A 60,948-nucleotide genomic window follows, 5' to 3' on the forward strand; every position below is an offset into this window, starting at 1 on the left:
TTCCTGCACCAGATGCGCATTTCGACAATACATGTCTCTTCAGTGATGCTCTTGGCCAAAATATTTTAAATCCAAAGCTTATATAAAAGGTGAAAAGCTGTAATCCAAAAAGGTCCAAAAAGTATAGCCAAATCCGTGAAAGGAATCAGAGCTTTTCATGAGGGAGATACATTTCTTAATTTATAATAATTTCTAACATTTTGTAACAGCAAATTTTAATAACACAAAACAATCGGTATTTTCATGCCAGTACCGAAGTACTGGCTAGTTGGAGGTTTAGCTTATTTATGAAACTAACCAGGTTTAACACACAACTTTCTTCGTAAAAAATGCATGTACTAAATTATGAATACGACAGTTGTTTTAAACTTTTTCTGGTGATTGATAGCGTTTGACTTTGGCAGCTTTTTTAGGATTCATTTTTTTTTTATATACCTTGCAGTTCAGTATTCTTTTCATACTTTTTTATCAATTATTATGGACTAATAATATATCAATTATCATATATGCATCATACGTAGGTGTGATCGAAACGTTTTTCTTTGATAACCTTCATCAGGAAATATAACCTTTGCTAGAAACGTAATTTTGGAAAACCATAGTCATGTAAGTAGAGGGGTACTTTTAATGGTCTGTACCGGTCCGTCTGTCCGTTAGTAAATCCGGTATGACGTCATAATAAAGTTGTGTGATGGAATCAATTTGAAACTTAGTACTCATGTTCATTACGATGTGACGTAAGTGTTTAAAATTATATGCCGATATTATGGTGTTGACCCTGAATTGTAGGTGCACTGGACATAGCAATCAGATAATGCTAAATTGGTGCATTATCAGGTAACGTTGTTGCTTAAGTAAGTTTAACATTGAAAACTACTAGTATCACAAAAGAGACATTAGTTGACGAAAAACGTATCTGGTGAATTTGAATTGGTTCTGTAAATGTAAAAGTATATTCCAAATAACATGGATGTCTAGTTACTTATATTTTTGTATTCTTTAGAAACAACACTATTGAAATCAATTTTTCATCAGTTGACTGCGCCAACCGCACTTTTCGATAATGTTATATATACATATACAATTATATCGTAGGATAATTCATTAAATGAAAATATACTAACATGCATTAGTTACAGACACTTGAAACAGTAAATTAGTAGTTTAATCCCATCACCCCCCCCCCCCCCCCCCCAAAAAAAAAAAACCAAACCAAACAAACAAAAAACAAACACCAAACAAAACAACAACAACAAACAAACAAGAAAACACCATCAAACAAACAAAAACACATAATAAAGTAAGTAAGTTGTACACTCCCCAAACAATGTTGTACCACAATAAAAAGAACACATTTACATATTTAGAAACAGAAATAAACTTTTAAATGTCCTGAATTGGATAAGGGTATTACACTGATATACAGAAGTAAAAAATATTATTTCTTATAACTAAGATAGTTTACCATTGAAGACTAATAGCAAGACTGAAGAGACACGAATTGACAAATACGTATCTGGCGCAGTTACATCGATGCTGTTAATGTAAAATTATATGCCAAAAACATATTTGACTTAAGGCAGTTGATATCAACTAAATAGTACAAGAAAAAATATGTTAATCTTACTAAAACTAGAAACTGCGCCAAGTATTGAACCAAAAAGTGTTTAAATTTTGCAGGCGGTACGCCGACTGAGCATGCAAAAAAGCGTGTAAGACATGGATCTATAACGGTCTCAAAATTTCTAAAAAAAATTGCATTTTCTGTTGATTTTTTTTTATTTAAATGACAAATTTAGGAAGAACAAAACACAACATTTATACGTCATATCAAAATTATTCCGACTTTGTATGGCTTCAGAATAGTTGCGGCTCAATGAAAGCAGTATCTTTCTTTAGTAGTATAGAACATATAACAATTCTAACCTCAATTTCACCTTTCATGGAACATGGATATAAGTATGAAAGCGGACACATGATATAGTTGGTATGAACGTCATTCGAATAATCGAAATAGATGATTTCAAATGAGACGAGTGTCAATTACAGACGTCTAGTTACTTATATTTTCATAGTCTTTAGTAATAATATTATTCGGACCAATGTATCATCAGTTAACTGCACCAGTCACAGAGTTCGACTATTTTACACAAACATATACAAATTATATCGTACAAAAATCTACCACTATTCGACCTTCCCCCAAAACAAAACAAAAATACACACATGTAAGAAATGAAATAAGTAGTATAATCACAAAAAAATCATTTTTTGACAAAATTATTCCGACTTTGTATGGCTTCAGAATAGTTGCGGCTCAATGAAAGCAGTATCTTTCTTTAGTAGTATAGAACATATAACAATTCTAAAACACCATTACACTGAAGCCATACAAAGTCGGAATAATTTTGTCAAAAAATGATTTTTTTGTGATTAAACAAAATAAAACACCATTCGTATTTACAACTGAACAAGACGTCTTAATGTCCTGCATTGAATAAGTATATTAAACTGATATAAAGAAGTAAAACAGATAATGTTTCGGTGAAGTGATCGTTTGAAGTTTCCCATTCTTGTGCTACATATTTGAAACAACAGTACAATTTGTAAAAACAAAAGTACAAACTCCAAGGAAAATTTCAAAAAAGTCACCTATCCAATGGAAAAAGTCTGATGCTCAAACACATCGAACGAACAGAAAACAACTGTCATATTCCTGACTTGGTACAAGCATTTCCTTATTTAGAAAATGGTGGATTAAACCTGGTTGTGCAACAATTCACTCAAATGATAGTTGAATGTGTTTTTTGATTTGATAGATGCTTTTGTGCCTTTTTGTAAATGATTATTTATTTTGCGATTGTAACACAGTGATGACTGTTGTACCCATATTTTGACTATTTTATATTATGTCTGTTTTGTTCACGCATCGTTGTAAACAAAACGAAAGTTGATGCGACTATCATATATGTGAGAGGTTTAGCGCTATAGAACAGGTTCAATCCACCATTTTCTACATTTGAAAATGCCTGTACCAAGTCAGGAATATGACAGTTGTTGTCCATTTGTTTGATGTGTTTTGTCATTTGATTTTGCCATTTGATTAGGGACTTTACGATTGAATTTTCCTCAGAGTTCAGTATTTTTTGTGATTTAAACTTTTTTTTTGCATAGAATTCAATTAAAGTGACAACAATGTGTCAGCAAAATACACAGTCATAAAAGGTATCAATGTCAAATATTAGGGCACAACAGTAATCATGGTGTTACAATCGTAATCACTATAAAAGCAAACAAGTTTTTCAACAAATAACAACAAAATGGTGTACAAATACTCTATAAAAAAATGAAAGAGTGAATAAAAGGGACTGTTATTCTACTCTAATGTGTAAAAAAAATGTTTTTTGTTTTAATAAAAATGTTAATAATTTAGAATTCCGTAACGAAATGTGTTTAACAATAGATAAACAATTGTATGGTTCTTTCAAATAAAAACAAGAAATATTTCAAAAATGGTCTGCAATCCTTTCGAAATCAAAAGAGGGACGGAATGACAAACGAACGAACAAAGACTGATTCATACACTACTTGCTTTATAAAGCGTGCGAAATAAAATGCCCCTTTTAAAGACAACATTGATGATTATATGGTGTAAATGGTCATTACTGGACCATATGCCAACATGATAAATGTGATTATGATTGTCAACAATAGTCTTATCTTAAACTGCTTATTAAGATACTGTACTTATCTTCCTATCTATAAGTACATGTCCTATATATAGAGAAAGGTGAAAAGGGAATACAGATCATTAAGCTAACGATTCTATATAGTAGTTGATATGATTTCTTCTTATTTCTAGCTATACAATACATGGGAGTGATATTTATCAAAACATTTTCTACTTTTATATCATTTGAAAAAAATGATTTTCACGATATTACCACTAGTATTAGTATGTGTATATGCAAGAGGTAAGTCTCTTTTACAAATAATATTTCCTATATGTCTGAAAGTATATTTCTATTAAGACTCAAAAGATGACACAAAAGATTTTTAAATTGATACCCCACTTCCCAAATGAAAAAAAGCACAAAAAATAAATAAGTCGTAGATTTTTTCTCGTTTCAGTAAAAATTACAAAGGATGACAACAAATTGTTACCCTCCCTTTTTTGACAATGAAAAAAAACCCACGTTTTTCGATGAAGGAATTAAATTTATTTTGGTGCAATGATGTATGAAAGAATTAATAAAAGGGACTGTCATTTTACTCTAATGTGTAAAAAAAAGGGGCTAGAGTTTTTTTCAAAGGATAAGTATAAATAAATGGCTTATTGATGTGAACGTCAATGTTTCGTTTTCTTAATTGTTTGACTCTGTAATAAACCTTTGTAAACTTTCAAAGATCAGCTTTTTTTTTATAAAATGCGGTTACAGCTGTTTCAAATTTTAACACGAACATGGTTGTTTCTTGTATCTAAAAAGTGTGCATGCATACGTATCAAGTAAGAAAAGGGTTATTTTTCAAAGAAAGGATTTAAATGTCTTCATCATTATTTTTTTATTTTGTTGTTCGTTTTTTTTGTTATTGTAGGGTTATGGGGATGGGGTTAGGTGTCAAAGAATACATATTGTTTTGTTAGACGGAATAACCGTTTCATGTGCATAAGAAGTAAAATCACAAAAATACTAAACTCCAAGTAAAATTCAAAACCGAAAGTCCCTAATCAAATGGCAAAATCAAACGCTCAAACACATCAAACGAATGGATAACAACTGTCATATTCCTGAGTTGATACAGGCATTTTCTTATCTAGAAAATCGTGGATTGAAACTGGTTTTATAGCTAACTAAACCTATTACTTATATAATAGTCGCATCAAATACATGTTAACCGAGAACCTCGATATCTGAGACCAGAAATTGTCACAGTATGCTTCTTTAAAACTACAGATACCCTATTTATATATTTCCCTATCCTATCTTAAAGGTGCACTAGCTACGAGACACATACAAAATTTACACTATGATTTTTTTTGGTTTAATCTTTAATGAAAGTGAAATAGTGAAATAATAATTCGCTTTTAGAAGCTAGTATGGTTAAATTTTAAAACAAACTATGAAACAGCGATGATGAATTGTTTACTTGCAAGTGAATAATTCGACTTCATATTTATATTCATGTTAACCTAATTTAACCCCTTATCTAAAGATGGAGTATGCATGATTGATGGGATTTATGCTATAAAAGGAAAATAATGTCAACATTGAAAGTGAAACAAAGGTAAATTATTTGATTACCTAATTCGATCCACCAAAATGTTCTGATACAGGTAAAATCGAAATTTAATTAATTTATTTAACCTTAAAATTGAAATAAAAAAAAAAACATAGAAAAATTCTTTTGCACGAAGTTCATTTATGTTTATGTTTATATTGTGTTATGTGACTTTCTGTTGTTTTCGGGGTCATCTAGACTAAAATACACACGAAACGAATCTACATATTATAGAGCAAATGTCTTGTAAGCTTTTTCTTTTAGACTTTTAATAACTTGTATAAATATTTTACATTGTTACGAATATAATATGAGAATTTGAATCAAATCCGTGAACATGACTTAGACCCTTTAAGTTTTCGACCATAATGATTGTTATTCTCTTCAAATTATGAGAAAACCAAATTGTTTCTTTCGAAAAAGTCTGTAATTTATCAACGAAAAAGAAAGAAAACATGTTAGATATTTGTTGTTTTCGAAACTACAGTAGCATTCTTCTGTAATAAGAAAAAAATATGATTATATTATAAATTATTTTGAAGCAATAAATCTATCGATAAGCATCTTCCAATACAATAACCCATGTCAGTTTGATTTCCAAAACACGTTTGATATGTATCGCTTCGTATCAATAGAATAAATATTGATGTTAAATGTATTCTATGACATCTATGGAATGTAGCAATTTAAAGTCGACGTCCAAAAGCCAAAACAATTAGCTGTGTCAGATGATATGGAAGGCAAAGATATTAATCGATTGCACGTAAAACTGGTAAAACATCAACGCAGTTTGTCCAAGTGGCTAAGTCGTGATGAACGGCGTTACTATGTGTTGTTCACCGTTGTTTATTTGTGTTTTTGTTTCTTTTTTAATAGACGTCTCTTATGTTATTTGGTCTGAACTGGTCCGTCCGTCTGTTTGTCAATCTACTCGTTAGTTCCGTATCAGGTTACTATTGATTGAGGAAAAATATCATAAAGTTATGGTCACACCAACTTGAAACTTAGTACAAATGTTCATCATGATTTGAACTTTTGATTTTTTTTTTCACGGTATTACGGTTGTGACCCTAATTTTTCCGTTTTTTGGAACTTTTGTCACCTTTTACTAGCAATCCGATCACTTTCGACGACAAGACTATGCCCATGGCACTGAAAAAAAGTGTAATTAGGCAATATGAAGATTCAATTTCTAATCAGGAAATAGAAATATAGAATAACGCAAGCCAATCTCAAATTCATCATTTTTTAGACTGCAACTTTTATATGCGCTTAATGAATTTTGTTTTTCTTTGTTCGTTTCATTATAGTAGGTCGTCTTTGTCTCGCTCTCCATTTTTTCGGTATAACTCTCTTTCTTTCTGTTTTTTTATTAAATTTCATTACTATTTACACCACGTGGTCGATACCACTGCTGGTTGACGTTTCATCCTTGATGGTATCACCAGCCCAGTAGTCAGAACTTCGGTGTTGACATGAATATCAACTATTAAGTATTTTTTTCATAAATTAACTGTTTGAAATAGTGTGAATTATTCGAAATACTCAGGATTTTTGTATCCCATGCATAAATTACATTAGGCGTATTTGGTAAAACCTTTTTAGAATTTTGGGTGATCAATGCTCCTCTATTTTATACTTTTTTTCCTTCCTTACTTTTTTTATCTGAGCGTCACTGATGAATCTTATGAAGACGAAACGAGCGTATTTCGTATCAATTTATCAGCCTGGCATCTTTGATAATTATTAACACCATGCACTGGTCGATGATACTGCTTGTGGACGTGTCGTCCCCGAGGGTACCACCAGCCCAGTAGTCAGTCCTTCGGTGTTGATATGAATATCAAATATGAAATCATTTTTATAACTGTTTGAAATAATAAGGATTTTCATATCCCAGGCAAAGATTACATTAGACGTATTTCGTTAAACCTTTTTGAATTTTGGGTAGTCAATGCTCCTCAATTTTATACTTTTTCAGTGAGCGTCACTGATGAGTGTTATGGAAACGTTTTTCGTATCAATTTATAAGCCTGGTATCTTTGAAAATTAATTACACCACTGGGTCGATGATGACCAGCCCAGTAGTCAACACTTCGCTGTTGACATGAATATCAATTATATAGTCATTTTATAAATGTGTGCAAAAGTATGAATTATTCGAAATACTTAGGATTTTCATATTTCAGGCAAAGATTACCTTTGCCGTATTTGGTACAACGTTTTGGAATTTTTGGTCGCCTATGCTCATCAAATTTGTATTTTTTGGTTTTCATTCTATTTTGATCTGAGTGTCACTCATGAGTCCAATGAAGATGAAACGCGTGTCGTATCAAATTATAAGCCTAGTACGTTTGAATTTTATTTTTCGTGTTTTTTCTGTTTAAATTATCGTAAAATTAATACCGAGTACAATACAAATTAGGCGAATACTTCAAATAATAATGCATCAAATGTGTATCTAGATCTCCATCGACGAATAAAGATCGCATTTTTCTTTCTCTGTTTATGAGCTTTAGCGAAAGAGAGAGGATAATAGTTTGTTTTGTTCTTTTCTATGTTTTAGCTGCTGAGGTTTGTTTCAGTAACATTGGATGTTTTCAAAACACGACACCGTATAATAATACCATGGGGAAACTGCCAAAATCACCCGACGACATTAGAACTAGTTTTACCTTGCACACGAGGGATAACAACACAGTACAGTTAGATGCAAGTAATTCATCCAGCATTTCTAGTTCAGATTTTAAACCACAGCAGAAAACTATCTTTATAGTTCATGGATTCCACAGTAGGAACACAAGTCAATGGATTAAGCCTTTGGCTGACGCTTTTATGACACAGGTACAATGTATAAAATACTATCAATTTTTAATTAGTTCCAAACTCACATCTTAAGTAGATTTTAGATTGTATTAAATATTTGTTTTAGTCCATTTCAGTCACATTTAATCTCAAGTATATTCCTCCTTGGCTTTAAAATTTTAATTGTACGTTTTTATGATAAATCGAGATTAGGCAAGCGTTATGTACGCAGCAAATATACAGAGTGCTTTTTCATTTACCTTTACAAATAATAAAAAATCTTGTAGAGTTAATTTGAATATTCTTTTTATTACACTTTATTGGGTCATTGAATTCATGACATTTATTTCGTATTAAAAATAAATTGTCCATGACATTCAAATGTTTCAGTTCGACAGTTCATAATGGCGGTAAATTCAGAAGAGCGGAATTTATAAAGTGTTATTTTTATTTACTAATTAATGTTCCATAATTGTTCTATCTATTATAGAGGGCCCTCGTGGGGTTTTTGATTATGTGATTACTTGGCCGTTTTTTTAATGATTATTTGATTATTAAGCCAAATATTTCATGATTATTTGATTACCTAGGACTGTATTTTTAGTTTATGATTATTTGATTACTAAAGATAAGCAAATATTTAATGATTATGTGATTATATTGGCAAAAAAATGGTGATTATGTGATTACTAGGACCCCCCATGAGGGGCCTCATTATAATTTTTATCTGAAATATTGTTTTATTTTTCAGGGTGAAATGAACATTATTGTAGTTGATTGGTCCGGAGGTGCATTTGATCCATATGACCAAGCCGTCGCCAATACACGTGTAGTTGGTGCTGTTATTGCTGAATTAGTTAAAAGGCTCCACAACGTAACAAATACAGAGTATTCTAACGTTTATCTAGTAGGCCATAGTCTAGGAGCGCATATATGTGGCTATGCTGGTGAAAGGCTACCAGGTCTTGGAAGGATTACAGGTACAATATTAAATAAATAATTTCCATTGAAATCTATTAAATTGATTTCAATGCCTGAAAATGAAATGTGTTCTTATTTCTGAACCTTAACTGTTATGGGAATGAATTTTTGCATGTCTTTTCGTATTTTTTACGCATGCCATATGTGCTGTCCTTTGTCGATTTAATGAACTGTTTAGTTATCCCCATATAATATTGAAACTTTTTAAATATGGAAAGGAAGCTGTGTTTTTGGGAATTCGCAGAGAGAAACATATACCATGTCAATACAATATTTTGCACAAAATGATTGATACAGTTGTTCAACTTTGAGTTAGCCTTTTCATTTAAATTTATCTGATTTTACACCTAAGATATATGTATCCGACAAATGAGAGACACTCACCGGCACAAGTTAAAATTTGGGGGGAAAAATCAAGTCAAAACAATCTTCTACAATATCTTTTCTTTTTTCACTTGTTTTTTTTCTCTAATATTACCATATAGAATATGTAATATCTTTTCGGACTTAAGATCTCTTATTGACTGAAATATTTACCGATATACCAAGCAATTAACGATATTATGGATTGAATGGACAAAATTAAATATAGAAATGATGGAATATCCATCTTTTCAAAATGATAATATGTTTGTGAACTAGCTTTCTCTGAATCTGAAAGTACTCTGTGTCGTTTTTTTGTCATTCGTACCAATCCAGTGAGTTAATCACTTTCCCATTGGCTGTTGCATTTCTTCTGAAGTTTGTCTGTAATACCACTGTCCAAAGTCAGGGCATTGAGCGCTCACAACTACGCTTAACAACGCCGCATTATTTATGTCCAAAGCCACGAACCCGCAATGAAGCATAAAATTTGTCGATAGTTCATGTTTGCCTATTTTTGTTTTTTTTACAAATCGTTGGTCGACTCGTTTTAATTGTTTCACATTCTGCCTTGTCTTTTAAAGATGGGTTCACAGTTTTGGTTCTGCACTTTGTTAAATATCCGTACGATGACCTATAGCTGTTACATCTACGTCATTTAGACTTTAGTGGATAATTATCTTATGGCAATTATTCCACGTCTCTTTATTTTCATATTATACGGATACATATTACCGTTTCTGTTTTACTTTCATAGATCATGTGTTTAGTTCGCCCAGAAGGCTCTCTGGGTCGCTAGACATGTTGAATGTGTGTATTATCTATTACTATGTCAGTTATATTTGCTATGTTTCAGGTTTAGACCCTGCAGGGCCATTCTTTCAATACACTGATTCTGCTGTTAGAATAGATTCGACAGACGCAGATTTTGTGGATATAATCCACACAGATGGGACCAGTAAGTTGGAACTTTTCGAACATGAATTAAAGCAAGATATTCACACCCATCTGGATTGACTAGTATTTTAATTACATGAACTACTTAACTTATATATTAGACCTATCTCTTCTATAAATGCTGTTTTGTGTGTGCGTTTGAATACTTCTGATCATATCATTTTCAATTAATCAAAATCGTGCACTTCCTTCATATCTTTATATTCTAATAATTTTATCGTTCATAACATTTAATTTGGTTTTCTTCTTTTTTTTAATTTTGTTACATTGTGTCGGTCTATACGTTACAGTTGTCAAATATTTTTGACAGAATAGATGCTGATAGATTCATCAGTCGTTTTGTTGTTTGACTTTTTTTGCCATGCCCTTGAATTCGTTTTTGACTTACAAGTTTGATAATCCTTTCTGTAATATTTCGGCTCTCTTCATAAATAAATTGAGTCATTTCATTTTATTCATACAGTTTAATGTATAATTTCTTTCAGGATATGGTTTGAATGAAGCTGTTGGTGACGTTGATTTTTATCCAAATGGCGGTGTGCACCAACCAGCATGCCTCTCCGATCGTAAGTTATCATTTTGTCTAAACCGGCAGCAATTATTTTGACGAAAACAAAAACGCAATATACTGGTCTTCTAGCTTAATGTGTTCATCGTCACCACGAGTTTCTACGACTACAGCTAATATCTTCAGTGAAATGAAAATATAGTAAAACATAAAACTTCTCATAATTAAAAGTAAATTGCAACGATGACATACACAAAAAAAAAAAACCCAACCCCAAACTGTTCAATCAATTTCACTAAAAATACGAAGTACTCAGGTCTTGAACATTAAAGTATATACATGTTGGTGGCCTTGGAGTTTTCTACTTTACCCTAGTTCGGTTTGTTGTCGCATTGACACATTCACCGTTTCCATTCTCAATTTTATGAACATGATTATTGATTAAGTAAATGACAATGAAATATTCCAACATCAAAAAACCTAAACAAAACAATACGACATCCAATGGTTAGTGTTTATATACATGTACCGTTTCATAAACATCACTTAGTTTGAGATATCTTTTTTTTCAGATTTAGATCCATCAATAGCATGCAGTCATGTCAGAGCTATTTATTACTTTATTGAGTCTTTAAATTCATCTTGTCATTATAAATCCTTTCCATGTAAAACAAAAGATGATTTCGATTCCGATAAATGCAATTCGTGTGGAAGTGGATGTCAAGAAATGGGATATAAGGCACATAGGAACGTTTCGGGAACATTTTATCTTAAAACAAGATGGCATTATCCTTACTGCTCACACTCATAACATGATAAGATTGTTCATAAATTAAATTAGTGTTTGTATTTTAATGTCGAAAACAATGTTTCAACGTCATTTTGTTCTAATTATGCATATAGATATAAGAACTATTAAAAGTTAAATATACACTGAACGAATAAATGTGATCTATGCGCAATGTAAACATAAAAGCAATAAAATAAGGGATGAGATGTTAAACGATTTTAGAAGGACAACAATAACCTTGAACACAATGCTGCCAATTGACCACTTTTGAGTTTGTCCGTCACCGGAAAATAACTCGTCAATTATGCGCGCCTTTATGACGTCATTTACCAGATAGAGGGGATCGCCTGTATCCCTGCACTATAAACGGTCATCAAGCTTCTTTAAAATAGTGAATGTCATTGTTCTAGATATAATATTTGTTCTAGTACTTAATCACAATTCCATAATGACAGCAGTGCTGAAAAACAATTATTAGAATTCAATTTGCCGAATAATTCGTGCAATACAGCTTTATAGTTTTTAAACCACTCGCTCAACATTGGAACGAAGTGACGACGCCCCTAAACGCACGAATGATGTTCACGAAAACCAAATTTGTTGACGGCAATGCATCGAACTCAAAAGTTGTCTACACAGCGAAATGAAAAAAAAATTGTTGTAACGTATACATAATGGAGAAATAAATAATTTTGTTGGTCATACTACGAGAACAAAAGTGAAAATGTATAGTCATACCAAACGCTTATCAAATCTGGTATATATGAGAAATAGAGAGACCAGATATAACACTAAATAGGTAATCATTAAATAACGAAAATTGTATCAAGAGGTCAAATAAACACGAAGTACGATTTGAGAGTACTTGCAGTTACTTGCACTAGTTAAAAGCCCAAAACAATTAATAATTAAAAATATGCATCAGAGACTAAAATCAACTAAAACACATGTCAGGGATTAGTATTTTAACGTCATGAACAGTCAAAGAAGACATGATTTGTGAAATGCAAAAAATAAAAGTATGGACAGGTAGTAGGATAGTTAGGAGTTATCCTCTAAATAGAAAAATAATGAGGATGTGAATTTATACATCCCGTTTGAAAAGAATACAAATTTACTTATGATTGCATTTGCTTACTGATGACAAAATCGATATGTTTGCCAATGTAAACTACATTCAAAGATCTAATTACAACATTGGTAAGATAGCCTTTACTAACAAGTTTGTTAAAAGGTTCGATGAGTTTACACGGATCACATAACAGTACATTGTTCAAGGTCAAACCACTCGACCTCTGTAATAGTGTGATCATATTGACAGTAAGAGTACCCACAACACAAGTGTTTTCTACAGCTCGGAAGTAGTAATCGTTCGCTCCATCTTTCCAACTCACAACTATTACATTTATATCATACTGCAAAATACATACATACAAAAACGATTAGATATAATGTTGAATGTCTCTCCGTACTTTTAAATTTCCAAATACTGATGAAATTATTTTTAGATTTAATCTATAAACGTACGGTAAAGATAATCATTATACCATATTTTGAAAGAATAAAAACATATCAAAGATATCAGATCATATGATATGGTACGCCACATGCGTTTCGTCTATATGAGACTCGATTCAAAATAAAAAGACTAAATTAAATACGAAGTTGAATGAATGAATGAATATTTTATTTGCAAAAGCATATAGAACATGCTATTGCAATACATGATATATACATGATGTGAAAAAAAGACTGATATTTAATTTTAGTTTCTTGTGTATAATTCGGAGTTTAGTATGACGTCCATTATCACTGTACCAGTATACATTTGTTGAGGGGCCAGTTGAAGGACGCCTACGGATGCGGGAGTTTCTCGCTACATTGAAGACCCATTGTCTGCTCTATGGTCGGGTTGTTGTCGCTTTGACACATTCTCCATTTCCTTTCTCAATTTTAATATAACAGAGAACAATACAATAAGAACACACATGTTGTAACTAACCAATAATATCAGATCTAGCTAACAGAAGAGTTTATTTATGTATTTCTTTTAAACAAGTCACAGTGTGAATGGTTGCATTTTCACCTCAAAATTTTCTCGGAGTGCAGACAAACCTGTGCATCTAAAAAAAGTCTTAAGGCAGAGCATGCCCTAGATAAATGAATTTTAAACGTATTCTATTTTTAAGAAAAAATTTTAATCTTCTGTGTAATAGTTTATCAAATCTTAAAAACAAAAATGCCATACTAAAAAAGGGTTATTTGTTATTTGTGGTAACTAAATCCTTGACTTAATAATTTACCAGTAATGAAATTGGGAAAATGCCAAAGAGACAACAACCCGATCAAAGAGCAGAAAACAAACAGTACTGAGCAATAAACAAACAATTGGTCTTTAACACAACGAGAAAATCACACCCCCAGAAGCGGTATTCAACTAGCCCATTAACAAAAATGTGTACTAGTTAAATGGTCGTCATACTAAACTTCAAACATATAATCATAGTGAACCATAGTTTAAAATTACACGACGTCAGGGTTAAACATGTCTTCATTGGCACTCACACCACATCTTCCTATATCTATTTGTGTGATCTCAACCCCCCCCCCCCCCTCCTATACCTGTAGCCAATGTTGATAAAAAAAAACATACATCAATACGCATTTGATCTGGTAAACAAGTAATCACTATAAAAACGGCAAATTAATCATATAATCAAAAAACCCATGAGGAGGTTCATAATCTCTTTTGTCATTCTCATGCTCATGATCATATTTGAATTGCACGAGGTCACTTATAGTTGTGAACAAACTTTCAAGAATAAATGTTCTTATAGATACAAATACAACTTACAAAATTGAACTTTTCCTATACCAGCTGAAACATTGAAACTTTATAAAAAAGGATTTTTTGTGACAATTAAAGTAGAATGCTATTACTATAATGTATATCAATCCAACTTAATTTCTGACTTCATTAAGCCCTAATGTGAGATTGCTGTAACTAATTCATTGTTTTTAGGTCAGATTTTTTGCTCCATGTTAAAGGATTAACTTGAACTTAGATATTTAGAACGGCAATTGAAGCTTAGTTACTTTGCCTTCGTTTATGAACGTGTAAGGATTTTGTGTTCATATTTATTATTTCATATCGACAATTGTCCATTTCCCAGATATTTCATAACTTTCTGGGGGCTTCAACCTGTTTATATTTATAATTTTAATAATTTACTGTATATGATCATTTTATTGTAAAATGAAAGGGAAAATGGATTTTCTCGCTACATTGAAGACCTGTTGGTGACCTTCTGCTGTTTTTTTTTTTCTATGGTCGGGTTGTTGTCTCTTTGACACATTCCCCATTTCCATTCTCAATTTTATTTAGTTCATTAGAAACGAACATTTCATTTTGTATTTTATCTTTATTATTAGGTAATTTCCTGCGTATCAGAAATCCTTTAAATTACAAGTTGTTAAACAGATTTCGATATTATGTTTTCACATCTTGGAAGTAAGATAAGATACTGCCAATTACTGACTATACAATTCTTGATTACAAGAAATTAACCTTTACCACATTACAAGATTAAATTTCTTGTATGCAAGATACTGACAAAATACAACAAAACGTTTGAATATTGTGATTCTTTATCACTCCGCAGTTTATTGTACAGAAACGTTGCAATGGATAGGAACTTTGTTTTGTATAGCACTATTATTTGTTATGTTTTGTTGATGGTTGGTGTCTTACCGTCCGTAGCTAATGAATGTAGTGGGGACAGTTGTAGAGATGTGATTTCAATGCCGTTAATGGATGACATGAAAGCTACTTTAAAGGCTGATTTAGATGTTACAAATATGAACAATCATTTGAAGGCATACATCGAACAAGAGATACAGAAGGGTGTAGAAACAGCCATGAAAAATGTCGTGAGACAGCTGATCGATAACAAACTAGAACAGACAAATGCAACAATAGAGGCCACGATGCACGAAGAGCTTACACGTATGTTATTTATTTTGGTTTACTTTTTTTCAGATTATTTTTTTATTCTGAATATGTTAATGTTTTTTTTAGAAAACATATACTGTACAATGCTTTATATTGATTTGAAAATATTTAAGATATAGACAAAAACAATCAGTTATTGTATGATACCGAATCACCAGAAATGAATAAACAAATGATTTAGACCAGAGTAATATAGTTTGGATCACTTGTTAAATCGTGCTGAACTTTCCATGCAGAGAACCCATTTTAATTGGTTATGTTTTGATCAATTTTTATTTTCCTGGACAATGTTTTGTCGACTGTTGCTTTTATCATTGATTTAATTATTTTTTTTCGTCTAATTATTTTTGATTGTCGCTCTAGTGTATTTTCTTCTTCTAGTGATACCCGTCTATTTCCTTTTTAAAAAGTGAAGAAAGTGTTTGATATGTTTCGAGATACGTTATCAAATACAGTCACTTTATATTCATAGCTGACTTAGTCTAAGCGAAGAGCCGGAAGATACCAAAGAAACATTGAAAACTCATAAGTAGAAAAAACTGATAACGCAATGATACAATTTTTTAAGATACGTCAATAAAATACAACATAGAAACCGAAGATTAAGCATCACGAACACCAGAAAAAAAAAACGTATAATGCACGGATGATTTTGTTGACACGTTTAGGTCCTTTTACTGTTTTCAATATTCTGTAGAGTTTAAGGTTTATTCCTTCTTCATTACTCCATTTCTCCATATGTGACCAACCTCATCGAGATGTAATTAAATTATCATAACGACGGTTGCCATATGTGGAGCAGGATCTGCTTACTCTATTTTTGGTAAGGTCCGTGGTGCCCAATTTTTGGTTTTCTATTTTGTGTTTTGTATACTGTTAATTGTCTGTTGGTCTTATTCGCTGTTTTTGTCATGGCGTTGTTAAGTTCAGTTTCGACTTATAATATAAAAAAGAAGATGTGGTAGGATTTCCAATGAGATAACTATCCACAAAAGACCAAAATGACACAGACATTAACAACTATAGGTCACCGTACGGCCTTCAACAATGAGCAAAGCCCATACCGCATAGTGAGCTATAAAAGATCCCGATAAGACAATGTAAAACAATTCAAACGAGAAAACTATCGGCCTTATCTATGTAAAAAAATGATAAGTTTATAAGTTTGAATGTACCCTTGATATATTTCGCCATTCTTTCATTAGCCTTAGTTTATACGTAAGTTTTATTCCGTTAGAATGTGTTTGTACATTAATTGTTTATGGGTTATATATTTTTTCGACAGGAATTGGCGTTACCTATGTCAGATGGGGAAGAAAAGGTTGTCCTGACGGTGCTGAACTAGTATATACAGGTATAGTGGAATGTATTCTGATATCAAGGTGCACGCTTGCCTTTATTTTTAGTTTTTACTTTGAAAGGCTTAAATCTCAGCTTTAAAACGTCGCATTTTTTTTTGATAACCGAAACGTTTACCATAATTAATGTAATGTTCAAAAAGAGGATCTCAACTATTTCAATATAAAACGTTGTAGATAATGCATCTTTACGGTGTTTAGTTACAACCCTAAAAAAAGCATTCTCTAATGTTTGTGCTATTTTCACATTTATTGAGCTGTGTGAGAATTATTTTTATCCTCACTAGTATAATGTCTATTCTCAGCAAATGATTGGTGACATATTTGATTATAACGTTAAAATATTCTTGATTTTTTTCTTTGAATTTCCTATTGTGACGTCTTGAAAAAGATGTACATGCCTGATGATGTCACGTTTAAAGAACACAACTTTCTGCAAATCTAAAGGAAGGATAAAAATCATTTGATAAACAGATTCCACCACTAAAATTCGTGTATTACGATTTTTCTCCACTCTCAACAGTTGCATTTAAATATTCAAAAATTTTCTTAAAAAAATTGAGGTTCATAATGAAATATACTAGTTATACCCCTCCCCTTAAGAATGTGTCTGTTCTATTTGTGGCATTTTTACAGCGGATCACCGGGAGGGCATTCACGTGTATTGTTGACACAGACATTTCTACCCACATGACTTGCGTTTTTCACCGACATTTCGTCTAATTAGGCGGATATTATCGAGTACATAATAACCTTCATTATCGCTGTTATATAATAGTTCCATGAAAATGATTTTAAAGACTTTAGATAAAAGATATGAAAATGTCTTGTCGTGAGAAATATATATATCAATAACAATATTTATGTTAACACATGCGAAAAAATGTCTCAAGAACGTTTTGCAACAAACGCGGGAAAATATGAATGCCTACTCAAATCAAATCTTTTGATCAGCGAATTATTACAGAAGAGAGTCCATAATGCACTTGCACTGCACCATCATTAGAATAGTCGGATATCATGATATATGCAAATGGACGAAAAATATATATAACTGTTATTATAATATATTCAAATATTAATATAATATATAAAAACAAACCAGAGTATACCAGAGATATATGCATACATATGTGTCTCTGTTAGTATACTAATAACAAAAGGATTACATCACTAAAAAATAATAGTTATTACGGTGAGATTGAATCCCCTGTCATTTATTCATCATCCACAAACGACCATCCACCAGAAGTTGTAATCATCCGATGTCCAGTACTTCAGTACTTTGATTACCTATTATGTCTGTTTGTTCTGTTCACACATCGTTGTCAATATAAATAGAATTATAAACGACAGTCATACAAGTGAGAGGTTAAGCTAGCTATAACACCAGGTTTAATCCATCATTTTCTACACAACAAAATGCCTGTTCCAATGCCTGTTCCAAGTCAGGAATATGACAGTTGTTGTCTATTCGTTTGATATCTGACCTTTTGATTTTGTCATTTTGGGTTTTCCTTGGAGTTCAGAATATTTGTGATTTATTTTTTCCCTATAGAAATGAAAAATAAGAAAATAAGATATGGTCATTTGGTAGAGCAAAATAATTGTAAAACATCAAGAACAAGTATGAAGAGAACATTCAATTGTCATGTACGTGTAACACAAAAGTACAACTTCCAATACAGAGTGTGAATCAATAAGATTGTATAGTTTGTTTATAAAAATTATATACACACAAATGTGACAAGATTTGGCTTGCTTTAAAGTGTTATAATAAGTTTTTTTCATTATAAAATTCAGCACACATGATGTCTGGTTATAACAAAAAGTACGTAAAATTGGTAAAAACAAACCCACCAAATGTTCACTGACGATGACTTAACAGAAATAAATTAAATACTGTGGTGTTGATACACTAAATGCGGATTTTATTCTTTTTCATTCATATCTGTTTAATTTGTCTTTTGTGTATGATTATTTTCATTTACATTTTTGTGCAGGCCAAGCTGGTGGTAACAAATACAATAATGAAGGCGGTGGTGTTAATAATCTTTGTCTTCCAAATGATCCAGAAAATGGAGAACGCCAAAATTATGATAATTCTCAGGTTTATGGTGCTGAATACATCACACCTGCAAATCGGAAACCACATGGAATGTCGAGCAATTTGTTATATAAAGAGGTATCATGTGCCGTCTGCCACAGGAAGCAGAGGTCTTCTATACTAATTGTCCCTGGTAAATATGCGTGTCATTATAGTATTATGAGAGAAAAACATCAAAGACTATAAGTCTTACTAAATAACAACAACACTGATAACTATCGTAATAATAAAAAAATACGAAATATAGAATAAAAATATCTTAATTTTCCCATTCATATTCAGCATTATACGGCTAAGGCAAAGAAATGGATCTTTCCTCTGATGCTCTTAAAACTTCCAATAGCTACTGGCCTTTCCCAAGCACGATTTCATAGGTTTTGAAATCTATTGGGACTGGTTTTTATGCGCCAATCTACCCATCTACGATAGTACATGGGCATTATGATTTCTAGTATGTGTGTTCGTTCGTTCGTTCGTTCATTCGTCCGTTCGTTCGTTGTACCGTTCGTTCATCCGTCTGTCCCGCTTCAGGTTATTTTTTCTGGTCTAGGTAGTTTTTGATGAAGTTGAAATCCGAACAACTTGAAACTTAGTACGCATAATCTTTCTAATTTTAATGTAAAAAAAGAGGTTTTATCCGAATTTCACAGTCCACTGAACACATTCTTGTTTTTTTGTAATTTATGCTTTTTATGCGACAGCATTCAGCAGACAGATGTGGTTTACTAAGATATCTTCAGTAAAAGCCATTAAATTTCGACCATGCTTTCGTATTCATCTGCCGTTTTTTATTTTCTCGTTCAAGTTATTTTTCTTTCTGTTGGTAGCTGTGCAGGTTTTTATTTAGTGTTGAAAATTGCTTTACTTTTGTATAATATGGTCTAGAAAAGCAAATTATATGGTGTATCGCACAAAATATATATCCATCCTCAGCGAGGCTGTTTGAATGATGTGTTGTTCGTAGAAGTTTTTTCTTCGTTATACGTCTATTTTATCAGAGTAGTTGTGTGTTAATAGTTGGTGTGATCTGTTGTACTGTTTAATAGTTTTGGTAATTCCTGCTATCCTTTAAAGATATTGCACAGAAAACATTACTATCACCATGGTTTGCCTCGTTGTGAATGTAAAAAAAATGTGCTTGTATATTCCCCAATTAAATAAACCCAACATATTGCTGTTAATTTTTTTAAATGAAGATCAATTCACTTACATGAGGCTTAATTGGTGCATTAATACTGACGTAAACCTATAATTTATGATATAATAAGGATATAATTTAACTTTAGATGTAACACGTCTTCTGATTGGCTGACAGTGTTCTGTCGATCAGCTCATAGACATAAATGTGTACCTTGACCACGGTATATGACGTCATCGACTTTTTTGTGATTTAAACGTTAAATATAAAATTTAGAATTAAAATATATGGGATGACTGTAAAAATCCCTTTGTCTATTCGAAATAACCATATTTTTAAAGTTAACGATGAGTCTGTTGTAGAAAATACGCATAGCGGGTTATTTTAAAGTGTGCACCACATTTTTACGTTATTTCGAATAGACAGATAACATATTACAGTTAATTCTTATAATTTAATTTTAAATTCCATTTTAAACCAGAGTAAACCATGAAAAATCGTTGATGACGTCACGGTCACATGACTTAATAATGTCTATGAGCTGATAAACAAAACGAACACAGCCAATCAGAAGACGCGTTACATCCAAAATTAAATTATTACAGTTTAATATGGGCACTGTCTAACATGGTGTCTTCCAGAACTGCTGATGACGTTGCTGTATAAAATCTGTTATAAAGTATAACAGATATAAGAGTGCAGGACGATATGACCAGAAGCCATATGAAATTCTAATCAAACCAGTTAAAAGTCCTTATAAAGTTGAAAAGAACGGCCAACAATGATGAATGGTTGTGCTAAATACAGTTAAGATAATGTATTTCTGGTGTATATAATCCTTCGTATTTCGAATAATTAAAATGCCGATATAATCCAATAGATAAATTGTCAGGCATAAAGTCATCAACGGTACCTACTTCACTGTAACCGGATGCGAATTTCGACAAATAATGTATTTTCTGTGATGCTCGAGGCCAAAATATCTGAAAGTCAAAAATTTAATACAAACTATGTAGAGATGATAAAAACGAAAAAGACCAACAATAAAAATAAGAATAAGAATAAGAATGTTATTTATAGTTTAAAATCCAAACAATTGGATTCTTACTAAATCAAAAAGGCAAAAACCCGAACTAGCCTTAGGTACCAGACCTATGCATCAAGAAATTACTTTCTTTATCTAAAACTATTTTCCATTTTTTTTCTATAACATACTTTTGCAATATAATCATAAATAATCTTCCGGAGCCATATACATGTACCTCTTAACATTAAAATGTGATAAGCAGTTCTAGAACCAGTCAACATACGTAAGTAACTTTAAGGACCTTCACAATATAAAAAATATTATCTACTGTGACATATGTCTAGCTTTCTACATACATTTTTATATACTTATAGGCAGAAAAACCTGTTATAAAGACTGGAACGCTGAATACAAAGGATACTTAATGGCCAATCATATCTCCCAAAAAAGGACTGATTACGCATGTGTTGATGTAAATGCCGAACCATTCGACAATAGATCATCCCATGAAAGTAGCAGTGTCCTCTTCTATGCAATAAGAACCAGCTGTGGTAGTTTGAGATGTCCCCCGTACACCGCAGAGGCCGACGTTTATTGTGTGGTATGCACCAAGTAAAAGTACAATTATTAGACTGGTGCCACAAGAGTTTCAAATATATTTTAAATAAAAGCATGACGTACCTTTTCTACGTTATTAATATTATGTAACGTGTCTATTTTAAAGATTTAGCTGTTAATCTTGTCCTTAAATTGAAGAATTAAAGCATGTGGTATGGGTTTTACTCATTGTTGAAGGCCGTACAGTGGACCTATATTTGTTAACTTCTATTTCATTTGGTCGCTTGTGATGACGGTTGACTCATTGGCAGTCATACCTCATTTTAATTAATCATCTGATTCATTGCACTTATACGTGATATGATAATTATATTAAATGTATTTTATTTCGTTTGAAATAGGGGTTTTCCCGTTTGCTATTTGTAGTAATTATTATAGATGGGAACTAGTATAACTAGTTCGGATACTGGTTTTGTAACAGTATGTACTATTTATAAATTTGATGTTAGGTGCATAAGGGACGAGGAAAGTTTTGGCGGTTTTTACGGGTGGGGTTAAATGGTACTATATAAAGTTTGGCATTTAAATTTATTAGTATCGAAGGTGCTCGCAGTTACGTCGAATTGAAGTTGGTCACATAGGTATATATGCAGTTGCTGCTGTACGTACAGGCGTTGGAGGTATTAGCCGAGGAAAGAGAAACGATGAGAAAGAGGAACAATGTTATATGTCATGTATTTATATATTGTTTCAATCGAAGAAAAATGTACAATAAAGTAAAATAAAATATTGTATCGCAAGAGAAAATAAGATGTTACTGCGAGCAACTAATCCTATATCTGTGTTTGTCTTGTTTATAGCCTATTGAATTTAGAGATTAAATACTTTAAATTCGGACGAGCAGGGCGAGGGAGAATTTAAATAAATTTTACAGCATATTTTGATTTTACAATTACGGAACAACTTTGGTATTTAAAAAAAAAAATATTTTCACTATGTCAGGATCATCCTTCTGATTTATATATTTGAACAAAGCCTTGATAAATTTACTTTAAGCACACAAAGCTTAATGAAGCATACTCTTTACGTAATAATGAAAAATACTGTGACATCACATAATCATTCAGATGACAAAACAACAATGTAAGTTTATCACATAGTCAAAATATACCTTTCCCACTGTTACAACTAAGGTACGTATTAATCAATGAACTCGTCCGCATGGCCTTTTCTGCTTTTTGAATGGATAAATAATTTAAATTCAAAAACTATTTGGAATTTCAACTGATTGAGCGCCAAGAACGATTTTTATGAAAATGAAACATGCTTCTGACATATTTATTCATACGCTTATATATTCGATGATTTTATTTCTGAACCCATTGTACGTTTACGCTCTTCAATTGTAACCAGTAATTTCGACGGAATTATTTCCTGAATATAATACTCAAAGTCGTGATCTGGTATGAATTGGATGGAAATAGCCATAAGAACAAAATATGAACATTTTTCATACCAGATTCAACATAAAAAGAGGTTAACATGAGTTTCCGTGCACGAATGGAAGGGTTGTACTTTTCAAAAAGACTGTTTCGTTTATGAATCTGTATAAAACAGAATCACAAAAGTATGCAATATGTAATCGAAGAGAAAAGACATGGATTATATAGTGTTTAACCCTTAGGAAACATGGTATATTGATTAGTTGTTATTTAAACAAGTGTTGGGCAGTTTTGGAGCTCTCTATGGTTCTTTTGTATTTTGTTAGTAAATTGGGTTGTTATAATGTTCACAGTACCAAGCCGATGAGCCGATTTTTTCAATCAATTTTCAAAGCTTGTGTTCTAGGGTTATGCTGTCAGGCCCTTCATATTCATGTTTGCCTGTTTCTAGCCAGGAACCTATTATAGATCGTTTCAATTTTTTTTAATATTAACTGAAACCAAACCGTTCTTTTCGTCAATTGTTTTTGTGTCTGGATCCATTAAATCTGGTATGCTTGGCGAAATGCATATGATTATTCAAAGACAATAACAATTATAACATGAGGCTAAACTATCATAATTAATCCATTGATAAGAAGTTTTCGAAAATCGTTATATTTGAATAGAAATGAACGGGTTTTTTCGCTCTTTATAATGTGCATGACGGTTTTTTTTCTAGTTCTAAAGATGAATTTTTTCAGACAACTCGCGAACCACGTTTCCAGAAAGAAAACAAAAGGAATTTAACAATATTTTTAATGTGAACCAGCACAATAGGGATAATGCCAATTTGTCCTAAGGTAGAAAGTTCCACGTGCGTAGAGTGACAAGTTATAACCCATCTCTTGGCAGCCCTTTCCACAATGAGCGCAGTGCCCATTCTTATAATCATCCCCACTATTGCATGGATGGGAAGTAAAATGGCAGTTTGAATTCACTGATTCAATGAAGTAGTAAACCGCTCTCATGTGACCACAACTGTAGAAAGGTGCTATTGCTACAAAGAAAAGGATATTTTGATGAGTTTTCTGTTATATAAAAATAAGAAGATGTGGTATGATTGCTAAAAAAGAATTTCTTTATACAATTTTTACTTTTACATTTGACTGTATAAGTATATATTATTAAATATTCTTTTATATGTTATCTCATCCGAAATTTTATGCATTTTTAATGCATTTTTATTTTTATGTATATTATTTTTAACTTCTCTGTAACCTTTGTACTTGCATGGTTTTAATGAGAATAAAATATCTATCTATCTATCCAAACAATTACAGCTTTTAAAAGCACTCAAATTAACATTAATGCAGACGTACTTATGAAATTTAGAGATAGGATTGGCCCGAGAGAAACAACATTAATACAAAAACAAAATCAAAATCACATAAATCAGAACCATTTAAAAAAAACCAACATTTTACTGGTGATTTACTACGATTGTACTGAATATATGTTTTTTTTAAGACAATACTTAATTTACATATTGGCAAAAAGATATGAAACACTCATTGAATGTAAATTATATAAGATATACTATACGATCAAAAGCACATCCAGGCTGGTTTTTCCCTCCATTTGGGTAAAAATCTGCATGTCCCATACGATGTTGGAATCCAAAAACTGCAAGCGAGAAAATGAAAAATTGCAAAAATATACATGCTTAGCATTTTGCTAGTAAGATAAAATAAAATGTAAAATTAAGGTTTAAATGAAAGGATGTCGTTGCATTAAAGATTTCCTATGTTATTTACATACATATCAAAATACGTGTACATGTTCACATTTTATGAAAAAAATAATTAAAATTAAAGAAATATTTCATACTTTTAATGTTGAATTACATATTTGAATACCGTTTTACAAGTATTAATGACTGTCAAAATGTACCTTGAATGCTACTTCATACATGTACTAACATTGATAATCTACCAAATTTGATATCATTAACAGTACAATTTAATTGCACTAGATCATGGATGCACTATTTTACTATCGTATCAAAATCGTACCCCAATGGAAAATTGCGTCATGTCATCTTTTATTGAATTTACAGACGTGTACATTTTGTAACGATTAGGTGCCGTCTTTGAAAATATTACCCAAAATGCATTAAGATAGCGAATGGATCCATCAGTGAACTACTGCTTATTATAACAATGCTGTAGCGACACATAAGGGCATTGTTAATCTATCACTTAGACAGATCTTTTACAATGGGTGTGACTTTTAAATGCGTTATGCCTGACATTTAGTTTAACACGTGCTGATAAATAACGATTAAAAAACGATGGAGGTTTTATGTTCGAAAGCCACACGTAGCAAGTGCAGTGCATTCAATCTAAATTCGTTTGGATTGTCATTTTCTTTTCGAATATTGGTGGTTCTCTACCGGTACACTGACTGCCTCCGACATAAACAAAAATTACAACCACGTTATTACATGTTGAAAGTGGCGTTAACCACTAATGATATTAAAATCAATAAATAAAAAGAATCGAACATGATTTTTACATTAATTTCGTTTGCTGGTTTAAATCTTTAAAACAGTCTTCATTTATCCATGCAATTTTACAATATTTTGAGAAAACACTGCGGCGTACTTGCAATTATCTGTCGTGTTATTTGGAATAATATTAGCAATGTTAAAAACCTAAATAGGTACGCAGTTGGTCATAAGATTCAAAATCCAAATAGAAATAAAACTTTGATTCAAACACAGGAGGGCCTAGCCATGACCATTTATTTCTTCTGAGATCAATCTAACAAACGCGCATCGCGTTAACATATTTCGATCATGTTTGTACTTAAAGGAGAGTAAGCAGATCCTGCTCCACAAATAATATCGTTGTGTACGTCATTTTGTACAGATTCGTTAAGTACAGTCAGTATCATCAATTGTAAACGAGGGACGAAAGATACCAGAGGGTCAGTCAAACTCATAAATCGAAAATAAAACGACAACGCCATGGCGAAAAATGAAAAAGACAAACAGACAAACAATAGCACACATGACACAAGATAGAAAACAAAAGAATAAGCAACACGAACCTCACCAAAAAACTAGGGGTGATCTCGGGTGCTCCTGAAGGGTAACTGTTATGTTGAATATAATATTTACTTGCGTCTGAATGTATTACATCGACAAATGTTGCATCCGAAGAGTCCAACCTCACATCCTGATTCGCTCGATTAAATTCCGGACCAGCAGGGTCTAAACCTGAAAATATGAATGGTATGAAATGTGTATGAATGCTTTTATTGTCTATTATTTCTGGTACACTGTATATTTCACTCGCACGCTCGTACATATTATTCAACAGTATTCAACGATATTGTTGCAGTAACACTTTAATAACACCATATACAAAAAGTTCTAAAAGAAGATATGAAATGTACAAATAAAACTTTTCTAAGAAAAGACACGCACACTATTTGAATTCGAATAAACTGGAGGCGTGGAATAATTGTCAAAGACAACTGTTCATCAAATAATCGATAAAACTCGTTTGAAAATTATGCTAACAATGCAGGTCAATAGTGAACCAAGTGGGATAGAAGAAATTATAAATTATTTTCCCCCTTCAATCTATAACTACTATGTATAAACCTTCATATTTAAAAGACCTGTAGCGGCATCTTGATGTTAAAAATTCTAACTTCAGAGTTTTACAGCTCTAAGTTGACGTTAAATTTGAAATAAAAGACGACGAAAGTAAAATGTTAAACAATGCAAAAAAGGACAACTTACAATCTTATCTTCATTACACAAAATACATATATGAAAGCAAAACAACTACACTTGTGGGGATACAGACAGACTCCATGCATTGGATTTGGATATAAGTGCATTGAACTTAATTTGTTTGTGAATTTTCAACAGCTTGATTTAACAGAGTAATGTAGCCGCAAATAACGTAAAATATAAGGTTGATTGCACTCGTCAGCTTGATTTAACTTCACGCACCTACTTTATTAAGGGTTCAAAATGTATAGCCAGAAATGCCGGAATGTATGTCTTATATTCTGACAATAGATAAAATTTTATAAATATTCACTCTTATCAGATATCTTATAGACCTGTTTTTCGAACTTTATAGTAGTTTTATACATTTGAGTTTGACACTAGCATTTCAATAACGCAACTAATATTTTAGCCATTCCCAATAATATCAACTAATTACTATAATCGTTTGCTTGACAAAACACACATAAACCTAACATGCCTTGAAGAAATACAGTTATTTGATTAGGGTTGTCACGAAAAAGGCAAACACAGTCATTCATTTATCTACCGTATTCCGATCGGGTGCAAAAAGATGATTTCAGTTTATTATTAACCTTTTTGCTTAGCGCAAAACTGTATCAACGAAGACGGAAGAAGTTATATGTATAAAAAAAAACTAAGTACCTGTTATTCTACCTATTCCTGGAATGTTCTCACCAACATAACCAGCAATATGAGCACCTAAACTGTGGCCAACTAAATGTACATGGTTCAATGTCAGACCACCGGAAGTGTGTAGCAATTTGACCATGTTAGCAGTAATGGCACCCACAACACGAGTGTTTGCCACAGCTTGGTTATACTTATCATAAGCTCCTTTTGTCCAAACCACAACGATCACATTCACATTAAACTGCCGAAATAAACACATAATAAAATGATTTTAATTAACTTATGAATAGCGGAAAACATATTCATCATAGTGTAAGCATTTACATCGTTAAGCCGACTCTCAGTAGGCATGTTCTGTGTAGGCCAACAAGACATTAACACCATTGACAAAGCAGCTCGTTTTGTCACTTATGAATGCAGAAATAAATCAGATGGTATCAACCCGCATACGCAATTACCATCTTGATTTGCAGGTCTTATTCAGAAGAATATTCATTAGATTAAAATCAAAAAAGGAACATACATAATCAAATGACAAATGAGTAAACCTATACACCAAACAATATTTACACACAGTAACATCTTTCAAATTTCACAATACAAGTAAACCGCCTAACTTGATCATTAAATCTGGCTATGTAAACTTTTTAGATCAAAGTGAAATATGTAAATCTTATCATGTGTTGATATTTCATCGCCATCATATTTGTTAACATATCGGACGTCAGCTTACTCAATTATTCACCATGTATCTTTCACGAGTTTTGACACTAGAATCCTCTTTGTCTTTTCTTCTGAATACATCCTATGATATTTTTTTATTAAAGCTTGATTTTCAATGTATATAGATAAAATTTTATAGAAAAGATGATTTCAAAAATAACATATTCACCAACTTACATTTTTTACGAGAGCACTTGTCATAAGTTTAATCCAATTATTGTCTTCTTCTCCATGGAAACCATGTATGATAAACACTGTTCTGTGCGCACCATTGAAGTGTGTGGATTTTACAGAAGCCCCAGTTCCATTTGGATCCAGAAGTTGGCCATTGGTTGGGTTGGCTCGAGTATACAGATGGAAAGTGGTTGCAATGTGTTCTGGAGAGAGTGGAAGCGTACCGAAAGTGTTCCAGAATGGCGCAGAATTACTGAAGCATCCAATATGAGTATAACATACTTGGTTAGCTATAAAACATGTTTAAATTACTATATTCAACACTTATCTGTACATCACATGTATCATTTCTTATATTTGCTCTTTTTTTTTTTTAAATTATTTCAATCAATAATACGAAAATAATTTCCCAGAACGCACCCTTCCAAACCTCTTTATAATATAAATCTCGAATTAAAAATGTATTCTTCGGACTTATCAGTCTCGTTGAAATCTCGCCTCTGGAATTATTTCCACAAATTGAGATATAAGTGCATCATATTAATGAATTTAAAAAATATATCATAAGCACACTTAACTCTGAAAAAATTGTGTAACTATATAAAATAAGTCGTTGTTTTATTACCAATCAAGTCAGTCTCATTAGCCTGAATGTTGAGAAAATGGAAATGATTTTACCGAAACAAAAAAAATCCCAAATCTTTTTTTCTTTTCAAATTTCTTAAAAATGTATTTATTCAATCATTTATAACAAAGAAGTTGAAATATGCTTTTTGTTCTAAAACAAAAGAGAGAAAATACCAAATTTACAAAATTGACAGCTTGATAAATTTGAGAAGAATAAGCACCAAGTTTTATAAAACTACCTGTAGTTTTTTCAGTTTCATTTATTCAGATTGGTTCATTTCATCTTTATTGAAAGAATGAGAAAAAGTTTAATTGTGGAACTGTTTTGTTTTTCTTCATGATAATAGCCCCAAAAAAAAATGGGTAAAAATTGATGAAAAATGGGAAAACCATCAGAATCGGGTTCTTTCAAATAGCCATAACAAAATATGAAGTGCATCACCATATGATTTTTTCTTCACTAATTATAATTTTACAGTCATATGAAGCTAATAATCATGTTATTCTAGAAAAAGTTTAATTCTAAGAAATATTTGGCTTCAGAGGTGTGCATCATTAAAAAATGTCTTGCATGACGAGTACGTATGTTATAATTATTTGACTCATAAAAAAATGCGTCAAATGTTTGATAATGTTTGTTATACCAGAAAAAATATTTATTATACAATTCGATGCTTCAAAATATAAAAGACTATTGATAATTGTATTGTTCGTACCAAAATATGTAAATAACGTCACGTTATTTGTTGAAATACCATTGTTTATGACGTTATCACAACGTTTTGGTGTATGGTTGAGAAAAATATATTACCAATTAAAAATCCATCATATTCTGAAACAGCGAATTTCCGTTTTGAGACTTATCGTACTAAGAGATGAAGAAGCAAAACCAGCAAATTTGGAAATTCATTAAATGTAAATATCATAGTTATTGTCATGTTTTATGAGAAAACACATTTTAGAAAAATCACTTCTAATTGTTTTTGGTTGACTTACCATTTGCTACGAGCAAAAGGGATGCAGCAAATAGACTTACACACCACATCATAGAATGTTGTGTTGTGCAGAAACGGAACTGTTAATATAAACACCAATTCACAGTTTAAATAGTACTTGATAAGAATATGTGTCAAGTACAAGTTAGAGCGTACAGAAAGACTTATCAGTGACATTCCTGATATCTATATTTAACTTACCGAAATTTCCAACAAGATGATTTTACAACATTTTGCAAACATCATTGATAGATTTTTTGTTGTAATTCTTTGTTTCATATTTGTTTGTTTTTGTTCTAATTGAGATTGTGACACAGCGATGACTGCTATACCCGTATTTTGACAATTTTACCTATTATGGCTGTTTTTTCACGCATCGTTGTAATAATAATGGAATTGAATGCGACTGTCATACAAGTGAGAGGTTTAGCGCTATAAATATAAAAATAGAAGATGTGGTATGATTGTCAATGAGACAACTCTCTAAACCAGGTTCAATCTACCATTTTCAACATTTGTACCAAGTCAGGATTATGACAGTTGTTGTCCATTCGTTTGATGTATTTTATCTTTAACTTTGCCATTTGATAGGGACTTTCCGTTTTGAATTTTCCTCGGAGTTCAGTATTTTTGTGATTTTATTTTTTTGTTAACCGATATTGGACATCTGTTGAACTGAATATGTAACTAACTGATTAACTTTGGGTCTTTCAAAATGCTAGTTGATTATGTCTTGCATACTTTAAGTAATATATTTTAACAGTATCGAACACGTCCATACAGGTTAGGAAAAAATGTAGAGTACCTATACTTTTGGAGATGATCCCCACATCAAACTGTTTTCATCTTTCATCCAACACGAGCACCAACAGACTTTTGTAAAACGTCAAAATTTGCTGCACGAGTTGCAAATTTGGAAGTTTAATGTTTTTTTTCAGATATGCTCGAGGTCAAAATTTTGAAAATCAAAAATCTCATAGAAACGAGGTGTAGCTGATATAATGTAAACACACACAAGAAATCAAAGTGTTACACAAGGGAGAAACATTTCTGAAAAGCAAATTTCAATAACACAACGGTTCCGATAAACTTAAGTTGACTGTTCTTTATTTTTGGTTGATAAGATGGTATTCATTTAATTGTACAAGAATAGAATCAAGGTTGCAAGGTTCGTTCTGCAAAATTGACAATCGATATTGTTCACATAGTTCGTAAGGCTCATTTTATATATAAAAAAAATTGGCTTGAAAAAAAACCCCTTGCTTTCTGCAGTGCAATCAATGCGGTCTATTTGAAAACAAGTGTCATACGCACTAACAGCAGCAATATTCTCCAATCTCACCTGTATATGGAATATCTATATCTCTAATCCTTCGGTATTCTATTCACGAAGCCGCTACTCAGACCTTATAAAACGTCACCATGGTCCAAGAAGAAAGTGAAGAAAAAATCTCGTCACGTTTCTAAAAAAAGTGCATCGGAATACCTTTTCGATAAATCTATCAACTTGATTTATGATACATGATTGGTTGGAAATATGAATTCTAGGTACTAATGTTGTTTAACATCTTAATAACGTGTTACAGTGTGTGTGTTTTAAATGTCTTTTTAACCTTTAATTTTAGTCCATTATCAGTTATATCCTTTTGGCTTTGCTTTGTATTGCACAATCCCACTTTGTGTTCTTGTGGTATGGTCAGTTTTTGTATTCTTGTCTTTTTATTATTTGCTTATGTGCTTTGTCTTTAGAGTATTATATGCCATTTTGTTTTTCTTTGTTGTCATAGTTGTTTGAATTGCTCACTCATTATTGTCATTATAATGTAATTATAGGTACTGTCGTAATAATGAGAGATTTAGCTAGCTATAAAACCACGTTTAATCCGTCATGGAATTCATCAGGAAATACCTTTACAAAGCCAGGAATATTACAGTTGTTATCAATTCTTTTGGAGTTTACGAGCTTTTGAGTTTGCCATTTGTTACGAGACTTTTGGGGTTTCCTTGGAGTGCAGTAGTTTTTTTTTTTTTACATTTGAATCATGCGTGTAATGAATTGAACGCTTTCAAAAACGGACGTTTAATCTAGACTATAAACGATTGGACAAATATGATTGATTTTAACTTCATATTTTTTGGGAAACTATCAAATCATCAAATAATTTTTCGGTATATCCATTAATTAAAGGTTACATTTGTATTTTAATATGACTTTGCAATTATTAAAGGCTTTCACTCCATTGTTCTTTTCGAAATAAAGATTTGTCAAGAAGTCTAACAAACAATACGTTTTCCTTTGATTTTGCATTTGTCCAATGATTGTTTTTCCAATAAACAATGCATAGAGTGTCGCAAATATGTCTACTCTAACTCTGTTCTAGTATCTATTGTACTGGAGTATACCAAGTATTTGACATTTGTTTAATTGAATATTGTTTACACATCTTTTTTGTTTTGATTTGCAGTACTCTTGAGAATTTTTCAACAGGTTCTAATTTTGAATCATGTATATGATTGGTAATCTGCAACTGTTATTTATCGCATACACCTATGTTTCTGTGATTCATTATCGCTCAACTTTACCCAAAATAGGCAGACTGACAGACTATGAACTATCAAGGGTATTGCGCTAGCAATGTTCTAACTGACAAATGAACGTAAACATACAATTATACTCTATAGTTCGCCATTGTTTTAGTATGAAATTCAAGTAAACCGTTCAGAAAAGAACATTTTATACTTTTGCATCACTAACACTTGGATTTATTTTTGTATATTTTCAAGAACATAATATATATAGTAGTATACTTTTTTTCTTCAAAATGAAAGCATAATTACAAAAATAATATATATTAATAGTGAATACATGTATGTCAAAGCTGCATTTTCAAATCTCAAAATCAAAAGGGATAATCACTGTTTCAAAGCAGAGCAAAATAATAAATAAAACAAAATGTTGACATTGGCGAAAAGAAATGATGAATATAACTATTATAAGTTCATTAAACGGCATTTTGTTAGACAATTTGCTGAAATAATGACTTTGTTTTGATAAGTTCCAAAATTTCATTTTGTATTATTTGTCAACTGCCAATTTTTTTCCGCTGATAAGAATATATGAATTGCATGCAAATATTTGTCCCGTTATTCAGTATTATTATGCATGCATATATTAAAGGAGATTCAACTGTGATGATATCACTTGTCCTGATGTCAAATCCACAGCGCATATCTGAAGTTCTGTATGTCCGAATATAAAGCATACTTGGACCTTCCTTTTTTCTTTTGATGGTTTTGGGAAAACCATCTTAACTTTTCCCAACTTAGTACAACCTTCCTCATCTGTGAACATTGGATTTGCTTCAGTAGAACAATAAATAGGCAAGAACAATTCAGGTTGAAATTCCCTGTTCGTACTAATAGTAGAAAAATGTTGTTTCCCTATTTCGACCGTATCGTTCAGCTTAACAACTGGCTCGAATAATTGTGTACATATTTGTTTACCTTTGACTCGATGCATATATTTTCTTTCATGAATATCCTTGTTAAAATCTGCAATTATTTGAATTCCGTATGTGTACCGCATTTTTCGAGAAACTATATAATTTGGTTTGTGGCCAAATAATACGGCTCCTTTTAATACAGACATGCCTGCTTCCATTGGAACAATTACTTTGATTTTATTGGACTCCCCAAAAGACCTTATGACCGCATCTTGAACTAACTTGCACTCTGAAAATCCACCTACTAGTAATATCTGAGTCACTCCTGACACAGAAGTCAATATTTTGTTTATAATTGTAATAATACCGGCAATCGTTGGTGTAAACAGAGACTTAACAAAAGATGCATCAATACGAACTTTGTCATTAAACACTTTTATTGTGTCTGAATATGGGGAATTATCAAGTGCCTTTTCAAAATCTTTCTTTTTCGCGTATTTTTTACATATTTTGTTTAAACCTACAATTGGAATGGTGATGTTAATCTTGCCAGTTTTTGATGGACTAATGGATCTTTTCAATACTTCAAATTCACGACAAAGATCCAAATATACTGAAGGGTCATCTTTCTGTAACTTTTCAAATGCTTTTGGTCCCATGGTAACTTCAAATATCTTGAGGTACGATTTGTCGACCGACGTTCCACCGCAATCATTGCCACTTGCATGATGAAGTTCTTTCAAACGACCATTTTCAAGTTTCTCTTGGACTATTATATCAGCAGTTCCTCCTGTTTCAATAAAACTTAGTTATTTAACATTAAGTTTAATTGTTTATTTTTCATTTTACATTAAGGAAATGTGCATATAGCCAACAGTAGTATACCCCTGTTCAAAAGTAAAAAATCGATTGAGAGGAAACAAATCCTGGTTACAAACTAAAACCGATGGAAACACATCAACCATGAGAGGAAAACATCGAAACAACAGAACACTGAAGTGCAAAAAACAAACAACTATGCAACATACACAGAAAGAAACCATTAGATAACAACTGTCATATTTCTGACTTGGTACAGGACATTTTAAGAAAAAATGTGGTTTTGTGGTTGCATAACCTCCGCGCTTTATGGCATTGTACAATATACCGTTAAAATGACAACGTTACATGATAGGAATACAGTGCAAATAAATACAAGAACACAAAAGACAGAGAAATACATTAAAAATGATATAATAGTTCATTTGGGAAAAGTCGAGAAAGATATCTTTTTTTAAAATAGTAGAGTTGTCGCCTCGGTAACATATAGATATTTTTGTCATTTGAGACTATATTACTACTTTGAATGAAAACCTGCCTTTCCCTATGGAGCACCTACGATCACTCCCGTCAATTAACGTTGGGTTCTTGTTGTTGATGCAGTGTTTTTTGCATTGTTTTGTAGACTATTCATAGTCTGTTCGTTGCTTTGGTTTTTTTTACTTTTTACTTCCAAGTGAATGTCTATTTGAATTTTTTTATCTCTTTTCTTTGTAATTCAGAATTCAGTCTCATTTGAGAGTGAAAATAAGGATGCCAAAAAAATAAAACCTATATTTCTGTAAACATATTGTCTTCATCAATAGAAAGTTTGTATGCATATTTCAGTCTATTCAAAACCGAGAAAAAGTGATTTTTATACCAGAAAAAACGATTGACACTCCGATTAAAACAGACTTCTCATTAGTATAATGACAAATTCAAACAAAAACCGACAAAGACAATAAAGACATTCACACATTGAACCAAAAATAGAGTAATATAAAATCAGACACTCCGGATTAAATAGCGGTAGGATCTCGTCGTGTAGTTTATAGGATGTAGAGATCTGACAAAAAGCAAAAACGCTGCATTTAGTAATGGCTAACGCTTTACAAGAGGGCAAGATAGTTGTTACGTCAATTTAAACAATCTGTAGATACCAACAAAATACAGAAACAAAGAAAACCAAAATCTGCTTTCAGTAGCAAAAACAAGTTGTCAGACTTGCTTTGCTGAGCATATCGATCCAAAATGGTATTTCAGAACATTGAAAGCAGGAAGTAGGTGTCTGAAAGGTGGTTCGAAAAAAAGTGATCGCAGATGTTACCACTCTCGTTACTGTCAAGCTTGTTTAGTAAAAAATATTAAGAAAAGAAGGATCGACAAGACAACGGATAAACGGGAGAACAAGAGAAAAAAAACCACGCCTAAGGTGGTTGTGGTTGGTTGTGTCTGTCATATTATTAATATTATTAATGTTGGTAACATCAGGTGTCACATTTACAGCAGGTTATGTTCTCCCTTAAGGTCGGGTTTTGTATTGCCCAGTGTCTGTAGCTTTTTTTTGTGTGTATTGTGTACTGTTGATCGTTTTCTGTTTAGCCATGGGGTTGTTATTGTGTATCGACTTTTGAATGTCCTCTTGGTATCTGTCATTGACAAGTTAAAATAATCAATACCTCCTAAGTCGGCTACCATAAATTTTGTGCCCGGTTTGACAATAAATTCTCCAATCCCACCGTCCTGGATTTTGTTTGCTGTAAAATACTGACCATAGATAGAAGCTGCCTCGGGTTCAAGTGCTAGATAAATCTGGTTTGATGGAATGCCAGCCTTAAAAGTACAAAGATTATTATTCAGTTTTAAATGAGATGATACCTCTTACAATTGTCTTTTCTCGTTTTAATATAATAATATAACAGTTGATGTTTAAGAAATTGTTCAAATCATACATTCTTAGATGTATCTCAAGAAAACGAAGTGCAAAATAGTTTATCACCTTTGGTAATGGTAAGACTATTCATAGTTTTTTTTATGTTGATAACAGAAATGACAATCTTATTATATAAATGGATAGCCATCTGCAGCACAAAGAAAAACAGTTTGCTACTAAGTTCTTTAGTTTAATGTTCTGATAAATTAATAATTTTCTGGCACCAGGAATCTGACATTTTTATGCAACCATTTTGGTTATATCTGGATCGCTTTTTTGAAGAAAATAAAACACTTATGGACGCATTCAAACTAGCCAGGATTTATGGTAAACATGACAAATTCTGTTTTCTTTTGACAACTTCCCATTTCTCAATAATAAAACACACCATAATTCATAGTCTACTGTACATAATTCCACTGATAAAATACCCACATTTTTTTTCACTTTATAAAACTTCACATACAGAGATGATTTTTTTTTCTTATTTAAAGGTAACCGGTTATTAGCTATAACCTATAATGTCGTAACTAAAAATATTCACTTTGAGCGGTTTAAAATGACATGAGTTACAAAAACGACTATATAAAACAAATCCAATAATTATCAAATCAGTAAAGCATGTGTTAAATTGACATCGAAATTTCTCTGTCTTAGATTCCAATTTCCAACTAAAACAGTTATATAGAATTTATTAACTACAATTAAAAGGTTGAACTGATATTTTATGGGATTTATCTATTTATGCTCTTCCATTACAGAACCAAACAATGAAGACCAAACCGAAACGAAAGTTGAAATTTCAAGCTTACTAAAGGGGAAGTAACTGTAAAAATATTTGAATGATGGTATCTGCAATCAGATATAAATATATTAAATGCTTATATTAAGTTACCTTGATAGCACTTTCTTTCATAAATTCTTTTGCAGAATCTGACCATATTGCTGGTACGGTAAGAACCCACTTAATATCTTTCATCGTGAACTCAAAACCACATGTTTCTGCAAGTTCAAACAAACAGTCTTTTAATGCCTTTATTGACAGACTAAACACTTCAATGGCAGGAATAGATTTGCCTGTAACATCCTTAATTGTTATATCCTTTGTTATGTCCTGAAAAGAAAAATGTATTGAAAATAATTTTATTTTAGAGTTTGTGAAATAATTTAAATCATTTTTATAATGGCCACTAATTGATTCAAATTCAATTGTTTAATGAAATTCAATCAACATTTGACTTGAGTTAACCACGACAAAAAAAAACAACAGCTATTGGATCTAGCATTTTGAAAGAATGTTATATGAATTCATATTTGGAGAGATTTCACTATTTAGAACTCTTTTACCGGGCCATCAGGAAATTTAATTGACGAAAAACATGTAACGATCACGGGTACAGACAAAGAGTATATTGGCCGTACAGGAAACATATTACGCCAAAGAATTATGTTTCACCGTCAACACATCCGACATTTAGAAACTATGGTAATTTACGTTAGTGAACATTGGAATAAATGCGCATCTAATAAATTACCGAAATACTATTTTTTCTCATTCTACCAATAGGACGACCAATATACTGAAGAAATGCGAATAAATAAAGAAAATATGCAATTGAGAATGAAAGTGGGGAATGCCAAAGAGACAACAACCCGACCAAAGAGCAAACGACAGCTGAAGGCTTTTAAAACAACAAGAAAATCCTGCACCCGGAGACCGGTTTCATCTGGTCCCATAATCAAATGTGAACTTGTTCAGTAAAAATGGACATCATTTATTCATTTAAAAGTAAAAACCAAGCTAAATACATAAAACGTCAATTCTGTTATGTAACATTCCTTTATGCATTGCTACGGAATCATTTTAGCGGCGTTTCTTTACCGATGGCCTTCATTACTTACATTATCATCCATCACTATCACAAAGATGTGAAACCGGTTAGCAAAAATTGTAGTGAGTAAAAGGACTTTCCTAGCATTTTGAACTTTAATACTCTTCATATATCTACTTGTGTGTACGCAGATTTAAAAAAAAAATTATATAGTTATATATAGTGCCTTGAAAATCAACCAAACATTGTTAGAGTAGATCTGGTTCATTACTTCGAGCAGTGCTTTAAAATATATTTTTAATACACACTTCTATGTTAAACATAAATACATTCTTCTTATTTTTTCAATTATTTTGTTCGCGGGTCTAAATCATTTTTTTATTTAATATAAGATTTCGCTATTTTTTTCTATAAATAAACTTTATCGTATACTTAATGGTAAAATTAAATAAAAAAAGAATGGGGTCACGGTTCATTTACACTCACAATCTGCCTTCGAAAGAAGCATACATTTTTGTAAAGTTTTTTTTTTCTTCTGTTGAACTGGTAGGAGAAATAAAGGTAATATCGAAATAAAAATAGAACTTAATTACAGTAATTGCTTAAATTTTACAATCATTTAGTTTATGTACAGCTTCTTTGAAAACAATAATAAAAAAATGTAGGTCACCGATGAGTTAAAAAAGATATTTCAATTTTAATGCCAAAATATTGCATCTGTGCACCAAAGGGAGATAATTTGGAGCTTTTTTAATCATATAAACTTTTTGAAAGTCATCTGGGGCCAAACCGGATCGATTGTTTTGGTTGATTTTTGTACCATATCATAAAGTAATAACTAGTAGGGTAATACATAAAATTTGTAATGAAAAAAACAATTAGTTATTTTTTTGCTGAAAATTTTGTACCCGCGAGCCTCTTTAAATCAAGGTGCATTTTCACAATAACGAATACAATAAAACATTCAACTATACATACTAAATTCTTTTTGTTTTATTGAACAGTAAACAATTTAATGTTGTAATACTCAATATTTTAGTCGGAATTAGGCCCTAAAATCACATAATCCTTAGTTAAAAAAGAAGCAAAAACTGAAAACAAACACATCATCACTAATAAATTTCAGGCTCCATATTACTAGTATGTAATTTTGCATTGTTAAGCAAAGTAATAGTTTATTTTTTAACGTTTATGAGGACTGGAAAAGGATGAATTCATATCAGATGTTAAAAAAATACCAGGTTTGCTTTCAGTACGAGCGAGCATCGTTTGTATAGGTATGTTTTTGTTCTTCTATCTATCTTTATTTTTTCCCCACTGTTTTACGTTATAACTCTTCCTAGGGGTGTAATTTTCTGACGTGTCAGTCTCGTTCCAATCTCATTCATAAACTATTCCGAAACATGTGATACCAGTGAAAGACATCAATAAATTAAAAAATATCATAAACAAACTTAACTCTATGAAATACTTGTGTATTTACAATAAGTAGTTTTTAAGTAATAAACTTTCACACTTTATAACCAATCAAGCCAGACTCTTTAGCCAAAAAGAGTTGGGGTATACAAATGATTTTAGCAGAAACCTGTACATCCCATATTATATTTTTTCTTTTCAATTTTTTTTAGATATATCTTTTTACAATCATTTATAACAAAGAAGTTGAAAATAATTGCTTTGAACGACAAACGACATAATCATTTTACTCGCGTAGTGATATTAACCATAGGTGGATTCTTAAAAGTTCTAAAGAACTTCTGGATAATTTAAAATTTTTGTCTGTTTCTAAAATAAGTTCTTACATAACATTTGATATATTAACCCTGTATACCACCATTCCCTATGTGAATTTTATTTTTTGAAAATACTTTGAACGGCAAAATTTCTTTTTATGTGACGTTAACCTTTTCTGACGTCAGACATGCAAACAAGGAATGTGATTTTTCTGTTTTATAGATGCTTTTGTGCTTATTTGATAAATAGTCTGTTTTGTTCATTTTTTTTACATTTGAAAATGCCTGTACCAAGTCGGGAATATGACAGTTGTTGCCTATTCGTTTGATGTGTTTGATTATTTTGCCATTTGGATTGGGACTTTCCTTTTTGAATTTTCCTCGTAGTTCAGTATTTTTGTGATTTTACTTTTTAGTTCTATAAAAAAAACACAAATAAAAAAATTGACAGCTTTGAAATTTGGCACGAATAAGCAACAAAATTTTATAAAACTTTCTTTCATTTACACCTAGCTATAGTTTATTTGGGAAAATTTACTCAAATTGGCCCATTTCATCTTTAGTGAACGAATGAACAAAACTGTTATTGTAAAACTGATTTTGTTCATTATAATAGCACAAAAATGGGTAAAAAAGTTTTGGAAAATGGGAACATTATCAAAATTGGGTACTTTCAAATGTCAAAAAAGAGGGCCACCATCATATAATTGTTTTTCAAAAAAAATTTCTAGAGTGAAATAGACCGCCTGAATCGGGTCTCAAAACAAGTTTAATTCTAGAAATGTTTGGCTCCTTAGAGGTGTACATCCTTAAATGAAATTTATCTATTTAATATTTTTTTCTTATAGTTTTCATTTATCCTTTTTTAATAAGTTTTTATTGATTTCGTGGTTAAAGTTGGTAACTAAATAAAGAGTGGAACATATGTTGAAGAATCGAGTGAATTGCGGAATCATTTTTGAGCAATTCTATTGAAATTGTATAGATTGCAAACCTTTTTATGAAACAGTTCCATCTTAAACCGATAAAAGTAATAATAATCATCTTGTTCCTTATCAATCACTATATCAATGTATTTGTTTTCTGCTTCATAACCAAATCCAACAAAACTCTTCTTGGCGTCTAAAAGTAAACAGGTTGGTGTTTTTAAAGACAACAATTGCCTTCCGCCTGCATTCCACGATGCTTTGGAATAGATATGCAATGGATTAATACTAAAATCCGATCTCAGTGAAAATGCAAATCCCGAAAAGGTTGTACCAAAATCCAGTGCAGCAACAAGAATGTAATTATTGTAACTGGAACCTAAAATAACGATAAAAATTATCAATGTTACATTTTCTTCTTTATCAGTACAGATACTACAATTAGTATTAGAAGAAGGATGTACGATAGCTTTCAATAAAGTTATTTTCGATAATATTCAAAAACAAATATTTAAACAAATACCATATATATATAAATACAAATAACACTTTAGGAATGTTATGCGTTCGAAACGCATTTTTAGATTCACCTTTACCAGGACCACTACTAAAATTATGAAAGAAAACCAGACAAGTTTAACAATTTTTTACTTATGAAGGGTAATGCTGCACAGCAGGGGACTATTACTAGTATCATGTCGACGTACCTGGTATGGCTATTTTTGGAAGTCTTGTGATTCTGTCGGTTTTCCTGTTTTATCTTGTTTTGTCTCATCATTTTATTGATTTAAGAGATTTGAACATTAGAAGACTACTTTAGCTACTTTAGCCTTAATTGGTACCGACACATGAACATTTTATGGAGTAAATTATATTGAAGTCAGAATCCGTCCCTTTAAAACATAGCTGATAGAACAGTGAAGGCCATTTGTAAGGTCCTAAAATAAAGCTAATCAAGGACAATATTTAACAATATAAATAGTAGAACAGAGAAAACAAAAACTCATCAATATCTTATCAAAGAATGCAATCAAGAGCAAGGTCAAAGTGGTGCATTATCCAGCTTGTACATGCGGTAATAGGTCATCCCTTAGTACACTATTACATCGGTGGCTACTATATTTAAGGGTATATTAAGTATTTCGAACATCATTAACAACAAACAGCATGTCAACTACGAATTAATAAATGAAATTAAATTACGTCTCATCAACTTAAACATGGACCATGTCAAAGAAAAACAAATTATCAAGAGAAAACAAAAAGGCGTTTCGTTCCCTTACTGTGTTAGCCTAAATAATAAAGGTTGTTAGAGTTCCTAAATTACGAGACTTGTCAAAGGTCTAGGTGACCAAGTCATGTTTTGTTACATTATCATTTACCAAATTTATCATAAACATTTACACCTTTTGACTGTGGTTATTACCAATTTTATTTCAACTGATCGGGCGGAGCTTACGTTTTAATTTGCATAAGGACAGTCTATTTGAAGATTGTGTGATAAGGATGATTGCCGTTATAATTATTACTTATTTCCAATCATGTATCAGTGTCATCAAAGGAAATTACAAAACAATGACTGAACACTTCCTTGATGAGTTCATCCTGAAACACCTACCTATAAATGGAATTTTTTATTATGAGCTAACCGATTACACTCCGCCCAGTCAAGTGAAATAAATCAATTTATACATTAGTATTACTAATAAGTTTTGGTTGCTTTCCCATACGATAAATGAATTATATATACTATTATCTTGCATGTTTTCTTTTTATATGTGGGTACCATTAGTAGTAATCTAAAAGTTAAGAATGACGTCAATTTACAATATCTATAAAAGAAGTGCCAGAAGTCGCGATCCAGTAAAATCGAATCATATTGAAACTGTGGTTCTCAAAATCTTAAGAGTATCCAGTTAAACAAATCTAAATTGGACTATGTCTTTTATGAAAGCTTTTCTTAAAATAATTTTTGGAGATGTCTACTTTTTTCGTACCGTCTTCTGGAATGTCACACACTGCACTCTTATTACTGCTGTGCTGTTGGGGATCTATATCTGAAATAAAGCAAGGTTGAATGCAAAAATATCTCTCTGACAATATAACATGTATGCACAGTTGAAAGCATTGTTATGGTTCTTTGATAACAAAACATTGCAAAATGTTTCGACATACTGTCTCAAGCAATAAATTTCGATTAAGAACTGCATATGGCATGGATTGAATAAAATAGAGAACGGAAATGGGGAATATGTCAAAGAGACAACAACCCGACCAAAGAGCAGAAAACAACCAAAGGCCTCCAATGGGTATTCAACACAGCGATTATATCCTGCATACGAAGGCGTGCCTCAACTGTCCAATAAAATGTTTTGTAATATATTTCCCTTTTCTGAAAAAAAGGAAAGTACTTTTTTTATTTGGTGCATCAGAGGCGCCTTACAGAATGAATTTCATCAGGAAGCTCAAACCTTCAAAATTAAAAGCAAGGGATGTGCAAGTACTTATAAAATCAAAGGATTTGCAGTACCTAAACTATTTAGATTTTTATCGTTGTTTCCGTTTTATTAGTAATATGACATGAATGTAAATTTACATGGAACACGCTCGTAAAGTAAAATGTGCGTATTTCGTTCTAAGAGTCACGAATGAGGGACCGTGTAAGGAAAATATAACACGATATAGTGAATAGTTATTCACAAAGAAGGAAATATTCGGAAAACCTCGATTAGACTGACATAATAATAATAAGCGCATAGTCAGCAGTGTGTATCATGTGCGATTTTGTAGAATTTTATTTTCATCATTTAGATCTGGAATATTACATAGTATGACGTAATGAACCGGATATTAATCTTCAGTTAATAATTACTACTCTTCTCCGTAGCTTGCTACAGATTATATAACTAATGCAAGCTAGTCACATCATTATAAAACCAATCATAAATACTTTCTTTTTAGATAATAATATTAAGACGGCGTGTTTATCGTCTGAAACTAGTTTTTTAGGCATAAAGCTTGTTTCCTGAAATCTAATAGAGATTTGTAACCTATCAGTGCTTTTTTTTTCTATTTTGTCTTCCAAATATATGGTCAATCGATGAAATATTCCTAATTGATTGTTCTTCTAAAAATCATATTCCAAAAATATACATGTACATTCATAGCTTTCAGAATAGAGTTAAGTTGTGGAAATGATAAAGTGAATTTGATAATTTGTATTTGTCTAGAGGAACTCTATTGTATTCTGGAAAAGGCATATAAAAAGCACGCCATGAGGACATAGACCATATGATAACAACGTCAAGTAGTTTTGTGTACTGTTTTTTTTTTATTAATATTTTAAGTCATGGCGTTTTCAGTATATTTTCTACTTATGAGTTTGATTGTCCTGTTTGTATCTTTAGCCTATCTTTGACAATAGTAAAACACACATTTCATATGATAACATTCAAGTATTTCTTTCGTTTTTTTTTAAATTGTAACATGCAAAAAACGCAAATGGGAAAGGTAGTATTAGTTAAACACATTTTTCCAAAGAGTTGATAGAATGAGCACATGACGCTCCCAACAAATGAGTGAATTAATAGAGCCATTATATATACATGTATATATATATTTTGTTATATTTTCGATGCATTTCCATTTGTTAATTAAACTTTTTCTAAGTAGTTGTTAAATGATTGTTTGTACTAGATTTGGTTTTTGGGAATAAGTTATTACTATTTTCTTTCCAGTTCACATTTGTTTACATGCTTTTATAATCAGTCTATGGAAGAAGCGATTCGATAAAAGCTTTTCTTATATCAACGAGCGATATTGTCTTATATCAACGAGTTGCATTGTGGGAAATTTCAGACGAATTTTAGCATTTGTACGAAGAAAGGCATATTTATCGGTATAAAGTAATGACTCTTTTCTTAAAACAGGGTGACATTTAACATGACATACTTCTGGTGTATAATTTTCATGAGTTATTTTATGTAATAACAAGCAAGGTGTATTTAAACGAGAAAATTGAATAATTGAATAAATGAAACATAAATGCACGATTTATCATTTGTAGATGTACACAATCTATAAATATCATGTAGCAAATTCAGTGGAATGCAATTGAGATGAATTCAATTGTTTTCGACACACCAAAATCACCTATAAGTCAACGATACTGCTATATTTTAAAATATCAATGCGATATTTGTCTTATATCATAGCGATGATTTTTTAATATCAAAAATTTATGAATGCGATACGTTTCTAATATAACTGCCATAGTTTTCTAATATAGAATTAATACGATGACACGTCACAATGCATGTCAAGAAAACTGCAAACATAATTCACAAACTTAGATCATGACCAGTTCAATGTTTTAGGATCAACATCACTAAAATTTCGTAACTGTAACACAATTAACGCTTACATGAACTTATCATTCCGAAAATGTTGCTTGATCCTATTGACAAAATGATTGATAGTTGAAACCTGTTCAGTCTATTGTTTTCAATCACATGGTTTAACCAACTAACTAACATGTTTAACCCCGCCACATTATTTATGTATGTGCCTTTCCCAAGTCAGGAGCCTGTAATTCCGTGGTTGTCGTTTGGTTATGTGTTACATATCTGTTTTTCGTTTATTTTTCTTTTATATAATAATGCCGTTATTTTCTCGTTTGAATTGTTTTACATTTTCTTATCGGGGCCTTTTATAGCTGACTATGCGGTATGGGCTTTGCTCATTGTTGAAGGCCGTACGGCGACCTATAATTGTTAATGTCCCCTTTTTAAAATGGCTGGATCCGCCACTGCTATAGTCTACCCACCTTGGTATTATCGAAATAGACAAAAAATATCATTACTTAAAAGAAACATTCATTCAATCAATCCAATCCAATCCAATACAGTTCCAAATTACAATGAATATTCAAATGGTAAAATCAATAATCCAAACAAATTAAAATGTACAAATGCTGATGTCCCGCTCTTTGAAGATACCAACTGAGTAGCCTCAGACTATAAAAATTGGACAACTTCAGATACAACGAAAATCAAAAATCTTGTCAAACAGAAAATATATTTATTATTTATTAACATAGCAAAAGATATTGAGAAGAAAGACAGTTCTTTTTGGATATCAAAGACTTTTCCCCGTTGGTAAATCGATATCTCTATGAACATAATCAGCTCGCCGCGTGGACGCTCTTTTGCATCGCGATGACCGTGAGGGTATTCCGATGTATTGTTGCCACAGAGATTTGACTTTCGTTTTTGGCTAGTAACCGATAGTATAAATACGCGAACTTTTCTTAGTGCAAAATAACAATCTGTATCGCTTGTTTTCTTCAATGAGTATTAAAAAAAATGTTTAGAACACAAATAAAGAAGATGTAAATGTCAATGTGTATATTCGTTCATTCGTTCATTGTGTATTAATTTACGTTTTTTGATTGAGTTAAGTCTGCCAATTGATATTTTATCGTGTGTTTTTTCTATGTTGTGATGTTATGCTATTGTTTCAGAAAAAGGGAGAAGGTTTGGATCCATTAAAACGTTTAATCCCGCTGCAAATGTTTGCACCTGTCCAAAGTCAGGAATCTGATGTACAGTAGTTGTCGTTTGTTCATGTAATATATACGTGTTTCTCGTTTCTCGTTTTTTTATATAGATTAGACCGTTGGTTTTCCCGTTTAAATGGTTTTACACTAGTAATTTTGGGGCCCTTTATAGCTTGTTGTTCGGTGTGAGCCAAGGCTCCGTGTTGAAGGCCGTACATTGACCTATAATCATGGTTTACTTTTTTTTTAAATTGTTATTTGGATGGAGAGTTGTCTCATTGGCACTCACATCACATCTTCCTATATCTATATATCTTTCCTAAATTCATAAATTTAGATTGTTCAGTTAGAGGACTGGAAAGCAGTTATTTATAAGGGGAAATTTTAAAGATTTATAGATATAAGAAGATGGTGCATGAGTTCGAATGAGACAACTTTCCATCAAAGTAATAATTTGTTTAAAGTAAACCATTATAGATCAAAGTAGGTCCTTAAACACGGAGTCTTGGCTCACAGCGAACACCACGCTATATAGGAACAAGAACATTGCTAGTGTTAAACCATTCCAACAGGAAAACCAACGGTCTAATTTAAAAAAAAGGAGATTCAAAAGTACAGGTCAATCATTTTGATACTTAGCTATTTGATTATTTGATTACGGCATTGTTTATTAAACTCTTATTTGATTAGATTTGCTTCCAAAACCAATTGAGAAATTTGTAAGATGTTACCAAAAACAATTTGAATTTAAGCAATGGTCTTAAAACTGCTTATTTACATACAAAAGTAAAATAAAAAAAAAATACTGAACTCCGAGGAAAATTCAAATCAGAAAGTCCCTTATCAAATGGTATAATCAAATGATAAAACACACCAAACGAATGGATAACAACTGTCATATTTCTGACTTGGTACTAGCATTTTCAAATTTTGAAAATGGTGGATTGAACCTGGTTTTATAGCACTTCACCTCTCACGTGTATGACAGTCTCATCAAATTCTGTCATATTTACAACGATGCGTGAACAAAACAGACATAATAGGTAAAATTGTCAAAATATGGGTACAACAGTCTAATATTAATACTAATCGGTACTAATATTGATATAACAAAAACACCGTTATGATATTTTAAAAGTATCGCATTGATATTTTAAAAGTATCGCATTGTTTATTTATGTATATAAGAAAAACACAGCACTTCAAATTTTACACTGACATAAACTTAAGCTTCTAACTAACTTCTGCATGTATATTTAGACTCAATTGTTGTTTATATTTGAACAATAAGTTTTAAAATTAGTATTTTCTTCATTTTTCGTTGCCGAAAACAACATTTTCCGCATGGAATGTCTGCATATTTACAATTTATATTAGACAATATCGCTATGTGATATAAGAAAAGTTTTTATCGATACGCTTCTTCCATAGACTGATAATGGTTTTGTCCTGTGGTGTGTGGTTGCAGAAGCTCTAACGAGAGGTCTCGTAGTTAAGATCACTGCATATAGGAAAATATCAACAAATTAGTGTAAAGGAAGACATTGTTTCTGTTCGTGTTGCATTGTCGTTTTGGCTTTTTGTTGATCTTCAGTGTTTCTGTTGTTTCGTTGTTTTCCTCTTATAGTTGATATGTTTAACTCAGTTTTAGTTTTTAACCCGGATTTGTGTTCTCTCAATCGATTTATGACTTTAGAACAGCGGTATACTACTGTTGCCTTTATTTAATAATGTCAATTTTAGAGTTGTTTTTGTGAACGTGAACAATAGTTCTTACTAAAATAAACACAAACCTTCGTAATAGTCTTTTGATGATCCTGAATCTGTTCTTTTGATAGTTTTATCTGAGTTTACGGTCTCATTTGGTGTCAGAATTTCAGGCTCTACTACAACAAGAAAATACTATGCTTGATCATTTATTAATTGATTTTATCTTCATTGATATACAACACATTTCTGAGTGATTGTTTTATATATATGTAGGACTCGGAGGTGCGATGGGGACGCTGAAGTGCGATGGTCACGCTGAAGTACGATGGTCTTGTCGCTGAAGTACGATGGTTTAGTAACATGTTTGAATATTGTGACGTTTTCAAAAATATCGTCACTAAAATACTAAATCAATTCCCTGGCAGAAGGATGGGTTTAAGTAGATGATGGTTTCATGCTAACAAAGGAAAGGAAGGGAAAAAGAAAGTAACGAACGATGGAAGTCCCGAAAAATATTAAGCAGTGCAGGTGGAGTTTATAAAAAATTTAAACTATGCCAATCGGCTAGTCATTGGGCAGATGAATGCTGAAATTGGTTTGCACATGAGGTAACCAGTGTACGGAAGTATGCTGCAAAACTTTTTACGACAAATAAAATATCTTGATCTAAAGACTAAGTTTAACTTCTCTTCAAGTATGCTTCACACGATTTTGTTTGCATGGACAATTAAATAATGAAATAACTTACTAGTATTATCAATGTGTTTGCAATATCAAGTTGTTATGATGTTGTTTTAGTCCCAAGATAAATCCGAATTTGTAATAAGACCGTCACTCTATCCTTATTTTATTGTGGTTACAGTGTTAATTGTCTACAAAATGTTAGGCCGAAATCAACTTGACCGGTACCTATGGGTATTTCCAAATTTATTTTATTCTCCTCAGTGGTTTATCAGCAAATGTCAAAGTTTGGAAAAAACGTGACAAGTGCTATTAAAATGACCCAAAAGCTGATTATTTTTTTATCCTTGAACACCGTATTTTCTGACTAAATACTTATAATCGGAGAATTGACAATTTCAAAATAAGATTAAAATAAGTCAAGATTGTTAAGTCTTTGGTTTGGACTGAACAGAAATTAGGAGCTACTTTGTAAAAATCTTATTCATGGTTTTTTTTAACAACTCATGTACATTTGTTATTATTCAATGTCCCAGGCAGAATATCGTACTTCAGCGTAACCACCATCGCACTTCAGCGTAGTTGTTAACAAATTAACGTCATAACGTCACCATCGCACTTCAGCGTGTTAACCAATGCACTTTAGCGTGGATCATCGTACTTAAGCGTGACCATCGCGATTCCGAGTCCTATATATATAATCCGCGACATATTTAGTTTCATGCGACAAATTGAAACAAATTTACTCAAAAGTGAAAGAATGGACAAAGTCTTACAGAAGAAGAAGATTATCAACAGCAAAAGACAGTCGAAATTTAACATCTTCAAAATTTGACTTTATTGAAACTGTGCCAACTGTAAAAATAAACTAAAGGTTCTAAAGAGCCTGTGTCGCTCACCTTGGTCTATGTGAATATTAAACAAAGGAAGCAGATGGATTCATGACAAAATTGTGTTTTGGTGATGGTGATGTGTTTGTACTTTACTGAACATTCTTGATGCTTACAATTATCTCTATCTATAATGAACTTAGCTCAGTAGTTTCAGTGGAAAATGTTAGTAAATATTTACAAATTTTATGAAAATTGTTAAAAATTGACTATAAAGAACAATAACTCCTTAGGGGGTCAATTGACCATTTTGGTCATGTTGACTTAATTTTAGGTCTTACTTTGCTGTACATTATTGCTGTTTACAGTTTATCTCTATCTATAAAAATATTCAAGATAATAACAAAAACAGCAAAATTTCCTTAAAATTACCAATTCAGGTGCAGCAACCCAACAACGGGTTGTCCGATTCATCTAAAAATTTCAGGGCAGATAGATCTTCACATGATACACAACTTACCGCATGTCAGATTTGCTCTAAATGCCTTGGTTTTTGAGTTATAAGCCAAAAACTTCAATTTACCCCTATGTTCTATTTTAAGCCGTGGCGGCCATCTTGGTTGGTTGGCCGGATCACCGGACACATTTTTTAAACTAGATACCCCAAAGATGATTGTGGCCAAGTTTGGATTAATTTGGCCCAGTAGTTTCAGAGGAGAAGATTTTTGTAAAAGATTACTAAGATTTAAGAAAAATGGTTAAAAATTGACTATAAAGGGCAATAACTCCTAAAGGGGTCAACCATGGAAGTAATATTGAATATTACTTCCATGGGTAGACTGACCATTTCGGTCATGTTGACTTGTTTGTAAATCTTACTTTGCTGTACATTATCTCTATATACAGTTTATCTCTATCTATAATAATATTCAAGATAATAACCAAAAACAGCAAAATTTCCTTAAAATTACCAATTCAGGGGCAGCAACCCAACAACAGGTTGTCCGATTCATCTGAAAATTTCAGGGCAGATAGATCTTGACCTGATACACAATTTGTCTAGCGAAATATTGCGTATTTCTATGTAAAATCTGATAGAACTTTTAATGTATTAATTAGCGTGTTTACGTTATATTCTTAGACATATATATATATGTCACGATATCACAGTAGCATGGGTTCGAATCCCGGCGAGGGAAGAACCAAAAATTTGCGAAAGCAAATTTACAGATCTAACATTGTTGGGTTGATGTTTAGACGAGTTGTATATATATATTTAACCCAACAATGTTAGATCTGTAAATTTGCTTTCGCATATATATATATATATATTAGAAACTCCAAAGGTTCGTGAAATGCTGACTGCATGTGTGTTGAAAATGGGTCTTTCAAACAGAACATATTTGTTGTCAATCAAGACTTAAGCATCTGAATAATGGGAGTGTCCGGGAATGTTGGAATCAGAGAGATTGAATTTTCTTCTGCAGACTAATCAATTTTTGCTGTTGACACCGCAGTTAATAAATATGTAAAAAAAACATATCGGTAAACAAGAAATCGTTATGTTTGTGAAAATTACAATTTCAAAGATCAATATAGATAATCTCACTGAACAGTCATTCTCTGACTATTTTTTTTAAACGTATGCGAGTTTTATGTTCTTCAATCTCCTGTTAGGGTTAGGGTAACAATATTTTATCGTTCTGCTATCAAGCATTTGCACCTTTTTGTCATTTGAATGTTGGTTTCTTGTACATGCTTCTGAATTTCTTCTTTTTTACCCTTTGAATGAACGTATTGTATGTTCAATGTTATTTCATGTAGACCGTAAATCCTGCATAATTATTATATTAATAAGAAGATCGAGATCTCTTTAGATGTTATTTCTTCTTTTCTTTCAACAATTCAAATTTAAAAGTTATGTTTGTAAAAAAGATAGGTCTAAATAAAGACAAACCCTCGTTATTGTCTTCTGGTGGTGATTTTGAATATGTTCTTTGATTAGTTTCATTTGAGTTGACAGTCTCATTTGGGTTAACATTTACAGGCTCTGAAACAATATAAATATAATATGATATTCCTTCTTCTGGTTCTCAAATGGTCCTACTTTTATAATCAATTCCAGTCGTCAATGTAATCTTAGCTTACCAAAAAGTAACTAATCATAACTCCTGTTGATCTACCAAATATTCTAAACTGTTTCCAAATTTGACACATATAGACAAACTCAAACTAGAATCTATGAAAAACATGTTGATTTCAATTTCCAAATGTCAACTAACGGTTCTCATCAACAACATATCCTATATTTCATCGTATACCATATGTGTCTATTCAAAAACTGTATATTAGGAAAAAAACTATATCGACACTACATGATTTATCAATTATTTGACTGATATGTTATGTTTTTTTCTCAACTCACGAAAGAATATCTTGTTAAACGTATCTATCACATCGTAATTTGAATAAAGAAAACATATAAATTTTAATTTTGTCTTTTATCTTTGCGAGTGTTGAGAAACAAAGAGTTGGTTTCAGCTTTCATATCGTGAATTTTCCAGTTCTATATAGCATTATTTCAGCGAACCTACTTACGGAGTATATATCCCTCAGTTGAAACGGTATTATCACGCTTGCAAACAATCTTACCGAATGTCAGATATGCTCTTAATGCTTTGGTTTCAGAGATATCAGCCAAAATCTGCATTTTACCCCTATGTTCTAGTTTTGCCATGGCGGCCATCCTGGTTGGATGGCTCGGTCATCGGACACATTTGTTTTTGAATAATATACCCCAATGATGATTGTGGCTAAGTTTGGATTAATTTGGCCCAGTAGTGTCAGAGAAGAAGATTTTTGTAAAAGTTAACGACGACGACGACGACGAACGAAGGACGCCAAGTGATGAGAATAGCTCTGGGCAAGGTGAGCAAAACAGCTGATTATAGAAATTTGATTTATTTTTACATGAAAGATAAAGCATAAATCGAATGCCAAATCAATTAAGTTCTAAGGGAAATTAAAAAAAACATGTACGTGATTGAGACGATCGCATATTATACTGTTTCACGGCTGTCATGAAATGCTACCGTTTAAATGCTCCTATGTTTAACTTTTATTTTCATGGAGGTCTTCCAATCTGAGGTACCTAACATCTTGACTTAAAAAATTTTGGCTTATATAATTCTTATGTAAATTTGACAATACATTTACTTTTCTCCTTCGACAAAAAAGTGAATACTTGAAAAAGCTTGTATTGTGTGGTTTGATTTATGTATGCGAAACAAAGGGCAGATTAAACACCCGTTTACGTGTGAACGATATTCATAACCAACAAATCGTTTATCAACATTTCAACCAAATTGTCCATTCAGGAAATTCCATTAAAGTTCGCATTTTAGAAAAAATGTATCACCACACAAATAATACAACATTAAATACACCGTTTCGCAGACAAAGAGACGAGTACTGGATCAGAGAATTAGGAACTGCAACACCTTATGGATGTTACCATAAAATAGATGCTGTAGGTAGCTTGAGTAGCCTTATCTGTAGTTCAGTGAATGTGATGGATTTATTAAATAGGTCTCCTCGTCGGCCGAGGAGCCATGGACATCATCGCTCTAATTCACCTGATATGCATGTTTCTATATATGGCCTTGCCGAACATATCAATAAACCTCTTGGAATTCATCACATTCGCTCTAAACTGTACTCACTTCCGCTTTCCAGACTGAACTCTCTATTGAAAGCGTGTGAAGAATGCCACACTACAGATAGTCGATCTACGAAGTATAAAATAGATGCCATGGTGATGGATATTGCTAACCATAAATTGTTTAGACCCGTTTTTGAACATTCGGAGGAACTGCAAAAACGTTCATTCTTCAATTTGAAGTTCACAAACAAGGGTATTGATGCTAAAAATATAAGTAATATTCTTCACCATAAAAGAGTAAAAAGCAACACGCCTTCTTACTTGAAGGATCAATCTTCTCCTATAGTATAGTATTCCTACACCAACCTTGTTGCATCTAAAATTTTCAATCACAAAAAAGTGTTGCAGAATCTAAATACTAATGACCTCAAAGCTAAACCACTTGATTGTGCTTGTTCACATTCCCTTTTCGTGTATAATCCTGCTGGCCATGAAATTTCTGGAGACCCAAACATAGTCCATAACTTCAACATGAGACAACTTTTGTCCAAGGGTCCGAAATACAGAGAGCCACAGTCAATCAATTGGAGGCAGAACTTGAAACTACTAATGGATTCTGCTGAGGGTTATGCAAAAGACTGGGAAAAAAGAGAAAAAGTTGCGGTTGACACTCTTTCGGAGTGGGTAAAATCATTGAGCTAGTTGATTCAGATAAGAGTAAGAAAGCTTAAAGGGTCAATGAGCACCAAAACTCCTACCATCTTTAAAGACCCTCAGGTCTTAGAGGAGTTGTCTTGCCTCCATGACAAATATGTTGTCGTTCCAGCTGACAAATCCTCAAACAATATTGTTTTGGTTTGCAAGAAACACTACATTGACAGCCTGATTAAGGAACTCGGGATGAATAACACACTTGGAAATCCTTCATATACACTAAGTACGCTTACGAAGCAGGAGATCCTGGAAAACCACAAATCGGTTCTAATCTCCTTTGGCGTTAATCCAAAGGATGAAGACCAGGATCTTCCATCCTTATATTGGATTCCTAAGCTTTATAAGAATCCTTATAAGGAAATGTATATTGCAGGTTCTTCCAAGTGTTCCACGTAACCCCTTTCTAAAGTTCTTACTGCCGTACTAACTGCAGTCAAAGAAGGACTTCAGAAATATTCCAAACGGCATATTCAAGAAGTGGTGTTAATCAGATGTGGATACTGAAAAAAATCAAAAGAGTTATTGGTGAATTTACAATCTCAATCATTAAAAATTGTACCAACCTTAAAACCTTTAATTTTTCAACTCTTTATACCACTATTCCACATACTAAACTTAAAGCTCGACTGAAAAAACTCGTCAGCTTATGTTTCTTTAACTAAAAGGGCACTAGACGTTTTAGTTGACAACATATTTGTTGAATTTGGAGGTTTGGTCTTCCAACAGACTATTGGAATCCCAATTGGTACCAATTGCGCTCCTCTACTTTCAGATTTGTTTTTTAATTCTTATGAAGCAGAATTTATCCAACGGCTTATACAGAAAGGAGAAATGAGGAGAAAAATTACATTATGAAATAACCAAAATTAAATTTAAAGCAGCCAATATAACTACCATATTCAGATAATAGCCTAATATTTTCAATTACAAAAATGTCCAATGCAAATGATACGTTCAAAATTTTGTACTCAAGTATTTATTGCGTCGTCTTAACAAGACTTTAAAAGAAAACTTTCAAGAAGAATTTACCAGTTTACCACTCAAATTTTGAATTTTCAAAAACAGATTTTCAGCACTGAAAGATGAAAATACTTATCTGCATTAAATCTAAAAAGTAAAGATCGTCGCTGATACAACAGTTGTTTAAATATTCATTGTACGACTGCTGTTGACTTTTAAATCCCAAACTCGGCTAAAGAACAGAAAGTTATCGTTCTGTAAATAATGGTGAGTACTATGTTTGGGTATTAAATTGTTGTGAATAAACTCACGTTTTTCAAACTTTTGTTTTTCTGCTGTAAGTTGTTGATACTGAAGCTTTTCTCTTTCAATGCGTTGTTTCATCATATCTTTTTTTTCTTTTTTCTTCTGTCTTTTAATTTTCTCGTACTCCAGTTGTAATTGTTTTATTTCTTCATCACTTTCGCTGTCTGTGTCTAAAAAGTTAAGTACGTTTGGAGACTCTGATTGTTTTCTGGGTTTAGATATTGTCGTTGCATTGTTATCCTCTTTATGACGTCCATGTTCTAAACTACTTGCCATCTGCTGTTCATCAGTTGTTCTACCTTTATTAGATATATCTTTTGCAAATTGGGCATTAGACATTTTACCTGTAGAGTATTGTTAGTTACATTTATTCTTTTATTGAACGTTTTGTGGAAATGGAATAGAAAGGATATTATATTTTTCCATTCTTTTTCCATTATCCATTGTTATCAATCATTTCTAATAGCATATTTTACTAAGATATTCATGTATCAAATAGTTATCAAAGGTACAAGGATTATAATTTGATACGCCAGACGCGCGTTTCGTCTACATAAGACGCATCAGTGACGCTCAGATCAAAATAGTTAAAAAGCACAAAGTACAAAGTTGACGAGCATTGAGGACCCTAAATTCCAAAAAAAAAATGTGCCAAAATACGGCCACGGTAATCTATTCCTGGGATAAGAAAATCCTTAGTTTTTCGAAAAATTCATAATTTGGTCATAGGAAATTTTTAAAATGACCATATAATTGATATTCATGTCAACACCGAAGTGCTGACTACTGGGCTGGTAATACCCACAGGGACAGAACGTCCACCTGCAGTAGCATCGACCCAGTGGTGTGAATAGTTATCAAAGGTACCATGATTATAATTGCCTACGCTAGACGCGCGTTTCGTTTACATAAGACTCATCATTGACGCTCAGATCAAAATAGTTAAAACGCAAAACAAGTACAAAGTTGAAGAGCATTGAGGACCCAAAATTAAAAAAAATATGCCAAAATACGGCTAATGTAATCTATTCCTGTGATAAAAAAATCCTTAGTTTTTCGAAAAATTCAAAATTTTGTAACAGGAAATTTATAAAAAAAAATAAAACAATCTCTAAGACGTCATGAAAACTAATGGCTCACTACTTGTCTCTATCTCAATTTGCATATCCTCGCATCTAATTAGTCCGATGTTTTTATAAGACAATTATTATATATTTACGTTAAATATAAGACATAAAAAAAATTAATGAAATATGAATTTATGATTATGGAGAGGACGTCACTTTTATAGTTATAACTTGTGTCCAAATATCTTTTGCTACTTTTGCAAATACAATATGTGTAAACTAATTAAAGAACTATATAGATGAATATTAAAAAGAGGTGACATCATTAGTTTAAATATTCACCATCCGGGTTCATCGTTTCTTTTCAACAAACCAACGCGTATCCACTGTATCTCCCTTATGGAAACATGACTGTCAAGTACTTCATTATGAAAGATTGAAATAACTCCTACATAACAGGTCTACTAGGATCTACTTCTCCATGCTTAGCACATAAGGGTATCTTTCTATAGCTTATTATGGTTTGGTAGGTTTCGAGTCTTGGTTAGGTTTTTAAAAAAATTACCTTAGCTTTACCTCAGCTGTATTTTGCAAAACCTTTTGTAATATTGGGTCCCTCATGCTATTTAACTTTGTACTTTATTTGGCTTTTACCTTTAACTGGCGTACAAAGTTTAAAACTCAATATTTATACTGGCGTTTTATTTCACCAGAAAAAGCGTCTAGGGAACTTCAGTACATATTGCTGAAAGTGCTTGCATTTTTGATTTAAATACTATCTCATGATTAAAACCCATTTTTTTCTTTCTTCATATTTTTTGTGTGTATCATTCGCGATAATTAGGTTGTTATTTGAACTAAATAATAAAAGGGTTTAAATATTGAAAGAACTATTGCAAAAGGTTTAGCAACATACAGCTAAGGTTATATTTTGCTAGGCTAGTTGATATAATGCATCAGATGACAGAGTATGAAGAGTATGTTTTCACCGTATAAAGCTCGCATGTTCCTATTTTGCTCATTTATATCGCGTTACAATTATGAGAACATAATTTCTACTTAATGAGAACATTGTTTTTGTCCTCGAAATATACAAAGCTTGAACTTTTGTGAAGTATTGTTTTCTTTTTTAGCATTTTGGGTCGTCACAATCACTATTTACTTTTACTCGTAGCAAGCTTTCAGTTCAAACAAAATATTAACCAAAAAGGAACAGGTAAAAATGCATATACTTTATACGATGTTGGCTTACATTTATGATGTATTTACTTTGAGATAATTTCTCTAAGGTGTACATGTATCATAAAACATAATTTTGTGCAACGATTCTCATAATGCATACATACGAATAAGATGAGGTTATGGAGTGAAGGAAGCAAATGGTGGTATTTCTTTGGGAAAGGAGATGATCACAGACCTGGATGTATGAGGCGGATAGAGACTGCTTCTCTAGATTCTTTGATTAATGTGACAATTTCATTGTGCTCCAAGGACCTAACGTCTTTTCCGTTTACTGCAATGATTTTATCACCGTGTAATTTTCCACAATGCTCAGCTTGACTGTCTATGTAAATGAATAAAGAATATCAATAAAAAAATATACAATTTTGTGTCTTTTTTATTACATTTCTAATAATACCAAAAGAAATGTATGTTTGTCATAAGGGTGTTCCTGATATATGCAAAATGCAAATACTAAGTAAAATTTTCATGTATTTGTGAAATTTATAGGAAGTCAGATGTTAATTTTTTACACTGAAGTGACCGGCATTTACTTTTACTTGTTCATGAATCAATAAAGTGTATATATGTTTTACTTAATAAATAATAATAAAAAAAGAAGACTACTTCATAATTATTAATTGAGTTATAAATGGATTGACTTTTTGAATGTGACATGATATATATTATAAATTATATTACCAATAAAACAACCGTCTTTAGAAGATTTTACAGTGAAACCAAAAGTTCCATTTTGTTGACGAGTTATAATGATATCATTTTCTGAATTCATACCATCTGTATTTGCTGCTTTTAAAAGTATCAATTTTTCACTGCAAAAACAATAGAATTAAGGTTTATTCTGCAGTTGTAATCTGGCAAATAAGTTATGGCTTTCCTGTTTTAACTAAGGATTTTCTTATCCTAGGAATAGATCTCCTTAGCCGTATTTGGCACAACTTTGGAGAATTTTGGGTCCTCAGTGCTCTTCAACTTTGTACTTGTTTGGCTTTATAACTATTTTGATCTCAGCGTCCCTGATGAGTCTTATGTAGACGAACCGCGCGTCTGGCGTATTAGATTACAATCCGGTACCTTTGATAACTCTTTACACCACTGGGTCGATGCCACTGTTGGTGAACGTTTCGTCCCCTAGGGTATCACCAGTCCAGCAGTCAGTACTTAAGTGTTGACATGAATATCAATTATATGGTCATTTAAATAAATTTCCGGTTGACAAAACTTAAAATTTTTCGAAAAACTAAGGATTTTCTTATCCAAGGAATAGATTACCTCAGTCTTTTTTGGCACAATGTTTGGAAATTTGGGTCCTCAATGCTCTTCGTCTTGTTTGGCTTTTAACTATTTTGATCTGAGCGTCACTGATGAGTCTTATGTAGACAAAACGCGCGTTTGGCGTATCAAATTATAATCCTGATACCTTTGATAACAATTGATTGCATGTAATAGTGAATCTTGAAAACTATTATGTTTATGCACCATCATAGAAAGTAGAAATAATGTTTTAATGACACTGTTACAAACTAGACAAAAAACTACAACAATGCATAAAATATTTTTTTGTAAAGTGAACATTTCCGATATGTATTTTAGAATTTATTACAATTCATCGGTATATAGCAATCAATATCCTTTAACGACATGATTTAAAATCAAATGCACACTGCATCTATAATTTCAGGATATGGCTGAAAAAAAATGTTGTCTTCTTTTATTATCAGATGTCTTGTGATTTTTCATTTATTTAAAGTATGTCATATTTATTTAAAAAGAAAGAAGCAATACAGTGCTATCTGTTAAATATATACACGGTTTCGTTTGAACTCGATACAAAATATTAACATGATTTATTGTAAGCATATTTCTTACCTTGGTTGATCTCCACTGCCACTACCAGATAATTAGACAACCTTGTGATCCCCGTCCTATATACAAAGTTTACTTTTATCTACTATATCAACTTTAATGTCATCTTCCTCATTGATTGTAATGTTTTATCATTTCCTTCATCGTTTATTCAGTGATAACTTTTAACTGTTTCAAACCGTTTGAACTAAAAAAGAAGGAAAATGCTGTTAGCTTAGTTGTCTAAAATGTAACATCGTCAAAATCTAACAAAATGTTTTATTCTTTTGTGTCGTCCTTATAACTTGCAGTAGGGTTTGAGATTTTGCTCTCGTTTCAAGTAACAACACTTCGGATAAAAAGAACTGCAGTGATAGCATAATTATACTGACAACGGGTTATTGTGTTATGTTTTTACTCTGCTCGCAGATAAAAAATTCATTTGAATGTGTTATAAATATCCAATCACAATTATGAAAAAAAAAAGTTTCTGAAATGAGGGCTACCCAAATTACATTCCTGCTTAAATTCGAAGCCTAAAAATGGAATAACGGATTATTTGTTCTATTTCTTCAATTACTTAGAACAATTGGACATTAATCTACGCTTATTATTGCTTGTAACATATTTTATTTGCACATTTTTAAAATATGACAATTTGGTGGACGTCCCATGGCGACGTTATCGTACATTTTAGCTTTTCAAGTGATACTTTATCTGTTGATATATACTGTGAACGTTTTGTGCATTTTTAAATGTATTTACTTAGGGTGAAAGACGTTCAGACGTGTATAATAACTAATAATAAGAATACAAATTGTTTCGTCTCTAATAAAACATGTAAGATTTCTGCTGCTATTTTTACTAAATATGTGAAATTTGGATACCTGAACGTTAAGTCTGATTGGATATCTTTGTGCTATGTCTTATCGTTTGCGGTTTGCTTTCTATCTTTATTTTCTATATGTAAGTTAAAGATAAGATAATCAATCAGCTAGTTCATTTATATGATTTCTAATATAAAGCAACTATATACTCTGGATTTATTTGATTTACACAGTTTTGATTCAGTAGAAAAATCGACATGGTTAGAAAATACAAATAATTACACCACATCTGACACAATTCTCTATCAATACCCTTTTATTTCATTATAGTTCGTCTCTGTGTGTACTGCATTCTAATGGTGTGTTTATGTTATGTCGTAGTTTTCCTCTTATATTTGATGCGTTTCCCTCATTTTTAGTTTGTAACCCGGAATTGGTTTTTTGTCTAAATCGATTTATGAATTTCGAACAGCGGTATACTACTGTTGCCTTTATTAATGGTTAGATTATATATAAAATAACAAAATTACAAACTCAATCACATTTTTATTTTCTTTGTTTTATTTTAATTTACCTGACGTCACTTGTTTATGG

The 60,948-nt window shown here is 31.8% G+C and overlaps 3 protein-coding genes and 1 long non-coding RNA gene across 4 annotated transcripts; 2 read left to right on the plus strand and 2 right to left on the minus strand.

Annotated features, from left to right (window-relative positions):
• Window positions 1-3,810: 3,810 nt before the first annotated feature.
• LOC143083045 (inactive pancreatic lipase-related protein 1-like) lies at window positions 3,811-11,828 on the plus strand. The gene is made up of 6 exons (XM_076259181.1): window positions 3,811-3,974; window positions 7,847-8,124; window positions 8,837-9,065; window positions 10,286-10,387; window positions 10,872-10,952; window positions 11,467-11,828. The coding sequence occupies exons 1-6, from the start codon at window positions 3,926-3,928 to the stop codon at window positions 11,703-11,705; spliced, it is 978 nt and encodes a 325-aa protein (XP_076115296.1). The 5' UTR covers window positions 3,811-3,925; the 3' UTR covers window positions 11,706-11,828.
• A 3,376-nt stretch (window positions 11,829-15,204) lies between these two features.
• Window positions 15,205-21,763, plus strand: LOC143083046 (uncharacterized). The gene is made up of 4 exons (XR_012980535.1): window positions 15,205-15,690; window positions 16,982-17,050; window positions 19,058-19,294; window positions 21,701-21,763. It is a non-coding gene; the product is annotated as an uncharacterized LOC143083046 (long non-coding RNA).
• Window positions 21,764-24,110: 2,347 nt separating this feature from the next.
• LOC143083047 (inactive pancreatic lipase-related protein 1-like) lies at window positions 24,111-30,425 on the minus strand. The gene is made up of 6 exons (XM_076259182.1): window positions 30,288-30,425; window positions 28,668-28,954; window positions 27,780-28,008; window positions 26,490-26,588; window positions 24,911-24,991; window positions 24,111-24,365 (listed from the first exon to the last, which is right to left on the minus strand). Exons 1-6 carry the CDS (start codon window positions 30,337-30,339, stop codon window positions 24,124-24,126), a joined length of 990 nt encoding a protein of 329 aa, XP_076115297.1. The 5' UTR covers window positions 30,340-30,425; the 3' UTR covers window positions 24,111-24,123.
• Window positions 30,426-33,044: 2,619 nt separating this feature from the next.
• Window positions 33,045-59,930, minus strand: LOC143083048 (heat shock 70 kDa protein 12A-like). The gene is made up of 11 exons (XM_076259183.1): window positions 59,552-59,930; window positions 58,364-58,494; window positions 57,858-58,004; window positions 55,379-55,672; window positions 51,690-51,782; window positions 48,305-48,397; window positions 42,952-43,011; window positions 41,023-41,333; window positions 37,359-37,577; window positions 36,210-36,363; window positions 33,045-34,519 (listed from the first exon to the last, which is right to left on the minus strand). The coding sequence occupies exons 2-11, from the start codon at window positions 58,452-58,454 to the stop codon at window positions 33,459-33,461; spliced, it is 2,523 nt and encodes an 840-aa protein (XP_076115298.1). The 5' UTR covers window positions 58,455-58,494; window positions 59,552-59,930; the 3' UTR covers window positions 33,045-33,458.
• Window positions 59,931-60,948: the final 1,018 nt, after the last annotated feature.

Source organism: Mytilus galloprovincialis, chromosome 7 (genome assembly GCF_965363235.1).
Source record: "Mytilus galloprovincialis chromosome 7, xbMytGall1.hap1.1, whole genome shotgun sequence".
Classification (NCBI taxonomy): domain Eukaryota; kingdom Metazoa; phylum Mollusca; class Bivalvia; order Mytilida; family Mytilidae; genus Mytilus; species Mytilus galloprovincialis.

Excerpts from the sequence above, each read along its gene's own strand:
- LOC143083045 (XM_076259181.1), top strand. The coding sequence starts at position 3,926 with ATGATTTTCACGATATTACCACTAGTATTAGTATGTGTATATGCAAGA. Across the intron at positions 3,975-7,846 it reads AGTATGTGTATATGCAAGAG|CTGCTGAGGTTTGTTTCAGT; the intron begins GTAAGTCTCTTT and ends TCTATGTTTTAG. Across the intron at positions 9,066-10,285 it reads AGGTCTTGGAAGGATTACAG|GTTTAGACCCTGCAGGGCCA; the intron begins GTACAATATTAA and ends GCTATGTTTCAG.
- LOC143083047 (XM_076259182.1), bottom strand. The coding sequence starts at position 30,339 with ATGATGTGGTGTGTAAGTCTATTTGCTGCATCCCTTTTGCTCGTAGCA. Across the intron at positions 28,955-30,287 it reads CCTTTTGCTCGTAGCAAATG|CTAACCAAGTATGTTATACT; the intron begins GTAAGTCAACCA and ends CATGTTTTATAG. Across the intron at positions 24,366-24,910 it reads GCCTGGATGTGCTTTTGATC|CAATAGCACCTTTCTACAGT; the intron begins GTATAGTATATC and ends TTTTCTTTGTAG.
- LOC143083048 (XM_076259183.1), bottom strand. The coding sequence starts at position 58,454 with ATGAATTCAGAAAATGATATCATTATAACTCGTCAACAAAATGGAACT. Across the intron at positions 41,334-42,951 it reads GTGTGACATTCCAGAAGACG|GTTCCAGTTACAATAATTAC; the intron begins GTACGAAAAAAG and ends TCGTTATTTTAG. Across the intron at positions 34,520-36,209 it reads TATGGTAGCCGACTTAGGAG|GAGGAACTGCTGATATAATA; the intron begins GTATTGATTATT and ends TTATTGAAACAG.